General features: G+C 37.7%; 6 protein-coding genes and 3 long non-coding RNA genes across 17 annotated transcripts in view; 5 read left to right on the forward strand and 4 right to left on the reverse strand.

Annotated features, from left to right (window-relative positions):
• Positions 1–1,399: 1,399 nt before the first annotated feature.
• Positions 1,400–4,990, reverse strand: LOC112191541 (histone deacetylase HDT1). 3 transcript variants are annotated; one of them, XM_024330903.2, is made up of 9 exons: positions 4,864–4,990; positions 3,766–3,833; positions 3,439–3,647; positions 3,296–3,309; positions 3,020–3,132; positions 2,327–2,443; positions 2,078–2,162; positions 1,780–1,921; positions 1,400–1,691 (listed from the first exon to the last, which is right to left on the reverse strand). In XM_024330903.2, exons 1-9 carry the CDS (start codon positions 4,886–4,888, stop codon positions 1,628–1,630), a joined length of 837 nt encoding a protein of 278 aa, XP_024186671.1. In that variant the 5' UTR covers positions 4,889–4,990; the 3' UTR covers positions 1,400–1,627. The 3 variants fall into 3 exon arrangements, with proteins under 3 accessions (XP_024186671.1, XP_024186670.1, XP_024186673.1); XM_024330902.2 differs by having other exon boundaries at positions 2,078–2,192; XM_024330905.2 differs by lacking the exon at positions 2,078–2,162 and having other exon boundaries at positions 1,402–1,691.
• Positions 4,991–6,430: 1,440 nt separating this feature from the next.
• LOC112193725 (protein CDI) lies at positions 6,431–8,356 on the reverse strand. Its single transcript, XM_024333955.2, has 2 exons — positions 8,170–8,356; positions 6,431–7,468 (listed from the first exon to the last, which is right to left on the reverse strand). The coding sequence occupies exon 2, from the start codon at positions 7,438–7,440 to the stop codon at positions 6,673–6,675; it is 768 nt and encodes a 255-aa protein (XP_024189723.1). The 5' UTR covers positions 7,441–7,468; positions 8,170–8,356; the 3' UTR covers positions 6,431–6,672.
• A 4,970-nt stretch (positions 8,357–13,326) lies between these two features.
• On the reverse strand, positions 13,327–16,227 carry LOC112192792 (tocopherol O-methyltransferase, chloroplastic). 2 transcript variants are annotated; one of them, XM_024332666.2, is made up of 7 exons: positions 15,724–16,227; positions 15,454–15,617; positions 14,741–14,845; positions 14,424–14,627; positions 14,193–14,295; positions 13,839–13,972; positions 13,327–13,723 (listed from the first exon to the last, which is right to left on the reverse strand). In XM_024332666.2, the coding sequence occupies exons 1-6, from the start codon at positions 16,082–16,084 to the stop codon at positions 13,869–13,871; spliced, it is 1,041 nt and encodes a 346-aa protein (XP_024188434.1). In that variant the 5' UTR covers positions 16,085–16,227; the 3' UTR covers positions 13,327–13,723; positions 13,839–13,868. The 2 variants fall into 2 exon arrangements, with proteins under 2 accessions (XP_024188434.1, XP_024188433.1); XM_024332665.2 differs by having other exon boundaries at positions 13,327–13,720; positions 15,724–16,224.
• Positions 15,947–16,604, forward strand: LOC112192794. The gene is made up of 2 exons (XR_002933602.2): positions 15,947–16,087; positions 16,206–16,604. It is a non-coding gene; the product is annotated as an uncharacterized LOC112192794 (long non-coding RNA).
• A 1,650-nt stretch (positions 16,605–18,254) lies between these two features.
• Positions 18,255–20,972, forward strand: LOC112194978. The gene is made up of 2 exons (XR_002934237.2): positions 18,255–19,983; positions 20,215–20,972. It is a non-coding gene; the product is annotated as an uncharacterized LOC112194978 (long non-coding RNA).
• Positions 20,973–25,222: 4,250 nt separating this feature from the next.
• LOC112195389 (delta(14)-sterol reductase) lies at positions 25,223–30,724 on the forward strand. The gene is made up of 13 exons (XM_024335810.2): positions 25,223–25,414; positions 25,491–25,608; positions 25,694–25,764; positions 26,354–26,410; positions 26,896–26,987; positions 27,615–27,662; positions 28,010–28,130; positions 28,369–28,415; positions 28,802–28,883; positions 29,104–29,180; positions 29,270–29,389; positions 30,182–30,256; positions 30,333–30,724. Exons 1-13 carry the CDS (start codon positions 25,367–25,369, stop codon positions 30,484–30,486), a joined length of 1,110 nt encoding a protein of 369 aa, XP_024191578.1. The 5' UTR covers positions 25,223–25,366; the 3' UTR covers positions 30,487–30,724.
• A 19,554-nt stretch (positions 30,725–50,278) lies between these two features.
• On the forward strand, positions 50,279–60,370 carry LOC112193443 (DNA glycosylase/AP lyase ROS1). Its single transcript, XM_024333589.2, has 22 exons — positions 50,279–50,420; positions 50,851–50,916; positions 51,017–51,081; positions 51,207–51,612; positions 51,839–53,404; positions 53,482–53,886; positions 54,530–54,620; positions 54,712–55,993; positions 56,076–56,155; positions 56,336–56,420; positions 56,498–56,589; positions 56,673–56,741; positions 56,879–56,915; positions 57,006–57,088; positions 57,489–57,968; positions 58,203–58,239; positions 58,448–58,511; positions 58,814–58,953; positions 59,120–59,185; positions 59,285–59,399; positions 59,487–59,525; positions 60,042–60,370. Exons 4-22 carry the CDS (start codon positions 51,306–51,308, stop codon positions 60,155–60,157), a joined length of 5,154 nt encoding a protein of 1,717 aa, XP_024189357.1. The 5' UTR covers positions 50,279–50,420; positions 50,851–50,916; positions 51,017–51,081; positions 51,207–51,305; the 3' UTR covers positions 60,158–60,370.
• LOC112193444 lies at positions 57,045–61,165 on the reverse strand. The gene is made up of 3 exons (XR_002933897.2): positions 60,940–61,165; positions 60,748–60,800; positions 57,045–57,158 (listed from the first exon to the last, which is right to left on the reverse strand). It is a non-coding gene; the product is annotated as an uncharacterized LOC112193444 (long non-coding RNA).
• A 4,382-nt stretch (positions 61,166–65,547) lies between these two features.
• Positions 65,548–70,690, forward strand: part of LOC112191898 (serine/threonine-protein kinase CTR1) — an 8,278-nt gene continuing 3,135 nt past the window's right edge. For 3 of the 6 annotated variants that reach the window (XR_002933212.2, XR_002933211.2, XM_024331380.2), the window contains exons 1-8: positions 65,549–66,370; positions 67,758–68,059; positions 68,148–68,292; positions 68,816–68,919; positions 69,265–69,473; positions 69,961–70,344; positions 70,477–70,517; positions 70,603–70,671. Coding sequence is in view for 1 of the 6 variants with exons in the window: in XM_024331380.2 (XP_024187148.1) it covers positions 65,765–66,370; positions 67,758–68,059; positions 68,148–68,292; positions 68,816–68,919; positions 69,265–69,473; positions 69,961–70,344; positions 70,477–70,517; positions 70,603–70,671 (1,860 nt within the window). In the remaining 5 variants the exon portion in view is untranslated. Of the gene's footprint in view, positions 66,371–67,574; positions 67,646–67,757; positions 68,060–68,147; positions 68,293–68,815; positions 68,920–69,264; positions 69,474–69,960; positions 70,345–70,476; positions 70,518–70,602; positions 70,672–70,690 lie in introns of all 6 variants that reach the window. The other 3 variants (XR_005808104.1, XR_002933214.2, XR_005808105.1) reach the window with 3 other exon arrangements.

A 70,690-nucleotide genomic window follows, 5' to 3' on the forward strand; every position in this document is an offset into this window, starting at 1 on the left:
TGAGACCTGCACAAATCCCGGCGATCCCCCATTCACCGCCTACCCAAGTCAAATCAGAACCGCCCAATTTTTATCTCAACCTCCGCGCACAGTCCAGATCTCTCTCCCCCAATGGTTGCGTAACAATCAACCTAAGAACCTGACATCCGTGTTGCTAGATTCAGAGCCAAAGACTCGAATCGACAACCCAAATCCCTACCGAAGAACGAAAGCCAAAGATCCGAAGTCGCTGTCACCATCGAACGATTGAGCAAAATTTTCCTTAGCAACCCCCACCTTTGACCAAGCATTGATACTGATGAAAAAATGGCATGTCCGGCTGCACCCGGCACACACCAGCGAGGCAGGAAGCCATCGCTAATGCGGGGGAGTTGCCGGACAAGCAACAACGCCACTCTACTTTTTCCCAACCCTAAGTCACGCTCCACAACTTTTGGCGTATTCCGCTACGGTGAACTTTTTAGAGCATATATAATCTTAGGTTGGCCAGGTTTAAATGTTCAAAATATTTATATTTTTTGGTCATATACAAAAAAACAAAAACAAAAAATTCTTACATGTAAATACTCATTATATGCTAAACTTTTTTATTATGTTTTCAACTAATTATACTACTAACTATATTTTTTTAATTGCACTTATTATATTATATAATAAAATTTCACCTCGGCACTCTCTTAAAATTAGGCGCTAGGCCCCTCCCCATCTCTTGCCTACGCCTAGCGATTTTTAGAACATTGATTTACACTTTGCAAAGATTCGAGAGCTGGGACAATTATGTCCAGCCACAAAGTGGAGCGGGTAAAACAGAGACGAGAGCGCATTCATTACTTTACTTTCAAACGTTAGCTACTTCAAAGATCATGGCGGAAGCGATAGTTAACGTTCTCCTAGAGGGTTTTACAACCATCACCAACAAAGTCCTCGAAAAGCAAAATCTGGACATTGGGGTTACCGAAGAAGTCAAAAATCTCACCCACACTCTCAAAGCTATTCAAGCTGTGCTCGAGGATGCAGAGCAGAGTCGAAGTGATGGAGGTCAGCGTGAGACGTTGGCGGAGTGAACTGAATGAAGTTTCCTTGGACATGGATGATGTGTTGGACGAGTGAAGCACTGAAGTCCAACAAATGGCCTGATCAGACTTGTTTTAGATCTTTGATTATGATTTTGCTAGTACCGCTAACAAAATGAATTATTGAAGAGATAGGAAAAAAAAAGGTCTCTAATCCTTGATACTTTTTCCGAGTAATGACAGTCTGGAAAAGAGAAGCAAAATCTGGACATTGGCACTTCAGCTATGTCAATGTGCAACACTGAGAACCTTACTCCTTAGGCAACCGATACATTGACCCTTGCCTAGGATCCTAACCAACCCACATATCAAACAGAACAGAAAAATGCACAGGGAACTCAGAACATATCATAGATCGATAGCATAGCATCAATGAAACAATAAAATGTCTATAACGGATACTTCAATAGATTGCAATCCAAAGTTGATAGGAACAAAATGAGTTAGTTAACAACATAATACGCTAATCTCTCCTCACTCATATTTACTTGATCGAACTTGTTCCTTCGCAATTAAATCCCAAAACACCATCATGATAGACGCTGCCATGCATTTCACTTTGCAGCTCCATGCTTTGCCTTTGTATGACTCTGCAGTGCACCATCTGAGTTAAACGACCTGCGAGAAAAATAGTACAGGATATTACAATTCATCATTCACCAGAAATAGCAATTACCAAGAACGGCAATGAAAAATTAAAAGATACCTATTGCAGGGATCACAACGGAATGTACCACCACCACTTGATTTTGAGCTCTGCAGCTTTGTCTGGTCAGTATTAGCTGGTCTTTTGAGAGCCTGTTTTGAAGGGTAAGGAGTTGCTGTGTGGACAGCTCCTTTCTTGCCACCTGCATCAACAAATAACCAGTCACAACAGCTTCATTTAGACTAAAATGCTAGTTTGCATTGTCAACTAAAATGCTATAGGCAGCTTATTTCACCACAGATCCATACATTCGACACTAAAACATCAAGATGTTAATAAAGGAAGACAACAAACTCACTAGTTTTTTCAGGAGTAACAAACTTTGCCTTCTTTTGAACAGGTGTTTTACTACTCTCAGCAGCACGTTTGTTGCTCCCATCAACCTTGAACAATTTCATTGTCAAGGAATCAGACTGGAAACAATAATAAGAGAATGCTCTTACTTGGGCAATAATAATTGGCTTATGATAAACGACATGGACAGGATGGAAGCAATTTGACATCTCCAACCAAAAAGGCAAAGGTGTTGATGATAGGAGTAATTTACCTTATTTGGAGTCTCTTCATTCTCTTCCTCGCTGTCATCATCTTCATCTTCACTATCATCATCATCATCATCACTACTTTCTTCATCATCTTCACTGCCATCTTCCACACTCTTGACCTTGGAATGTACAATAAACCAGTAAGTAAGTTTAATTGATACTTGCTAGTCTCTTCACATAATCTCATGCAGAACCGCATCATCAAAGTTTACTAAAAAGATTCATAATAACAAAGCAAATAAATACAGGCATCAGTTCAAAATGCAAGGAGTTGAGCATTCCAATGTAAGATACTTAATGGACGGATCCATATCCAAATTTTTAAAAGGTCAAGGACATCGCTATATGTATTTCTGTATCAGATACTTCTGTTAACAAATACACATGCTCCAGAGGACCAGAACCTATATGTCAAGAGAGTAACACCCAGATGGAGCCTTTTGTGCATAGACTTGAGACAAAATATACCCCTTTTTTGTCTGATAGACAAAATATACCTAAATGATAGGAGACCCAAAAATTTCCATACTAGCACAATTCATATACAGATTTGGGGAATACACATGTCGGAACAGTCAACACAGGAAGACAAACAGTCAACCATTGAAGATACAGTACCCCTAGATAGTTACCTAGTGCAAAATACACAAGGACCTAGAAAAAAAAATTCAGACAGTTGTGAAAGTTAAGGATACCTGATCAAATTCTTCATCTTCAGATTCATCATCATCATCGTCGTCACTACTAGAATCCTTCTGATCAGATTTAATTTCTTTCTTAGCTTCCTCAAGACTCACCTTTGGTTCGGCTGATCCGGCATAATCATTTTACAAATCATAGACAAAAAAGTTAAATAAGCTTGGATAATAATCAATACCAAAAAACTATATGTTCACCAAGCAAGAAAAATTCAAGCACTTAATTATGATATTAGAAGTAAAGTAAAACCAAGCACTGGAACAGTGACTCACCAGTACCAAAAGTCGTGAAGAAAAAACAGTATGTAGTCAAGGAGACCAAAAATAAATACCAACACGATAATCAAAGCAAGTATCATGGGGATACGAATATGTAAGATTGCTTTAAACATGAAAAGCATTAACAAAAAGGATATCCCGTATTAGCAATATATCCATGGAAGTGGACGCTCCCACTTTTCCCATTATGAGATAGCACAAATTTTTTATTAAACACAATATCAAAATATATCTGAGGTAGTTTATCAGCATAAAGATGTCCAATAACAAGCTTCTGATCACCGGTTTTCACAAAGAGTGAAATAGAATCACTTCCCTTTCCTTTCTTGACCTCATCCAGACAGGCCTGCATTACAAAAGCAACTCTTACAACCATGGTGCAACTACAACAAAGGCAACACGAAACCAAAAACAAAATCAACAAATAAAAATAAAAAATGAAATTATAGAACTTACTGATTTACCTGTGAAAGATGGACAAGGGTAATACCAGGTTCAACAACAACAGACTGTCCACTCTTTACCTCAACACCTGATCATTACATAAGACAATAGTTGAGAAAACTGAAAACCCAATAATTGCAAATCTAACGATAACAGACCAGGTTGAACATAGTTTACGTTTACAGAATATGTTGAACAAAATACAGTGTCGCAAATGCTTGAATGGAAACAATGTATCAAAGGTTGAAGAAAAAAAATCACAATTGGAGCCAAACACGCATAAGACACAAAAAAAAGCCGATGTTCTGCAAAAAGAAAAGATTGTTCTTATGCATTTTTTTAACGAAATACTCAACCCATGACCAGGAAAAGCGCATTCAGTGATGTTTAACAGTTAGTAAAGCAATTCTTTGATACAAAGAGGATTAAAAAACCAAAATGGGTTGTTGAATCACAATGACCTGAAATATGCAAAAAGAATCATAAAACATGTATCACATGCTATTGGATAATTTCTTAATTCAAAATAGATAACAAAAGCCTTCATCATGAGCACAAATACACTCGCACTGAACTTAACATATGTGTAACTTTATTTGCATTACAGACATGTACAAAATCCATTAGCATAAACATGCATCACAAGTTGCAAGGAAAATTGAACAAATAAAGCATTATTGCGACTCCGAAGCTCAGTTTTAAAACCAATTCAACACAAAATTAAGCAGAAACGCAATTCCTGACATACAAAGCACAAGCAAGTTCATTTCAGTAACTAAAAAACAAGCGAGGAATACTTTCGCAGCCTATAAAACCAATATTTCTCATACTCGGCAGTAGAAATGAACCAAAACCCCTAAACTTAATCGCTCGCTTCTTCTACTTAGACAGTTTGGAGAAGAAGAAGAAAATCTTATCTGGACTAAGCTGAATCACTCAGTTTTATGAGGATTTCAAAATGCATTGATTCACACTAGTCCTAACATTTTCCTTGATTTCTCGGAATTCAAAAGCGCTTGAAATATTAACCAAATTGCAAGAAACAGAGCTCGAAAATGAGAAACCGAAGCCCTAACCATGATAAGATCGAAGAGAGAGGGAGAGAGAGAAGCGATTACCCCAAAACTTCATCTTGTTCGCCATGGCTGAGCGGAGCGCTAGGGTTTTTCCAAAAGGCGCTGCAGAATTTTTTTGGGTTTGCGGTTTCGTTTTTTGGTGACGAGATTGATCTGAAGCGACTGTGGTTGGGGACTGTGGGGGCTTTTATAGTGCAAACGGGAACCGAGCCAGCGCTTTTAGGTGACACGTGGCCGGTATGGGACCAAATAAGCATTAAATTTAAAATATTATTAATTCTAAGTTTTGTTCCGTTGCTCGGAGAATTGTGTTACAAACTTTTTACAATGATGACTGATCATTCCGGCGAGAACTCGTCGGCTCCGGTCCCTCTTATTGTTAGAGAACGTGAAACTGGTATTGCAAATTTGATTAATATAATCAAGTCAGAAGATTACCGAATTTTTCTATTTATGTACGGTAGAGTATCTCCAAACATAGACGTAGCTGGTTAGGGTCTAGGATGGTCAAATGACCCTCTGACCTTAACTTTTCTCTTATAGATATTTCATATTTTTTGCTTAATAAACTCCCTTGTTGACCCCTCAACCTCTTCTTATTTCTTTCACTTTTCATGAAATTTTTATCTAGTTTTTGAGTAAAACCTCCATGTGCTAAATTTAAGTCATGCTTTGGTTTTTCTTCTTTATTGAGTATAAATTTTTCACTCAAATATAAATGTTTTACTTAAAAGTTGAAACTTTATTTTTGACCTCTATTATTATCAATTCTAGCTACGCCACTGTCTCCAAAGATACTATTTATTTTGTCTGTTAAGTCGTTTGTAAAAAAAATAGCTAAAAGCAAAATTATGAGCCAATTTTTCATAAAAATGTTACTCCAATTGTGTCCTTGGTACTTAGACTTTACTTGTATATTCTCCATATTCTCCAATCCGACCATTCAATAGCATTGTCGTTTCAAGTTTCAAATGACCTAAAAAACAATTATACAATGAGACAGTTCCAATTCTTCTTAGTTGCTTAGGCTCATACAATAATTTAAGAGTTGTAAATCCATCTATAAAGGCAACTCCAACAACAGGGGCTCACACCAAGGGCAACCCTACTCTTCAGCATGTAGATGTATTCTCTTGCTAATTGGAGTGTTTGTTTGGATTAGTTGTAGCCTGTAGGCGAATGTGGCTTATAGGTCGAATATCTGATTATCCGTGAAGAGCTTAAACTTTTTACAAAACCAAAGGAATAAATATTGGATTTAAAATATAATATTCGCATAGAGTCTTTGAACGCAAGTTGCGCCCAAAGCCATTAGGCCGAGGGCGTCGGCTGTCGGTGAACTGCTCGAGCTGCTTCAGTCTTTTATAAATTTCAACTACTATAAAAGTATAAATACTACTACTATCAATATATGCTTGACAAAAGAATATAGAAAAGCAAAACGGTTCACATGACCAGGAGAGGCGAAGCATATGCCAGATCTTTGAATGGAGGGCAAACCCACCTTTACAACCAGCAATTGTTAACAGCTATTTGCCACATAGAAATGACAGACCAGGATCATATAATTCAAGAATGGCATTTAATTTTGCAAGCATTAAAAAGATCATACTCATCGAACATCAGTGATACGATGAAAATTGCACACTATACAAATATCAGTTCAGAAGTATAGTACTCCATAAGGTCGACGTAGAAGGAACTTTAGTTTAATTTAATTCTAATAGTAAAATCATCCTAACCCTCTAGGATCCATTTAACAAATTTGACAGAAAGAATAGAACGGGATAAATTGAAATTGAATACAATAATGAATTGCAAACTTAAATGCAGTAGAGCAAAGTACTAATTTTACTTTTCAACTTTCTTCTGTGCTTCCTGCTTGTACTCCTCCATCTCCTTTAACCATAGGTCTGCAAACTCACAATGCTTCCAGGCCTCAAACCATGGTCCTCCCCGAGTATAGTGAATCGACTTGGGAAAAGTTGTGGGATCATTTTCAACAACCTGGTTATGTCCCTCAAGAAAGTTCCAAACAAACGGGATGGACCCAATTTCACCATCCTCAAGCCACTGAAACCTATGAAGGAAAGCACCCGTTTCCTTATTCACAACCTCAGGTGTCAGGACCTTGTTCTTGGGATGGCCAGAGTTATACAAGACCATGGAAGACCAGTTCTTCCTCGGGTACACAGTTTGCACCGCTCCATCCATCTTTGTTGTCTCCTTTGGTGTATAATCATGTTGAACACACATTATAGCGTACTTATCATCAATCAAATCCGTGAGTTCCTTAATGTCAGCAAGGTAAAGAAAATCACAGTCCACAAACATTGCCCAACCATCGTAGTTGGCCAAATGTGGAGTCAAGAACCGAGTGAAAGAAAACTCGGTGCTCTCAAACTGCCCTCTTTCACGCCAGTAGAGGCCGTTCTTTCTCAGCTCCGATTGTTTGATTGGTACAATCTCAACAGGGATTGAGGATCGCTTCAATATTGACTGGCGACAGACCTCATATGCGAGATCTTCACGTGGATCATAACCCACAAAGATCTTAAAGGGCTTCTTAGTTAAATCTCCATTGGAAGTCACTGGATGAACCTTCCCTTCGCTACTCATCTTAGCAGATGATGATTTACAACTCACTCTGTTCAAAAATGCAAAGATGATTTAGACAATCGAGTATAGAACAACAAGCAATGAAAAACTTCTTGTGCGTATGGAATAAGACAAACTGTTACATCATTCCCAAATCATGGATAAAATCTAAGAGAAGCCTTACTGAATCCAAGAAACCTCTTACACGCCTTTACCCCCCAATCCAACCAATGGATCGATTCAATTATAAACTAGGGGCTTAATTAGTGAAGATTTTAATCTAATTTTCATACCAATTCACAGATCTGAATCAAAATTCAATGGATTTTTAATCACTTTGCTTTTCAGTGAAGAAAACTAGATTCTAACATAGCATAAAGGAGAAGCTAAGATGACACCTTTACAAAGCATAACCAAAGACCTCCTCGTCTAAGAAGCCAACTAAAACACCACTGTGCATGTCTAGCCCCTAAGATTTATGGATCTTACGCAATAACTGTTGGGATTTTGGGTCTCAATCAACATGTCTTATCATTTTCTATTAAAAATCACTAACCCAAATAAAGTAAAATGCGGATTCAATACAAAATATGCAAGATATCAAGGTAATCAATCAGCATCGACATGTATCCAATTAATTGTGAGACAAGAAAAAGCCCAATTTTGGTAACAAAGAAAATGCAGAAACCCAGGAACAGAAACCAAATCTGCGTCAGAAACATAGAAACAGCATTCTTGCAGAAGAAGTACCTAATAATGTGTGGATCTTGCAGAAGAAGTCAGGCGGTGAGCATTCTTGGGTTGAATGTTGTAGGAAGGAGAATGAGGAGTTATACGAGGAGACGAGACGAAGACGAGAGAATTGAGCGAAGAAGCGAGAATTGAGCGGGCAAGGCAACGCAGTGTGTGTGTGGACTGAGATTTATAGATGAGATCCAGCCATTTCTAATCATTAATTTCCAATCCCGAGTCGTTATTTCGGTTTGACTACATCAGTCGGTGGGCTGGATTACCGCGTAATCGAGTAAACAGTGATCCCCTCATTTTTTATCTTTTTATTTTCTTCAGAAATTATAATATCTTTTTTTTTTTTTTAAAGGGAACAGAATAATTTTGATCTTGAAAGTTTGGATTATGTTCCGCTTTGGCTCCGTAATTTCAATATGTAAATTTGTGGAAGTTACTTTAGCGATCAAGATTTTTTATGTAATTTTATCTGTAAAGTCCACATATGATATATTTTGTTATAAAGTAGCAGATCTAGGAGTGCTCATGAAAATCAGCACTGCAATGTATTTAATTTGGACAAGTGTTTGTGAAAACATATGAAGAAGTTTACCTAAAAACAAGGTTCGTGAGCTGTGATCTATTGGTAATTTATAATTTCAACATTGTAAATGTCATGGGTTCGATTCTCACTAGCATATGTAAGGAATTGGGTGGGCTAAGGGTTTAAAGAAAAGAAAAGAAGAAGGAAAAAAAAAAGGGCGTATAAAAATGTCAGCTTAAAATTCGATAAATTTTTAAGGCAAGATTTATCGGTGAACCAAAATCAGTTATATGCTTCTTCATCTTAACAACGTCATCCCAATAAAAAAAATTCACTGATCAATGTTTGTGTAGATCATTGAAGTAATTGATTGGTTCTTTTTCTGATATCTTTTCAAGACAATTCACCAAATAAAGAATAATTCAAAATCCTTCACCAAATCATTATTCTTTCTGTTCTTAACCAAGTCATGTAAATACTTAGACAAAACAATTTGCCAGAAGCCCATGGTTTGACCAAAAAAAAACTCATGGTTTTGTTTCTTTATATGGGAAAGAAGCTCATGGTGTTAGTGCCCACAGGGTGATAGTTGTTACTTGTTACCATTTGAATATTTTCCTCTCTTTTTATAAAGGAAGAAGACTTCAAATGAAATCTTGTATTCTGACTACTGTTTAGTATTGTTATGTTCAGAAATCGAGATAGATATAATCCCTTTTCATATAGAGTAATTAGATATTTTAAAATGAAACTCACTCGTCTAAGCTAGTGTCGGGTGTCGGCCAAGAGGAAAAGGTAGAGGGAAAAAGTGTCTCCAAATGCTCTAGAAAATGCAAGACTAATCAATCTGCTCGAATTGCTTCATTTCACAAAACATTAATTCGTCGGTGGCCATTAAATGATAATTGATTAGTTGAATTAGGGATTTTGCCCTAGTTCCAGCCCCAATCCAAGGCTTAATGCCTCTTTCTACTTTCATCCCTTTTTTTTTGTTTTGTTAAGTATTGTGTTTGTATTTGTATTTGTATTGTATTCATTTCCATCAAATAGCCGAGTGCTCTTCTCCTAAATTTCGTCATCTCCCTAATTTGGATTCAATTTGAGCACCGAAGTGTTCAACGCCTTACATCATTCGTCCAAACCAACTGTCATCGATATTGCTCATTGGAGCATTGATTTAAGCAGAGCAGTTACCCGCTAGTGCACACAACATTGGGGACAACATTGTACCCACTAGCAGTGGCGGACTTAGAAAATTAATTATGCGGGGGCGAATTTAAACCATAATAGCTAACAAAAATTGAAATTCTTGTCCACCTATTTCCAAAAAATAATTTACGCATAAAACATATGAAAATAAGGAGAAATTTTTATGATATTAGAATAAACATGCATGAAATCATCAAAATCATGACACTTGTGGGGGCAAAAACTGCATAATACACTTTCAAATGCATAAAATTGTCCAGAGCTTATATATATATATATATATATATATATATATATATCAGTGTGTATATGATGATGCAGTGTTGGCAGCAGCCTCCACTAGCCCTATGCTAGGTCCGCTAGTGTCCACTAGCACAATGGGTTTGCATGTGTTTATCTCTACATACTCTCGAGATGCTCTGATTGAAGCTAAAAGAAAAGGTATTTGTAAAATTTTGGTAGAGGATGACTCTCAACTGATTATTAAGTGCGTTATTCAGGAATAAAATATAACTTGGAGATTGATAATTATTCAAGATATCATAGACATTACTTTATCTTCCATAAGTTGTAACCACATCTTTACAGAAGCGAAACTTATTGCAAATGCTCTTATGAATTTGAAACATTCAACTAAAGAAGTACGTGCGTTTATGGGAAGGAATACTTTCTATTAAGGCTTTCGATGCTTTCAATTTTGACCATTTTGGGTCAGGATGTCTAAGAGGCTAATCTATCTAATTCTGCTCTAGTATTTTCTTATGAGAGGTTCTAGTTGGATCTCCAAATTTGATATTTGGACGTCTCATACTTATTAAACCTCCAATTCACTTTTGAATACTTAAAAAACTAAATGCACCTCCTTAATTTTATCAAAACACCCTTAAACAATTAAGTCTGTATCTTCAACAATTTGTTTTTTTTTTAATTCTTATATCTATCAATTCAATCATGAAGAATTTTGTGAGTAACCTGCCTACATTTTTTGTATACTTTCAGTGACAGAACCAGAAAGTGATTTTTGGAGGATCCAAACAAGTAGACAATTACAAAGATTTTTATATTAATCCATATCATAGTTTTATTTTGTTTATTTTGCAATATGGATGGTTCTAGAAAAGACTTTGGTTCTCAAATAAATAATATATTTATACATCGATTAAATCTAATTAAAAGCTTGGATCTTAATTAGTAACAACTACACCAAAATATTAAATAAATTTAGTTTAAGGAAATTTCAAATTCAGATTGCTTTGAATTTACTTTTGTATTAAATGATGAGGCCATGTATAGAAATTAATTATCTTTACTTAATTGTTTTAGGTAAATTATAAAGTTATATAGGTAATATAATAAAAAAAAATATTTAAAAATTGAATGCTATATTAATAGGAGAGGTAAGAAGAGTTTTCTTTTTCTTTTTCTCTTTTCTCTCTTTGTCTTTATTTGTCTTTTCATACGAGTTGACAAAATCTATTGATAATGAAAGAAAAGATGGAGGTCCAAATATCAAATTTACAGTTCCAACTAGAATACCTCTCTTATATATATAAGAAATAGAATTATAGAAATATATATATAAAGTTCCCTTCAAATTGACAAATGCAATGAGACTAGCCTAAATCGGAAATTAAGTTGTGGGAGAATTTATGGCACGTTTACTTACTTGGAATAGAAAATAATCATGAATCGGAGACAACTGGAATGGGAGAAGAAAGGAATCGGTATTGATTCCGGAAGAGTTGATTCCTAAACCCATCTCCCCCCTTCGTAATCAAATTCCTGAGTATTCAGGAATCAATTCCTTATAAGGAGGTGGGACCTACACCCATTCCGATTCATTCATGTGTTAGTAAACGCATGAATACTTTTACTCGGAATCATTCCGATTCCTTTATGCGTTAGTAAACGCAGGAATAAATTTACCCCGTAATCATTCCCTCTATTTTCATTCCTATTCCAAGTAAGTAAATGTGCCATTAGAGACTCCAAGGTCATGTTTGTTTCCCAGAATCTGAGCATTCGGAAAGGAAAATGTTTCCTTTCCTGCGTTTGGGACAGCCAAGGAAGGGAAATTGGTTCCCCCCCCCCCCCCCCCTCAGGAATCACTTTCCCAATTGAAAGGCTCATTTTCCTTTCCACCAACCAAACAGGGCCCAAGTGCAGCGGTGGAGTGCTGCACAGAGCAAAAACAAAACAAAAATATTTGGCGCTGCCTGATTGGTCATTGGCTCAATACCACCTGGAGGCCTAGTGATTACTGGAAAACCAGAAAGATCAATTAGAAGAATTTACATTAGTAAGTTTTGTGTTGTAAATTTGTAATTCTAATGTTTGTTTACATTGGCTCCTTTTCAAACGATCAATCCAAGCTAATCAAAATTATATTAAAAATTGCAAAACCAAATCTTTGCACATATAAACCAATTTCCAATCAATTTCTTACAGGTATAGGCATATAGCGTACACACTAGCACCATTGCTCTTTCTGGCAACGGTTGCCCAAAGTTTTGGTCATTAATTTTGTTTTATGCGTTTGTTCTAAGAATCAAATTCAAACCAATTGAAATTTTACAAAACATGTTTTGCTCAAAACCATTGTTAGTCTCTCTTTAGTTTCTTATTTTTCTCCTTCATGCATGAAGCATATGGCGATTTAGTAATGGAGCACAACTGTTTTAATCAGAAGATATTTCTAGTCAAGGGGGGTTATGAGATCAACCTGGCTAAATTACTGACAAAATTTATCGTGCCTACTGATTATCATGAAGGATGTAGACTTGAATGGGAAGACGAAGGACTCCTGAAGTTGTATATGGGGTAGCAGTGCACAATGTTGGAAATAGGTTTCACTAACTGGAAAATATGTACAAGTTCAGCAAACTAAGAGGTCCGTCGACGGTGCATTAATAACAAGGGAGCTATAATTTGGTACGAAGACCGCCTTGTAAAGTACGACCATCAAAATTTCTTAGGTATAAGAGACATAATGAATGAGACGTGTGACTGAGTATCATGAACTTTTAAGGTCCTGCTGTTTTTTTATGAGAAAGTTCATGAGTTGTTAACCCAATTATGTACTAAAGCTTTAGCTACTCTAGCATTGGATGCTCATGGTCAGCTACTACTTGGGACAACGCCAGGCACCTATTTCATTTATGGTGCGGCCGAATGCATCAGTGCTTCGATCAACCCTTGCCAAGAATAGTGAACTTCAGAAATATAACAATGGAACAAGTGACCCAAGATTTTCTTCTTTCTTTATACAAGGCTAGAATTTACATATCCGAGTTACGATTACGGAGGATAGGTCTTTTCAACCTCTGCCATACTGTTCAAGGTTTTCAATGACTGCCAGCATAAGCAATGTAAAGAAACTTTACATAGCTGAAGGATTTAACTTGGGCCACCATAAACATACCCAAGAGTTTAATATTGTGGTTTCCAAATCATTCATTTTCTTTCTGAATTTGAAACAATAACGTATTATAGCTACATATCAGGTTTAAATATTGTAAAGTCTGAAGTGAAGTCTCAAGAGCTATAGAGAGAAATTGTGTCAAGACTGATGACTACAATAAGTTGCCTCACGAAGGAAAAGGCGCATCCAGCACAAATTATTGGGATAAATAGGATGCATCTACTGTTTTTATTTCTAGCCATACCCAGGACTTGAAAACTAACAAATTAAAACTGCACTAACATTGAGTAGAAACCCCATCATACTAAGGCTTTCGATAAGTAATTTCCGAATACTTGGACCTTTCATGTGTCCTTAGATCACAAGCGGCACTTTCATGCTTTCACTTATTGATTTTGATCCTGCTAAATGCAAATCAAGGCACACAATTGTATATAGGGAGTAAGTGAAAGCTGAGATCTGTAGCCACAGAAATAAACACACAGAGTGTATATTCAGGTACACAATAAGAGCACTTACATTGGGTAGAAAACCCCATCATACTGTGGTCTATTCAGGTTTTCGGCATGTAATAATGGAATACTTAATTAGATCCTTCTTGAATCCTTGGATCATCAATGGCATTGCCAATGCTCCTCTTATTGTTTTCATTCCTGGTCAGTTTAAATCAGGGAAGACAATTATAAAAGTGGATTGAGTGAAAGCGGAATGTAACATGTGCATCTTTCCCACAAAAGAGAAATGTGGTATTGACAGTTTTAGTTGCCAAATCGAAGACAGATATTGAACAAATAAAAACCATGTGACAGAAATGGAACCTCAGGGGTCATAAACAAACATGCTAAACTCGCTAGAAAAAAGTGCTAAGTTTACCTGTGCGCAACAGAGAAAAGAAACCCTTAAATGTCAATGCTGAGCGAATCACTGCCGGCCAAAATGGGGCAACATACGGAGACCAGTCCTCAGCCTTGATATCCTGCAATAAAGAAGGTTCAATTTAATGCAGGTCGAAGTAGAAACACGAAGTTGTTCACCCCTCAAAAATATGGGGTTCATCCCCAAGTGACTTGCTTTAATGGTATTTAAGTGCTGCCAAGTGATTACCTTGAGTGAGTAGGACTCGAGTAGCTTGAGGTAGTCAGCAGTAGAACACCAAGCAGGAAGATAGAAAGCATTGCATATCTTGTCCAGGAGCTTTTTCTCATCTGGCTGCAATGATTGTTCAGAAGCGCCAAGATCCCTGTGGCACCATGTAACTAGTATTATCGTTGCTCCTGGTGCCGCAACTCGAACCAACTCATCAACAAACTGCAGGTTTGAGAAGAGAGAAAGAAAATGAACAAGTTGCAACTTGGAAAAGTACATATACACAAGTAACACCACAGTTATCACAGCCCAACTCAATTTGTCGAAGAAAAAACCTTTGCTTTATCAGGCATGTGTTCCCCACTCTCCATGGACCAAACCAGATCAAATTGGCCATCAGGAAATGGTTGTGCTAGAGCATCAGCAACTTGAAAGGATGCCTGCTAAACCTTTCAGATTGTTACATAACATATGAAGGGGTAAAAACTATTTGTCCCAAGTACACTAACAATAGAGATCAGATTCACACAGTAAAACATACATTTTCTTTCTTTTTCGCAACTACACTCACATGGAGATATTTTTTCTCTATTAGATATGTCATCAGTAGATGCGGTAGACCAAATTTGATATGTATGACATCATTCCATATACACACCATAAACTATTAGTTTGAAATACAAGCCATAATATAGTCATTCACAACAAAAATGAAGTTGACTCTTCACAAACACATAATGAATCTTGAGGCCTCTAGAATGTGATTAATCTACTACTCATGTAAAAGAAGAAACTCATCGAAAAATTTACAGTATTCCGAAATAATGAAATTTTAAAATCGTGAGCTGTTAGATTAGCCACTATTTACAGTGTATCACATATACAGTGAATTAATTTAACTCAGCAGTTAGCACTATAGAACACACAAAAAGTGTACACTTTGGAAAATGGAGTGGAGTAATGATCCGTGTAAAACACTTATGGACTAGACTGATCACACATACTCATCTTATATAGACTAGGTCCCATGCAAAACACATATCCATACCTTATTGGCTAGGCCTTGAGCAGCAGCAAGAGCATTGGCCCTCAGAGCCTGTACGGGGCTCAGAGTAATCCCTTTGCAATTGGCCCCGTATTTGCTAGCCAGATATCTGGAGCTCCCTCCAATCCCACACCCAACATCCACTACATTCCCAATTGGACACTTGTCTGCACAGCAACCACAAAACCATTAGCCCATTTCAAAACCCCAAAAAAAAACCATCACTAAATTAATTAATCAAAATTAAGCACAAAAAGTCAAGAAGAGACGGACCAGAAATCCCTGCGAACCGTAGCACCTCGTCGATCATCCGGGTCTGGGCCGCCCGGTGGTCCGACACCGAAACGTCGGCGGCCTTGGGGTCGTAGAAGCCGTGGTGCATGTGGTCGCCCCAGAGGTCCTCCCATAACCCAGACGACTCGTCGTAGAACTCGGCTATGTCCTTCTTCAGCTCCACTGCCTCCATCGCCGTCGCCGCCACTGCTCTCAACTCAAACCCGCTCTTCTTCTTCTTCTTCGAGCTCACCGCTGCTCCGTTCACACCAGCCACACCCAGACACGTGCGAGGAGGAAGCGTAGTTGCTGCTGGCGAGGACCACCGGCACGTCGGGTAGTTCAGCCTCGTAGATGCCATGAGGTACAGAAAATGTATACGTATATATATATAGACTTTTACAGATCTGAAGAGATAATTTATAAAACCTAATCCGCTGGAATTATTGGGTCTGCAAATTTTTTTCTTTTCTTTTGGTCAGAAACACAATCAGTGAGGATTGATGGCTGGTAACAGTTGAAGTGTTTGATGGCGACTCGGAAGTAGTGGTGACGTATAGTGTCGTTAATGGTTAGCCACCTCAGGGATGAGGCGCGGTTTTGTTTGGCTTTACTATACATAGTCATGGTGTGATGCAACTGCCCTATGGCAATGACGATACCTACTTTAACTCTTTTTTTATAGTCATGGTGTGATGCAACTGCCCTATGGCAATGACGATACCTACTTTAACTCTTTTTTTATAGTCATGGTGTGATGCAACTGCCCTGTGGCCATGACGATACCTATTTTAACTCTTTTTTTGTTCATGATATTGTATGGAAATTATTTGAGATCGTCTCTACAAAAACAAATAGTTAAAAGGGGAAATTTTCTTGTACGTTTCGTATTAATTGATGTTAGAGCTAAGGTTTTTTGAGGATCGGCCCCAAAGTTTTTGATGAAATTGATGTCGCCGTGGATCTAACAGTTTGATCTCGATATGGTTTTGTTGTCGACTAGTTTGTTGTGGGTTCAACTTCGCTAGCTCTTTCTAACATTGTGCTTAACAAAATGGCAATGATGATCGGCATCAACTCTAGGAGAGTTTATGATTAGATGGATTTAATATTCATCTTATGTCGTAGGTAATAAGGGTGCTAGTTGAGCATAATGTTCCTGGTTTGGAACTCTAGTTTGATTCATCTTTCGGTCTATCTGGAGGTGGGAGTTAGATTTATACATGTTAGACCTTAATTTACATAGATATGCATTCCTTTAAATATTGAATTTAACTTGTTTTTAAGTCTATTTTAGCATGTATAAATATTGAATTTATACATGTTAGACCTTAATCATCATCACTTTAATATCTATCATGTTTTAGGCTTAATCACTATCCCTCACTCATTATTTCCTACTCTAACCTACACCATCACTCCTATACTCTTTTCCCTTGATTTTGGGATCTATTACCACTCTCATACTCCACATATATGGTTCTTACAAGGCTATGGCTGTTTTCTTTACCTTCTAATCACCATTTCACACCTCTCTCCATCTATTTAAGCACCTCTTCTCACAAGGAAGAAAAAATCACCCATACCACACCCATTACATCTTTTCTTTCTCCATTTTCACCACAAAACCTCCATTTTCACCTCACAAAATCTAAACCCATAATATCCATACTCCTCAACCTCCATCACCACCATCACAACTACCATGTTCCACCACCACTACTCCATCACTACCACTCAAAGTTAGTCAAAGGAACATCATATCTTCATCACCATTCCATTCACTATCAACAAGAAGTTCATCATCTATCCATCTATTCCACCATCAAGGAGGACTCAAGGAGCATTGAAGGAGAAAAACAAGGAGAAGCTACCCATTGGTTTGTCAAGCTTCAACTAGTTCATTATTTCCTTAGCTCTTTGATTTACCTTGATATACTTTATAAATTTGATGCTAATTTGTATGATTATGAGTGAGTAGTTACTTTGTTGGGGCTAGGGTTGAAAGCTCTAGCCAAACTTGTATGAATTGATGTTTTAGTTTACATTTGAAGTTATTTGTGATTTTCATCTTCATATGCTAATTTAAGAAGTGAATGCATTCATTCAAACTTAACTAATTTGAATGTGTTGTGTTTGTCATCTCATGAAAAAAATGTTTAGGGAGTAGTTAGCATTGACCATTGATAGCATCCTCTATGTACATGTGAAGGTTGTGAGTTAAAATCACCTAGATCTAGGATTGGTTTGCTTGCATGATTATCTAAACTCAAAGCTTTATGCATCTAGGAACAATGAATTGAGACTTAACCGGTAATAAGATTTATTTTTAGGTAGTTAATTCTAGACTTATCCGGTTGGAATTAATAACATTAAAGGAGTTTAAGTCTTTGTAGTCTTATGCGGATGCAAAGAGGGTAATTGAGAATTTAGAATAGCGTCACTTGTATTTGAACTTCAATACTTGCAAGGAGGTCAGTGGTAGACAATCCAATCCCTAACTTCATCCATTATTTTACTAGTTTAGTTTAGAGTAGTTTAGTTTACATTTAAGCATTTATTTTAATTTGGTTCACCACTTTATCCAACAAACAATTTCAGTACCACCACAATGCACGTACTCACTATGAGCCTAGATTTCCTTGTGAATTTTGGTTTGTGATTGTACATTTGCATATTCTAGCTCTCCTTAAGTTCACACCCTAGCTAGTGAAATGAATCAAATCCTCGTGGGTTCGACAACCTTTCTTAAATCCTTATACTATCATTTATACCCATTATACTTGAGGGTGACTATTTGGCTAACAATACATACGAAGATGGCAGTAGTTTATAAAATGTGTAGCTTGCTTGAACATTCTCTGAAGGGTTGTTCGAGGATGTCGCAGCTTTCAGGCAGGTCATCTTCTTCACTCGAGCCCGATTAAGGGGTCAAGTCAGAAATCGAGTTGTATGGATTCAAATAAGACTCTGACTAATGCACTAGATTGATCATTACACTCCTCTTTTTATAAATCACACTGTCTTTGTTATTTATTCTAAAAATACCCCTACTTCTTCATCTCCTTTTTTTATTTTTCTTTTTTCATTTATGTTTTTTAGTTCTCACATTGTCAGTTCTATGGGAAAACTTCTTCTTCTCATCATTTTCAATCATGAAGGCTCTGTTGCCATTGCTTAACAATTGATCTTGAGTTTTTAATTTATGGTTAGAACACTAAGGGCAACTCCAACCATTAGGTGCCATACTAGAATTGGGTGCAATATAAGACTTTTCATCTCCAACAGGGCTTTTAGGGGGTGCTAAACCTGGTATTATAGGACTTGGTGCTATCCCAAGTCTCATTTATGGAACTTTTTCAAAACCAGCACCTTTGAACAGTGGCACAGGATCACTCCATCTTCTAACCCAACCCAAGCCCCGGTTCCGCGCGCTTTAGAGAGAAAAGGAGGAGCACGCTATGGAGGGAATGCATCTCTAGCAAGGACGCGTGCGTGGCGCACTGGGAGAAAGAAGAAAGGCGGAAAGTTGCTACAGTTGTGGGGCCCAGAGGATCTGTCATGTCCCCTTAAGACCATTGTAACCCCCCCCCCCCCAACGTCATATATCTCGATGGTTCAAATTCGTCCATTTAAAATATGGACGGCTCTAATGTTGTCTTTTTTTTATTTTTATAATGCAACAGATATATTTGCAATCTAAAAGATCAGATTTTGTCAAAAAATTTGATCAACGACTCCTATTAAATAGAGGGTTATTAATTTCAGTTTTATTCAAAAAAATAAAATTAACAGAAAATTGTGGAAAAAAATCTACCTTTTAGAACAGTAAATTATAGAAAATTCTATAAATACCAATCCATTCTTCCTAATTCCTATCACCAAATATCCTCAATCTCCTTTAAAAAGTTTCATTTATTCACTCATCTTCTTGTTCTTACATTTTTTTTCTTCTTTCTCTTGGAAAAAATGGGGCTAAGAAATGATTCTTGGAGGCACAATGAAGAAGTTATTCTTTGCCAAGCTTGGATCACTGTTGGTGGTGATGGTGCTGTCGGAACTGAGTAAACGTCGGATTTATTGTGGAATCGTATTGCGGAGGAGTACAATGCGCACAAACCGACGGATTGCGTAACTAGAACACCTTCTAGTTGTAAGGCTCGTTGGAAAAAAATAAGTCCAACATGTATGAAATGGCGGCAAGCTATTAACAAGGTCAAGCCTTTTCAACGACAAAGCGGCGAAAATATGGAGGATAAGGTAATTATATTTAAATATGTTAATTAGTAGTAATTTTTTTATTTACTAGTTGTGAAAAGTAAAATGTTGTTATATAGTTTATTAATCGATTTATACTAAGCCATCTTTTTTTTTTAATATTTTATTTACTTAATATTGTATGTAGCTCATGAATGTTAAGTCGACGTACTATGACTCAGTTGGTAAAGATTTATGCTTTGACCATTGTTGGGTTTACTTGAAAAATTCAAGTATTGTAGGAGTCTACCGCCTCCAAGATGATTGTTGGTTTCCCCTTGTAGCAAGTATACTGCCCCGCCCATCTAGTGAAACAATTTTTCCATTGCTAGTGCATACAATCAAGGCTCCCGACCATCCCTGGGAATTCCCATTCTGCAGCTTTGTCGAGTAGCAGTCGCAAATCTGCCGGTGTTGGTTAGCAAAGGTAAGTCTCGTGGTACACATTCTAGATTGCTTTCGTGAAGTGTTCTAAAATCTCAATGACAGTGGACTTCGCAATATTTAGGTAATCATCGCATAAGTCAGTTATGATGCCATACGCAAGTATCCTCATTGCAACATCTTACTTAGTAGTTATCACATGCATATAATATGTGTATTCAATAAATCATTCATTCGTTTATTCACTTTTCTACTGTGCAATAATTCTTAGTAAATCTGATGGATTTTTAGTATTGCAATGAACTTGTTCTCCTTAAGCCATAAATTACAGATGTTGTGGATAAAGATATGAAAGCGGTACAAAACTTTGAATTTGATGCAGAGAAGATGACTGCCTATGAAACATGTAATAGCATTTGGAAGATGATAACTTCATTAGATATTTCACATTTCCCCCTGAGATAGCTTTGTATAGTGTCATGCAATATTTTTTTTTTTTTATTCGTCTGTGTTTCTGGAGAAGTTATCTGTTGACAGTTTGTAATTTAGAATTGTAACATACACGTTTAAAGCTGATTATTGAGAATCTTGTTGGTGCCATTTTAAAGCGGATTATTGGGAATCTTGTTGGTGCCATTTTGGAGTTGTTTTGGAACTGTTGTTACTTATGTTTAAGTTATACAATTTTGATATATTGGAGGACACAAGAAATTGTGTTAGTTAGCCGACTGAGTTTAACTTCTAACTTTGATTTGCCTGGATATAGTCTCCAACCTACTCATCAAACTAATCAGGGCCAGATAATGGATGCTCTAGCCCTTGGTTTGAGGATAGTGGCTGTGTCTGTTTGTGTAAAGGTACTACTAAAACACTACTCAAGACAGGACTTGGCCTGACCAATGACTTCACTAGCCAGAATTGGCCATAGATTGACAGTGACATAGTTAGTGACTTGACTAGGGATTGACAATGACATGACTGTGACATGGCTAATAACTTGGTCGGTGACATGCAACTTGACTAATGACATGGTCAGTGACTTTGTTGGTGACTTGAGGTTAACAGTAACTTGACCAATGACATAGCCAGTGACTTGAGGTTAACAGTGACATGGTCAATGAGTTTGCCGGTGACTTGAGGTTAACAATAACTTGGCCAGGGATTGACGGTGACATGGTCAGTAATTTAAGGTTAACAGTGACTTAGTCAGGGATTGATAGTGATATAGTCAGTGACATGTTCATGACAGTAACATGGCCAATGACATAGTTAGTGACTTGAGGTTAACAGTTACTTGGTTAGTGACCTCACCTAACTAGGGACTTGACCTGACCGTTGACTTCACTAGCCAGTGACTTGGCCGGAGATTGACATGTCATCGACAAAGTCAATAACATGGATATAATAATGACTCGACAAGTGACATGTTATTGACAGTGACATGACCAATGACCTGGCCAATGACAATGTGGCATGGCTAGTGACTTGAAGTTAACAATTACCTGGCCAGTGACCTAAATATAACTATGACTTGAAAATTCCAAAATATATCAATGACTTGTATAACAATGACATGGTTAAGGACTTGCAATGTAACATGGTCAATGATATGAATATAACAATGATTATCCAATGACTTGACTTGTTCTTGTTTCATTTTTAAAATAAGAAGGTTAGCATTGAGTTTGCAAGTTACATGACCAGTAACTTGGCCAGCTACTGATTTGGCCAGTGAAGTCACAGGCCATGTCAATGACAATGTCAGTGACATGATCAATTACATGGTCAGTTACATGATCAGTTACATAATTTGTGACATGAGGTTAACATACGTTGCCAAGAAGTTGGCCTTTCCATTGACTTCTCTGGCCAATTACTTGTCTAGTGACCTGGCCAGTGACCTCACTGGCCAGTTTCATTATATCATCCTATAAAGTATGCATTTGAACTAGCAGCACTTCCATTTTAGTAAAGCATATAACCTAAACAGCATCACACACAAGACATAATCAAATGTGACTTTACCTTGAAGTAACATGTCATTGACCATGTTACTTCAAGGCAAAGTCACTGGCCATTTAATAAGGCATCACCCTATTAAATGGGGACTTGGCCCGACCAATGACTTCACTGGCCAGTGACCTCATTAACTATGGACTTGAGGTTAATAGTGACTCGGCCAATGACCTCATTAACTAGAGACTTGCCCTAGCCAGTGACTTGGCCCTGATTGACAGTAACTTGAGGTTAACAGTGACTTGGCCAAGGATTGACAGTAACATGTTTATGATTGTGACATGGTCAGTGACTTGAGGTTAACAGTGACTTGACCAAGGATTGACAGCGACATGCTCATGACCAGTGACTTGAGGTTAACAATGACTTGGCCAGTGACCTCATTAACTAGGGAGGGGCCAGTGACATGACCAGTGACTTTGTTGGTGACTTACTTAAAGTTAACAATGACTTGGCCAGTGACCTCACTAACTAGGGATTTGGCCTGAGCAATGACTTCACAGGCCAGAGATTAACAATGACATGTTCATGACTGTGACATGGCCAGTGACTTAAGGTAAACAGTGACTTGACTAGTGACCTCACTAGAGATTTGGCCTGGCCAGTGATTGACAGTGACATGTTAAAACAATATATAACAACACCAGGGAGATGACGAAAGAACCGCTTGTGACATAACATAGATTCTATCATCTCGAAATCACAGTTCAACTTCTTTGTTAGAATATGCAGCTCCAACCAAAAAAATACTATATACAGCAGTTGCATAAATGTAAATGGAATTATGTATACATGTTACAACAATATAGAAAATCATTATGAGCATTTTCATAAATGTAAATGGAATTCCGTATCCAATTGATGCCGGGCTTGAAATTACTACACCAAGCTTAAGAGACCTGAAATAACCATGATCAAAATTAAATAAGATATAGAAAATCAAAGATACAATCAAAATGAGAGTATCACATCCTCAAAGTAGCATTACTACAAATTAGGAATAATGCATTGCACCTCCAAAATTGAAAAACAATATGTAAATACAGGTGAAAGGAGGAAACTAAAAGACCAAATGCAAACAAAAAATGTTCACCACAGCTTTCACGTGCACACAAATATTATAGAGTATGAAGTTCCAAAAACTATTGGCTACAAATAAACACTTACTCAAGAGCTTTCCTTGTCCGCGTATCATTGTGGAAACTACTCCATTGTCAACTTCTAGGACAATTGGTGTTAAGTCAATATTCGCATAGCAAGAAGATCCATGGCACATTTATTAAACATTGAATAAGTAGCTCCAGGATAGCGTATGCTTTGAGTATGGAGCATGGAAAAGACCTGCATATCACCACATTACTCAAATAATGCACTTCCTATCTAATCATTGATAAACTAAGTAGTTCCACATGCACAAATGATGCTAAAGATTCTTATAATCACCACAATGACTAACAAATTACCGGAACCTCGAAACTATCCAAGTATCCATATGACGAAAATTAGTGATCAGAAATTTACAAAATCGAAAATCGATTTATAAATCGCAACTGAAATGCAAAACAAGCCTGATAAACCAACACCAAAGTAAAAAAAAAAAAGCAAAAGGCCACTTCATCCTTTCAAAACGAAAAAGCTAATTCTTTCGAAACTCAAAATGATCCATATGGATTGTCTCTATTAGCATGAAAATTAGTTGTGTAATTTTGCTACTGAAAATGGCAAAGTGCAACTTCAAAACGAAATAATCGAACCGATTGTCGGAATGCGCAAAAACTAACACGTTCTAACCAGTTTCCGACCACAATTACAGTTCAATTTTTACTTTAACAATAAAACCTGGACTTACCTTGATGGTGAGGTCGAGAGGGAGAGCCCAGGCGATGGGGTTGTGCTTGGAGGCTCGTCGTCTCGCCGAGCTCTTACCGGAGCCTCGAGGAGCACCGATCCCAACTGCCGGGTGTGATAAATGAGCTTGATCTGATAGGCGTCGGAGTCGCGGGAGTCGAGAATCCGCTCGAAGGAGAGATCGACAGCAAGGGCGGCGAGTCGGAGAAGCCGAGGAAGGTCTCAATGAGGTGGTCGCGGTCAAGGAGGTTGAGATGGTAAGGGTTTGTGTAGAGAGAGAGAGAGAGAGAGAGAGAGAGAGAGAGAGAGAGAGAGAGAGAGAGAGAGAGAGAGAGAGAGAGAGAGATTTTGGTAAAGGGTTGAATGGATAACATATTAACGGAAGGGAGGGAGGGAGAGCCAGCAGTGACAGTTTTTGTAATTAAGTTTAACTCCAGTGATAGGTTGTTAATAGGTGCCTTTAATTATCATGGGGACATTTGTGGTGTTTGGATTATCATAAAGTACTTTAAAATGACCTCTTCTATCATTGTCCCTTAATTAAATTAACATATTTTTAATATAATATTCATAAACATTATACTCATATACTATTTTAATCAAGAATAGTGAAAATAACACCTCCATATAGCACATCATTGTTAGAGATGAGAATGAGTCATATATGAATAATGCAACAAAATGGTGCTAAAATGAGAATAACACCCTTAAATAGAACCAATGGTTGGAGCTGCCCTAAAAAAACCTAAATTTAAGCTGAATTTCAATCAACCCCAGCTTCATTCGAAAAATAATTACCTACTAAACATCTAAATCAAATACTAATTGGCAAGAATATGATTTGTGTTTGATATCGCAATTCATCTCCGACCCGCCCCATTGCCATTTTTTTTATCTTTTTCAAAATTGGGGAATTTGTTCTTTTTCTTAGCCGGGTACATGGGTCAGTCTGATGAGTCGGGTTTGTTTTAAACGTCCCCTCCACAAGGCCCATCTAACGCGGCTGCAATAATTCTTAAGAAAGCCTCAGCAGGCGCATTTTGATTCGCACCGCATTTTAAAATGCGAAAATCTCAGGCGGGCTCTTCCCATAGGCCATAAAACCTTCGCTGCTGCCAAGTCTCTACACTCATCGACCATGGATCTGGGTTCTCTTCTCCACCTCCTAATTCCCTCTTGGAACTCCGTGAGTACCGTACCCATCTCCAAAATCCCTCACAACCTTCTTCTCGCCCATATTTAATTCATTCGTTTCTCTTCAGGTCGCTATTCTAGCATTCTTCTTTGCTTACCTGGCCATTGCCGGATCTATACTTCCCGGAAAACTTGTCCCCGGAGCCGTCTTACAAGATGGGTCTCGTCTTCATTATCGCTGCAATGGTCCGTGTTTACTATCTATCTATGCACACCAAGTGTTTGATGAAATGTCTGAGTAGCTGCTGAACCTTTTTCCTGATTTGTATAGGTCTGATATCGCTTCTGCTGCTGGCTGGGATTCTAGGGGCTGCTTCCAAGTTGGAGATCATATCACTTACCGTACGTGTTCGCTACTTCAATGTGTTTCTTGCATTTACTATATTTTGTCATTGGAACTCTCTACTTGGCTGCTTGTCTCTGTTTCCGATTTTTTTTTGTTTAGATGCAAGCATAGAATATGTAGCTATACCCGGATACTACATGGGATTTAATGAGTTGGGAAAATTGAAGATGATATAACTACATTGGCCAGGATTTGAATAGTATCAAATGCCATAAGGACAGAGAACTGTACTAGCTAATATGGGACTGATGATTTTTTTCTGAAAAGACGAAAGTGGAAAGTTTCAAGCTGAACCTAAAATGCATACCGGACAGTTTGAGCTGTTGTTTGTGCATTGGGTGCGTACCTCCAAACGTATCAAAACCGCAGACACCAATCATGTCTCATTTTAATTTGTCCCCGAGATTGGTTGCTTGACCTTCCTAGATGTGGGTCAATTTCCATGCGACTGAACAAAATTGATATATCTAAAGCTGTAAATTAATGGAGGTTATGGTGATAATAATTTATTATCCTTTTCATCAGCTTATTGTGATGTGCATCACAAATTGAACGTGTATATTTAAATCATTAGATTGTTTGCAGGTAATAGCAGACAGAGGACTTGAGCTGTTATCAACCACTTTCCTGTTTAGTTTTCTGGTAAGTTGGGAATCTATCGACATTTTAATTTTTTTGACTTTCCAGTTGTGGCATTTGAAATAGATAGTGGCATTGTAGTTTGTGAAGTGCATGAACAAATCTTATATTGGCATGCTTGTTTAAGATGAGACTCCCTTTATTACAACTCAGTGTGACAACTGCCAGAAGAAAATGTTGAGCTTTGCTTCTCTTATAGAAAAGCCTCGATATGGACACCAGCACAACCTCAATAGCAATTCCTGTTGAAATACCACAGTAATCAGTGAATTGATTTGACTAGATAAAATCATTCAATCAAGCTTGCAAATATTTTGCCTATAAACAGTGCTTCATTTACTTCTCAACCCCATATTGTAAAAATCTCATGAGTCTGCAATCACTTTTGTTCAATTCGTGAGACCACATCTTTCATTTCCAGTAGATGAGTAGTGAACCATTCTGATTATGTTATCTTCTTTGGTCTGTTTGATTTCTTATAATGTTAGGTCACACTAGTACTTTACGCTGTTGGCTGCAAGACGAGCAACCGCAGTTCTTCCTTAAAGCCTCATCTGTCTGGGAACCTTCTAGATGACTGGTAATTTAACAATTTCTGTAAGTTAGTTCGAAGTAATCTCTGTTTGGAGAAATGGTTTTATGTTCATGATGTATACTGGTTAAAAAAAAAAAAAAAAAAATCTATACTGTAATGGACACAGACACACACAACTAATTTCCCTACCCACTACTTTTCTTATCTTTTTGAAAAAATTTAATGAGGGAAACATGCTATGACAAGATATTATACATGGAGTTTAGTATTGATACTGTTAAACAATCCTATCCTTGACATTGCGTTTTGCATGATTGCACAATTTAGAGACTCCCTGGTTCTGACATTTTGTGCTAAATTTTGCATTACCATTATGATTAAGAGAAAGTTTGTTAAATCTTCCTTCAACTAGTGAAAATCATAATCAATCACAATATATATATTGATAAAATAATGTTTACATACACAACTGGAGATAGATTCATTCTTAAACCAATCTTGTGTTGTTAGACAAAGAACTGATCCTTGATTCCTGTCCTCACCACTGCTATATTCAATGATAAAAAAGTTAATAGTTGAAATTGAAGGCTTCAGTTTCTCTACTTGCTTCAATCCCTTAGTGAATTGATCTTACAGTAATATTAAGATGGACACTCTGACTTTGTTTGATAGGTGGTTTGGAATACAGCTGAACCCTCAGTTTATGGGCATCGACCTCAAGTAAGTAATCTATTCTTCAATCTTTGTGGCAGTATTCAATTTACACCCACAAAATCAGTACTATACTACTATAACCGTAACCGCCTATTTTTCCAATGTCTCATTATCTTTCTTATGTGAATCTTGTTCCCCTCTACCTCAGTATATAACAGTTATCTATATCTCAATGCAGTCTGGCTGTGAATCCTTTTGTCTTTTTCACTTTCCATGTAACTTTCACTAATGTTGCGTCCATAACATTACTATTGCTATGAAGTTTAGGCCTGCTGAAGTAAATGAGATGAATATTTGGTCTGATATTATGATGTATATGAAGCCTGTAAAGATGATAATATTCTTTTCTGTAGGTTTTTCTTTGTTAGAGCTGGAATGATGGGCTGGCTATTTATCAACCTTTCAATTTTCGCAAGAAGTATCCAAGAGGGCACGTTGAGTCGATCAATGGTCCTCTTCCAGTTATTCTGTGCGGTAATCTTGGAACCCATTTTAGATGTGTATTTATGTATGCGTGTTGTATTTGTATTTCTATAAATGGTTCATGTGGTGCTGTACGTCTACAAAAATGTTATGGTGCTTGTGCATCATCACCGATAGTGGGCAACCCTATAGTACACTCGTTGTAAATGCTCATCTTCGCCCACTACGTCATTCTGCTTAGTTTACTTGTTGTAATTACTGAGAATTCTGTCCTTGTTTTTTCTTCCAGTTATACATTCTGGACTACTTTATTCATGAGGAGTACATGACCTCCACGTAAGTGCATTACCATGGTGTCTGGTTGCATCATTCAATTATAGTTTTCTCCTGTTACAATCTGCTTTCTATTTTATGAAGAAGCATTTTTTGCTTCAAAATTATTCTGGAATGCTCTTACCCTCCCAGACAGAACTACCACATGCAATTCCTATTGTATCCTTCATTGGTTTCTGGTCACTGTAGCCATTTGTTTTCGTTAATATGTACGTAGGGGTGTATACCCGTTTTCATGTAAAAAGAATTTAGTTAGCCTGGTCAGTAATATTTCTTCCTGTATTATGTTTCATTGTTGTTGTGATAATCAAGAGGGCATGTGCATTTTGGTCTTTTATAATTGTTTTCTTTGTATATCCACTCTATCTTTACATGGTTTCCTTTTACAGATGGGACATAATTGCAGAGAGATTGGGCTTCATGCTGGTATTTGGAGATCTAGTGTGGATTCCTTTCACTTTTAGTATCCAGGCATGTAACACTGGACTTGAACTGCGATATTTAACTGGTTTTGTATGTTCCCATACATTTTTGTCAGAACTCAGATTGACGATTGCCAAAGAACTGTTATAGTAAAAGCATATTTGTTCTAGGTTTTGGGAAACTGAGGAATGATTTTGGAGCAACATTTAAACCCTCAGTTGAATTCTTCATGGTTATAGTTATCTGAATTTTGATATACTTGTTATAGGGCTGGTGGCTTCTGAGTAACAAGGTAGAGTTAAGGACAGCCACTGTCATTGCAAATTGCTTCACTTTTGTGATCGGGTAAGTTTCTATTAACATATAGTTGGCATCCGAAGATCTATTACATAATTTATTTTAGAGGAGCCAACAAGCAAAAGCATGCTGGACAGGTACCTAGTATTTAGAGGAGCCAACAAGCAAAAGCATGTTTTTAAGAAAGATCCCAAAGCGCCTATATGGGGTAAACCTCCAAGGGTCATTGGGGGAAAGTTGCTTGCTTCTGGTTATTGGTGAGCTTTCCTCATTCCTTATCATCTTTTGTTTCTTCTTCTCATCATTTTCGTCATCAACTTTATGATTTAAAGGTAAAAATCAATGAAGTTAAACTGTTAAACAAAATGCCTAGGTAATGGTAGTACATCATCATTTAAAGATGATATTTGGACAGTTTTGAAGCATCTTTGTCTTTATCTTACTGAATACAGTTGTAGAATTTGATTTCATTCCAGAATTCTTTTAGGAAAAAGAAATGTAGGAATACAGTTTCAGAATCATCAACTGATCAACAAATGACTTGGATCTATCAATAAGAACTATGGTAATTGAATCATTCACCTAGCAAATTTCAAACTCCGATTTGAATGAAATAACACACTTGATTGGACCCTGAATACATTATGGTAGGAGGAACAACTGCCTGGACTGCTTGATAATGAAATCTAAACTCATAAAAGTCAAAGTAATTTGAAAAGTGAATCTGATGTTGTATTCAACATCTAATGCATGCTCATCTCATGTCTGTTTAACAAGTATCAGAAACAATGAACAATTGCAACTTACCATATTTTGTATTGTTGGAATTAGGGGTTGACTGGCTCTTACCCATAGTTATTGGTTTAGGCACATGATGATTTTGTTGAACGTTGTCTCTGGATGTATGAATCTGTATATCTCAGTCATAATGTTATGATCCCGACTGTCCAATGCTGGTGCCAACGATCTGCCTTACCAGTGAAAAGCATGTGAAAAGTTCATGATGTTTCATCACTAACATACTCTCACATTCTGTTTATTTTGTGCAGGGGAATTGCAAGACACTGTAATTACCTTGGGGACTTGTTACTTGCACTGTCTTTTAGTTTACCTTGTGGGATGAGGTAGTCTCGTACAAATGTTCATATTAATTTCTTCTTAGACAAAAAATTATCCATTTAACACTCACTCACTTTGCAGTTCTCCAGTCCCATATTTCTATCCAATTTATCTTCTAATTCTGCTTACATGGAGAGAAAGAAGAGATGAAGCTCGCTGTGCCGAGAAGTATAGGGAGATCTGGGCAGAATACCGCCGACTTGTTCCATGGAGAATTTTACCCTATGTTTATTAACAGGCATTCTCTGCACTCGTTTAACATGTGATCAAGGTGTAGTTGCGGTCATGACCAAAACGAAATACAAATGTAGCTGCAGTAGACCTTATGCATTCTTGTTTCTATCAAATGGCTACAATGTTGAAGACAGTAATCATCTATTGCTTGTGTTCCTCGTTAATGACATGAAAAATAAATCTAGAAAGGAACATAATTCATCCACTGTATTCCATTTTTCCTGTTTTGCTGCATCCAACTGAGAATGTGCCATTCTTTCTTTCTTTTGTAAAATAGACAGCGTTATTTTTATCACAATAAAAACAATTTTATTCCAGTAGAAGGAAAAGTATGAATAGGGTTACAATGTAGTAAAAAAAAAAAAAAAAAAAAGAAACCTCTCTAGTACGCCATGGGACTACAAAATAGGGATAGCCAAAAATTGGCAACGGATCATAAAGGATCATAAAATGGTTCAGACCAATGACGACATACCGAGTCATGGCTCAAACACATGAAAGAAGAATGTGGTCCAGCCATCTCCACCTCGTACCATATGTTAGTGTTTCGTTATACAAGTGAAAGCTCTTTACTGCACTCAAAGTTGTGACGTCGCATTATGCACGCTCCTATAATTTTGGAGAAAATGATCGTTTGCGGTGGGTAGCAAATCTCAATTTCTTCTTCTAAAAAACCAAGCCATCCTACTCTGGGCGAACAATACATTAATTCTTATTCTTTTTTTTTTTTTGGCTACCACTACAGCATTTATATATTTACCGACTGGGAACGTTATGGGTGGTCCAAGAAACGGCAGATGAGCAAGCGGTGTCTAAAAAGTTAATGCATGATGAGAAAGATGCACGTTTTGGGGCACAATGATGTGGGGAATGAAATTGCACTAAAATTGTTGATTCACCAATATAGCCAATTAAGAAAGCATCATCGAAGAAGAAGAAGCCACCTAAAAGTCTGAATGATTCTGATGCCAAATTGATAATTGTAGCTGTTTGGTTGCTTTGTAGTTGAGGAAGAAAGCACCCTCCTTTTTTCAATTGCTTAGTTTTGCGGCAAGTCTCAGTCAAATGCACAGAGCCACAGGCAGAGTGAGTGAGTGAGTGAGTGAGAGGTGGTGGGTGGGTATGGCCCCTCTCTCCTGTCTTTTTTTTTCATCTCTATTATCAATGTCCTTATGGGGTCTCATATTCTCTCTCTCGTCCCCATCACTCAAAATATAAAGAATAGCAATCGAAGAGGTCCCCTGTAATAAAAGAAGATGGTTGTGGACTAACCTCCATGGCTGTACTATCTCCTGCTTGGAGATTTATGGAAACTTGGAAACCATAAACAAAAACTAGTGTGATGGTACCCATCTTTACTCACCTTTTTTGTTTTGATTAAAAGTTGGAATTTTGTCATTTATAAGGTGATGAAGAAATAATGCATTTTGGACCTGATTCCGTTCCGTAAGTGGTAGATCTTAAGTTCAAATTTTGCCGTCGTTTGTAACACAAAAGGCAAAAAGTTTTGTGAGACTTGGAAAAGAATGCGAGTCTGCGAACATATTTCGCAAATTTACAGATGAAAAAGAATGAAATGCACACTTTTTAGTGTTTTCAAACTCTAAAGATGAGCTTTTATACTTTTCAAATAACTTTCGCTAATATTTCTCTGCACAATGTTGAATGAGATTTTTTATGATAGAGGTAGGATGCTTCTCTTCGGAGATCAAAATAAGAAAGAGAACTTCTGGTGACTAGAAATCTAAGAAAATTCGATGCTTTGAATGCTGAGCTTGGACATTGAATCTAGACTTTGATAGCCATGTTTTTCTTCTCTTCTTGGTATCTTTTCTCCCTGTTTGAGTCTCAATTTCTTGCATGAATGATGTCCTTTAATACCCTCGAGAGATGCATAAAAGGGGTTTTGGGTCTTTTCCCTGGTCTGCTAATTGTGGGTTAGGTAATAGGTAAATGGACTGTCATATTGACCAAATTGAGATGTTACTTTCATGGGCCATATTATTTGTACCTTTCATTATCAATTGTGCAAGTAAATTTGACATTTTCATGTGAAAGTAATTTCTTTGAGTTTTTTACACCACAATTTACTACAATATTTTGCAAGTCCAAAAATTAAAACACACATTTTCCACATCTCAATGTTGCTTCTTAAAAGCGGCCTAAGTCTAAAAGAAACACGTTTAAAAGAACTAGAGCAAATTACTTTGACGTACAAGGAGTCAACCGCCTTAGCCCCACAATTGTTAAGAGTTCACGATTTCGTTTATACAACAATTAGTTGTCTTTGAGTCAAATTTTGATGACATTTGTTTTTGCTATTAAATTCAAGCCTACAATTGTGTTATTATTTATTCTCCTTTTCCACTTTCACTTTGTTGCGATTTTAACGGTTCGTTTTAGGAAGGATTTTAACCATTCACTTCGGGCTCAAAAGTCTCATTTTTGGGCCTAAAATTTTGGGCCTAAAGAGTGCATATGCAAATTGCACCTCTACTTACTAAGCTCCAGAGTTATTAACCATGTTAGGCCTAAGAATGGAATGCATCATCTACAATTCAATGAAGGCTTCTGCTCTTCCGTGCAGCAGTGAAAACAGTCAAATACATGTGAAAACAATGGGCGAGGGACACAGAACCAACATAGTACACTCACTTTAAGAAAGACGGACGTTAAAAGCATCTTGTACAATGCATCAATCAATTTGTATATTGAATTGGAGCATCCTTCACAATCAATAGAGAGGATGATGGTTTTTACCCCCCCCCCCTCCAGTCTCCTTTAGCAGATAATATATACTTCTTTACTGACATATAGACTGTGGAGCTTGCTTGGTGGATATGCATCAAACTCTTGGAAGTAATGGTGCGGGAGACAAATGAGAGAGGTAAAGACGCAACTAATTAGCTAAAAATACACGTATATAGCAATTTGAGTGATCAAGCAAGCATCTTGTGGGTGGGTGGGTGTAGTTGCCTAAGGGTTTGGCTATGCTCTCTTCTTCCCATATGCAAGTATTACAATACATAGTTTTCTCATCTCATTACACCAAGCATACTTTTCTTACTCTTCATCTTGTTAGATATACGAAACAGGGGTTGTTAGGTCTAGGGTGGAAGGTGGCATTTGCGTGATCGGAAAAGTAATTGGTTTCCGATATAAAATAAATAAACGTCGACGTTTCTTTTGTTTAAATTCTTACCACTACTTTCATTTAGGAGAGGCTTCAACATCAACACAATGTGTTGATGATATTGATGTTTATTGTGTTGATGTTGACATCTAAATTCATAACCAAAAGACATGTAGAAGCATTAACATCAATTTCTGTGCTAACACCTATTTAGACCATTGGAAGTCAAATTCAATGCTAAAATAAGCCAATTTGGGATTGAAAACGAGTGAAATCCATGCAAAACATAAATTTTTCCGAACAATAAAATGGGACTGCATTTTTCAACCTACTCTACTTTTGTCTTGCTTTTAGCACACCTAAATAATTAAATTAATGGATTATCAATGCATTGAATGTCAGAGAGTATGCTTTTAAATGCTAATTAGAAACATCATGTATGCAGAAAGAATATGAATTTATATGGTCTCGTTCACCTCGTCATCAAATGACTAAAGAATTGTCGAGTGTTTGTTCCACATTGGAAAAGTGAGAAATATCAAATGTGTTTATAAGGATTTAGGCATTTGTAAATAATGTTAATTAGTTTTGATTGTGATCTTCAAATTATTATATGTGAATGCCTCACAGTCACACGTGCTCTATGTCACTTAGTCCACATGTGGTCACCATACATGAGGAGCCTATTTTTAGGTTAGGGTTATGTGGGCTTGGTGTAGTCTAATTTCATTTGTATGGGCTTGAGTTTGGATTTTCAAGGAGGTTGTCTTGTCACTCACTAGCTAGTTATTGAGATGACTTGGTACAAGTTTGGGCCGTCTTGGGAAATTGGCTCAATAACTGGTCCTTAAGTTCTAGTTTATGGAGCTGGGGCATGTGTCACCCGACATGATGTATTGGAAAAGCTTCTCCTTGAAGCTCATAATTGGTTGCGACTTGCACCGCCACCATCTCAGAATCATTATTGTCAGTCAATTGAGACACAAGACGAGCTCGCTTGGATTTATCAGTAATTCGGGATGAAACAAGTGGGCTACTACCCAAGGGGCACCGAAGACCTAACTCAGATTCGAGCTCGCCACCGCTATGGCATAGAATCAAATCGGCACATTAGGTCAATTTCAAAGAGAAAGAGAAGAAAAATCTGTCAGAGAGTTCTTTGTCGAGTTGGTGTTCGAGCTTGGTTTATACAGTTGTGTAGTTGTTAGAAGCAAAAATACGTCCAATTTTATGCCCAGTGCAGTCATAGGTTATTGATATTGGGGTTTTTCACCACGACTCAACTCAGGTGTGGAAGAATAAATAATTTTATTTTCTTCCATTTTAAGGAGTGGAGGAATAGTTTGCCTACAAAAAAGTCATTGGCAATTGCTCGAAGTTTGGGTCGGTGGAACATCCATCTAACCATTGCTGGCTGGCCTGAGGGGTGCAACCTAAGGTGACCGCCTCATGTCTTTGACAGACGTTTTTTTTTTTAGCAAATTACCAATATATACAATTTCAGGTCATTTATTACCAATAGCAAGACTGTTGTTTTTTAATTCCCTTGCGGTAATGTAGCTTAACCTTGCACAAGGTCCAGACCCGTACGGCCATTTTCCTTCCTTTTTTGAATTGATTCTGTTAACTAATAAATTACCAAAATAACCTCTGCATAATTAATGTATTGGGGTTCAGTATCATTTTGAGGGATTGCAGATTTAATATAGTGAGCTTCATTATCATTTTGACATACACGACTTGCAGTTCTTTCCAGTTTCTAGAGGCAATTCTGAATGATTAACCAATTGAATTGTTTGTATACACATAAAAGAGCCAAAGTTATTTGACCTTGCACCATTTTTTTTTTTTAAACTTAATAATTAAATTAATCCATTAACAATATTAACCAATAAAGAAGACTTCAAAAAGCATCTATGTCAATTTACTTTGTCAAAATCCTATCAACTCCTAAACACAAAGCCACATCTGCAAAATATCAACATTTCACTATTAATCTCATTCAACAAAACAAAACCATTCAGATTGATCAAATGCAAATCCTAATCCTAATCCAATCCAACCTAATTAATATGGTCTTTGCTTGCCTTCAATTACACCTACTTTTGAATACCAGCTCTCGTCATGGTGAAGAAATCTCTCCACCGTGGTTCTTCTCATGTTCTTCAATCGGTACATCCTCTTTGTCTATTGCAGCAGCCTTCCTCTTTGTCATTTACGATTAATCTGTGTATATGATAAATGCAAATATATCAGTATTGAGCCTCAGTAGTTTACTGACTCTCAATAGTGTATTGACCCTCAATTTGATTAAGAAACCATTGTAGTGTATATGACAAATGCAAATACATGAGTACTGAGCCTCAATAGTTTACTGACTCTCAATAGTGTACTGACCCTGATTTGATTAAGAAATCATTGTAGCTTATAAAATTGCAAAGAACCTAATCAAAAGATCCTCACAGTTGCAGTAGATCAATGACTAGAATTTCAAATATAAAAAAAAATAAAAATAAAAACTAACAACAGTAATAAGATCAAATATCCACAGAGCCTATAGGTAGAAATAATTTCAGTGACCCTTCCATGAAGTAATTAAAGCTAAGAAATCTGTCTAAAAATGCAAGCTCAACCAAACCAATAATAGATTTGAGTTGAATACCTCATGCAATCAAGCGAATGCAATCATGAAGCTGAAGCTATTGATCCTCATAAATAAACATAAAAATGAGGTTGCAATACAAGTAAAATAAGCTAAAGCTACTGACCCTCATAAATAAGCATAAAAATGAGCTTGCAATAAATATAGGGTTAGTGAAATCATGAAGCTAAGGCTACTGTCCCTCAGAAACTAAAGCTCGTACAATTCATTTTTTACTATTGTTAGTCACAGAACTCATCATTTTTCATCGGGACAAAGAAATCTCAGAAACTAAAGCTACTGACCCTTAGAAACTAAAGCTAATGATCTTTAGAGGGTCATATAATCATAGATTGCACATATTGCAGAATTTTAATGCTACTGACTCTCAATAATCATAAATCGCACATATTGCAACATTTTAATGCTATTGACTGTCAATAAGCTCAGACAATTCATTTTGTACTATTATTAGCCACATAAGTTCAATTTTCACCGCCTAGCTATACATAAAAATGAGGTTGCAATGCAAATAATTTTACTGACCCTCAATAGCCTAAATGTTAATTTCTTTGTTAAAGCTATTGACCCTCAGAATTTCGCAACCATTGAGAATAATCAAAATTTCTCAACCAAAATCATTTATCTGAGGGAGAGTGTGATGCCCCAGAAATTCGTATTTACTTTCCGAGGATTTTCCGGAATTTAAATTGTGGGTATCGGACGTTTTCGTGGCTCGTGGACGGAGCGGAAGTGTTTTGGACGAATTTTTATTCGTAAAGTGTGGAATTAGGGGGGTTTCAAGGTTGACTTTTGATACGTTGAGATTCTCCAAAAACTTCCTTCACGAAAGTCGTAGAGCGCGTCGATACGAGTTCGTGGACATGCGGAACGCATAAATCGGAGTTCGTATGAGGAAGTTATGGCTATTGGAAAAAGTTTCCATTTTAGTATATATAGGAAAAATCAGAAAAATATATTCATTTTTCCACTTTCCTTTTCCGGAAACCACACTCTCTCTCTCTTCTCTCTCGTCCGCGTCTTCAGAGTCGAAGTTTTTCGACTGACCCGACCCGGACCCGGTCGATCCGACCCGACGTTTCCGGCGAGCTCCGGCCATCTCCGGCGACGAAATTTTCCAGACAGGATCGTCTCCGCCGTCTGGTGGTCCCTGTGGTGTTCTCTATCGCCGATTCTCGGTGGTAGCGGCGGTAGAAGGCGGTGCAGGTTGGTGTTTTCGGACCCGGCCGGAAAACACAACTCCGGCGACTTCATGGCTTCAACGATTCCTTGGTTGAGCTCAGAGCGGCCTCGTTGATCGATCCTTGGTGGTTGTTTGGATCGATTCACGTGAAACTTCGATCAACTCGGATTGGATCACTGTTCACGGCTTGTGAGGTAGTTTTCGATCCCTTAGGCTTGTTTTCTGACTTCGATCCAGTTATGAGAATTCACAAGCATGCTTAGATGAAGCTTTTTGATGTTGGGAGTTTTGTGAAATAATGTGTTTTTGGCCGGCGGCGGTGCACCACCGTCTGTGGTGGCGTTCCGGCGGTGTTCCGGCCACTTAAGGAATTGGTTTTGGTATTATATATGTTCTACTCGTTGATACGAGCGTTTCGATATATAATATGCAAATTTTGGAGTTCGTATGGAATTGTTATGATTTTTGCAGTTTCATACCGATCGATTTATTCGATCCTTGAGGATTTGAGCGTCCGATCGAATTGTGGTTTGGTCACATCGATCGTGGACGTATTCCAAGGACTTTGGGAGGTCTCGGATGTGGTTTCGCCTCATTTGGCGTCACCTTGGGAATTTTGGTTCGATTTAGGGTTTCGAACGTTATCCCTTGTGATTCGTTGACTGAATGAGAGCTGTAATTCCTTAGGTACGTGACGTAGTACTCCTCGGACGGCTATTTTGTGGATTGACTGTCTTGTTCTGTATTGAAGACGCAGCGGGAGTTTCGAGGTGAGTAATCTCACAAGGTTCATTATGAACAGAATTACCATTATTGTTTTGGCGTTAATTATTTAACTGCAAACTATAGTTGGTATTAGTAGGCATTCCTGAGCGAATGACTACATATATATATATTTAGATGAAATATATATATATCCTTGTGGATGATTGTGATGAATAATAATATGCATGATGGTGTTCATATTATTGTTAAGTATGACTTTTCAGGAAACAATATTATAGAAAAAGATGTTTTCTATTGTTTGAAAAGTATTGAGTTTGATGTTACATTTTTGAGTCAAGCGTGACTCTTTTTAAATGTATTGGTCCTTGTACCAAGGGTCACAGATGGTGAGCAGGGATGGGAAAGCCGGAACTAGATGGTCGTAACGTTTTTAGGTCAGGTGTGACTTACTTAACGTTGACTTGAGACCAGATGGGGTCTGAAAAACATGGGTCGCAGATGGTGACCAACGGTTGGTTCTAAGACCAGACGGGATATGAAAACCAAGAGTCACAGACGGTGATAGGTTGCAGATGGTAACCAATGATTTATCTGTGTTCTGAGTCTAGTTACCATAGATGTATTGTGGCAATTCTGAGTGAATGAGTATGTGTGTACATATATATATTATGGGGTATATATATATACATATGTATTCATGTATTGGTTTCATTTCTGAGTGAATGAGTATGTGTGTACATATATATATTATGGGGTATATATATATACATATGTATTCATGTATTGGTTGCATTTATGAGTGAATGACTATGTGTGTACATATATATATACATACGTATTCATGTACTAGTGGCTTCGTGGTGAATCTGTGTTGATGTGTTGTGTGTCTAGGTTGGACTGATTTGTTGTTGGTACATCATGGGGTTAGTGGGGAGCTATCTGATGCTCATGAGTACGTGTTTCTTTAAAAGAGAGTTTCGGGGATTCTTTCTTTTAAATGTCCTGGGAGGACTTGTGAATCATATTATATATGTCACAGATGGTGACTAATGGTTGATCTGAGACCAGATGGGGTCTGAAGATCATATGTCACAGATGGTGATAGGTCGCAGATGGTGACCAATGGTTGATTTCGAGATTGGATGGGGTCTGAAGATCATATGTCACAGATGGTGACAGGTCGCTGATAATGACCAAGGTAAGAAATAAGGAATCACGCAGTTAGCCGGGCGAGTGGTTACGATAAGCTAGAGCGCTAGTATGTCTGCCATGGTACCTCATGGATCTAAGTAGGTTACTTATGACTCCTGGGTACGTATTTTGTCCAGGTTGGACTAAGAATCATATGCTATTTGTTAGGTTAACGATAGGTATGATTGATGTGCGTGTGTGTTTTATCCAGGTTGGATCAATTAATCAGATTTGAATTGTGATGTTAACGATTTATATGATTTCGTCACGGTGTGGCTTTTGTGTTTTCCTTTTTGGGGAAGAGTATTGTTTTGGGAAGCATGGTATGTTTTCCTTATCCTCGAGTCGAAAGGTTTTCCTCGTGTTGGCGTGAGTTGTGCGGGCTTTTATCCCGTAAATTCGTGTAATTGGTTTTGAGTTACTCATACGAGCTTCATAAGCTTACCGGGTTTTGTTGTGTGGAAACCCGGTGCACTATTCAATGGAATGGTGTAGGGTTTAATCCTGCAGGTCAGGGAAATCGTGGCTGAAGCTGAGGTGGCGCTTAGCAGCTTTACGGTAGGAAGCCATCTTTGTGACTTTACCGTTGATAAGGACTTCCGTTGTATAGTTACTCTGAGGAGCATTTACGTTTTATTTTGTTGTTGACAATTTAATTCGTAAACTCATGTGTTGTGTGACTCTATGGGGCGAGTCAATGTAGAATTTGTGGGTTCAGGGCATCAATATGTACTTGCGTTAAAAGGGAATAAGTTTCTAAGTATTTTGTATTGATGGCTGAGCATTTCACGCATATATAATTATGGGGTTATATATCGATTTATTGTGTATAAAATCAGGGGCGTGACAGAGAGACTATGACAACACGAGACTGAATGTACTGACCCTCAAAATTTCTCAGCTAAAGCTACTAAGCATAATCAAATTTCGACAGTGTTGAATTCATAGCACAAAAATCAGACTATAGCTATTGACATTCAGTAACTACAAATTTCTGACCTTCAAGACTATAGTTATTGACTTGCCTTTGGCCGCTGGGGTCATGCGCTTTCTTCACCTCGGGGATCATGGGTTTGGTTCACCGTCGGGGTCGCGCCCTTGCTTTTCCGCCGAGTCGATCGCTTGCTTCACCGTCAGGGTTGCGCGCTTCCTTCGCCGCCGGGTCATGCCCTTGCTTTATTGCCAGGATCATGTCCTTAGTTCACCGGAGCCCTAGATGTCAATTTGGAGAGGATTTTGATTTTCAGATGGTTTTGATTTTGAGATCGCTTTGATTTTGGGAGAACTAGATCTGACGGATTTGGTTTGAGAAAAAGTTGAAATAACAGCTGTGGCAATTATCATAATTAACCAAAACTTGTTGTGCCCTTTTGTTTTTGTGCAAACGTGTCGTTACTGTTACTCATCCTAAAGATGACCGCATGGGCAGCGAAATATAAATCCTGCGCATGGGAAGAATCAATGGCACATTGTAGTTAATGGTTATTATCTCTCTCTTTTTTTTCATATAAATGTACTTCATCAATTTGATTCTAGATATTCTTTGCCATCAATATAGCTAGAGTCTATTCTATTTCAGGAGTATGTGATTTTGTGTGGCCTTTAATCACCCAAGTTCGAGCCCATGTGGCTTCATTTTAAAAAGGCAATATTTCCTGGTTTCTTTTGGTACTAAACACTTTTCTTTTCTTTTTCATTGATACTAATGTTCTTTCTAATTTAAGAGTACAGTATAGTTTCTTTTAGTATTGAACACCATTTGGTCTCTGTTTGTTTGTTTTTTTTTTGTTTTTTTTTTTTTTTTCAATTACTACTATTATATTTGGCTTCAATTTATTTTAGGAAAAAGAAATTCATAAGAATGATAGTTGTTTTTTAATATTAGGCCACATTTTAGGTTTTTTTTTTTAATTTTTTTTTGTATTTTTTATCAAAAGAAGTCTGCCCATTATATAGATTCAGCAAGCAGTACAAAAACAAAACACTCCTATAGGATCGACAGAAAGAATCGTTCCTTAGAGCACCCTAAGGGGGGTGTATTCAATTAAGAGTCTACAAGATTTGTTTGTATTTTAGAAGTTTATGGGTATTCAATTGAGATTTTAAACAGTCATTTAAAATCTTGATGTATTCAATTAAGATTTAAAATTATCCATTTAAATCTGTTGATATTCAAAAGTATACGGATTTTTAAGGATTTCATTAAATGCTGGATTTTGGAGGATTTTATAGTGCTTTTTATACATATCAAAACTCAAAAACAATCCAACCACTTCCCAAAAGATTTTGATGGATTCTTTATGGCTCAAAAAATAAAGAACCTCTTCACCCAAAAAAAATAAAAAAAATAAAAAACAAGTCTCAATAGGTGACACTCATCCATTTTGTCTTAGATCTATTTTCCCACTATCTTCCTCTACCTCTGCTCTCATCTAATAATTATTTATTTATTTTTATCACTATAGCTCTAGAAACCTTAATCCTTCTAGCTAATGAAGCTCACTTTCAATGGTATTATTATTAGATATGAAATAAATTATGTCATTAGTTTACTACTTTATTTTTGTGTAACATTTTGACTCATTAATTTTCTCTTATTGTTCATATATCATTATACACAACATAAAGAATGGTAGATTGCCATACTTTCTTGTCATTGATATAGCATTATAGTTGAATCCATACATGCATCCATTGCTTAATTAAAGAAGAAGAAGAAAACAAAAATTAACCTACCAAAAACATCATAAGGATTTGTAAAATCTAAACAAATACTAGTAAATCAATCCATTAAAATCAATCAGAGTCCATATAGAATTTAAACAATCCGTGGATTAAGTAAATCCATGGATTATAAAAACTCAAACAAAGTCTTTTAAAATCTGAATTGAATACACCCCCTAAGACTCCTATTCTAAACAAGAATAAGAACCCAACATACCCCCAGTACACTCACCTTTTAGAAAATTCACGCACCATTATTCCAAACAAAAGCCTAAAAACTTCGAAGCAGGAATAAAAAACCCTCAGAGCTACTGGTCTTTGCGACCAAAGATCAGAATTAAATAACATAAGGAGTAGAGAATGATAAGACACCCTCCACTCTATCTTCATTCATCAAAACCGCTGGAAATAATAAGCTCCAGTCAAACACAGCCCAATTACTAGTCCACAGGCAACCCAGCATCCAAAGTTCAGCCCAAAAGCCCCAAACAAGGGCAAAAATCCAATCCAGAGAAACCCTAGCAGCCCTTAAGGCCCAAACACTGAGCCCAGAAGAAAGCATGAAGCCCAAGTTGTTGAAAACGCTATGGACACCCCACAACCTCCTCGAAGAACTTTCAGGCCACCAGCCTCCGCCACAACAAGCCCGCACTGCCACATGGCCTTCCCTACCATGCACCCGAGCCGCTGACCAATATTACCACTACAAGCTACCCTGCGTTCATCGGCGAACCAGCCACCATCGAACTCGCATCCACCTATAGCCCTGCAATCGTTCGCGCTGTCGAAATTGACAACTCGAGTTCCAACAATCAAGCACTCGTCGATTGCGCCTTTCACCATCCTCCCAACAGGAGCCAACATCGGATCAAAAACCAGATCTATCAAAACTCCTCCATCACCGCTACCAGCAAACAAAATGAGAATGAAAAAATGGAAAAGACAACCGCCAGCAAGCCCCCGGTCGATGCAAAATCCATCGAAGAAGAACACCACTGAGAGGCCATTTGTGGCATCAGCCATAGGTTTGGGAATTTTGTCGAAGATGAAAGATCAACGAGGAAACCCTAGCAGAGCGGCTAGGTCTTTTTTAGAAAAGAGTTTTTTCTGTCTAATTATCTATCTTTTTTAGTTTTTGGCCTCACAACTTCAAAATGTCAAAACCGACCCTGACATTTAATTGACTGTTGGATTGTTTACCTTCGACACCTCTTTTGCGTTTGGTTTTTTCAATTTCGGCAACTATGGTTTTTAATATGTGGAACCAATGTTTTAAAAGTCGCTAGGTGCTAAGCAGGCGGTGGGGAGAGACCAAGCATCTAATTTCTTAAGCGGAGATGAGGCAGGTGCCTCAACGGATATTTTTTTATATTTAATTTTATTATGTAACATATAAGTAAGTTTCTAATAAAACAAATAACAGTAGTCAACAATAATTGATTAAAAATATGTGATAAATGTTAAGTATATAATGAGTACTTACAAATCAAAAATTAGTTTTTAAATATTTGATCCAAAAAGAAATAATATTTTGAACATTTTCTTAAACCCGACATGCCTAACGCCGCTTAGGTTAGTCGAGGAAGTTGACCACCTTCTAGCACTTACGTGATCGCTCAGAGAGATTTTTAAAATATTGTGTGTAACCCTACATCTCTCTTAGGATTTTAGCTGCGCCTTTGGAGTACATCTACTCCAAACTTTGCTTTGGTGATTGTAGTAGGGGAAAAATTCTTCATTGGTCGGATTTTGTCTTCTCAACTACTTACTAGTTCAATTCTCTTTGTTGGTTAATTTGCCAACTAGAGTGACCGGTCACAATTTTTTTTTTCAAATCTAGGAAACGAAAATCATAGAGACTATGCTGCAACTAGTGGGTCACCATAAGCATCCGCCAAGAACTCTAATTTCTCCAATCTAAAGCAGTTCAGTGTGAGTGAAAACTAAAAACTTCGGCAAGTTTACAGGTTTGGAAGTAAACTCAATGCCGATTGTCACTCTTAAACAATTGTTGTGATCATCTTCAAGGTAGTAAGAGAAAACCTAAGTCAATGCCTCTTTCACAACATGTACTACATTGAGTGATCAGTAGAAGAAGTCAGAAGAGTTGGATGTTAAAGATTAATTGTTTAATATGGTTGTCAAACTATTAGTCTTGTTTCTACGACACATAATTGAAGAACTGCTTAGTTAATTACCCTTTTGGTCATGCTCCAAATAGTGAGTCATTATATGTAATCATACATTTCTCTATCCATTATAACATAATGTGCTTCTTTTGTTCAAATAGTTACCAAGTCTAATTGAGGCATATTTTGTCTATCTGATTGAGCATTCTATTGTACACTCCCTAACTTCGACATGAAAAGAAAAATGAAATCAATGGAGTCTTAAAGACAAACCAATAGATGTCACATACCCTATGGAATAATGTCGAAAAAAACCATGTCCAAAATAACATATCAAGGCCAAGCACTTATAGTGAGAATATATTCGTCTCCTCTTTGTAACCTATAATCATGGGTCAATCCAAATTCCTATCAACATCACATAATCTTTTTAAACTCCAACATAATAGACAATTCTTTAACGCAAAATTTCCGAAGCATTGAAATGTGTATCCTTCACATTAGCAACGAAAACAACACACACCTATAATTGCGGACATCCACTCATAATTCATCCCAACATGATAAACATCTTTTCTTCACTCGTCCTTCTAATTCATATCATTTTTATTGTTTCTGTGATTTTTTTTTCTTTAATCTAAATCCATCTTTATTATAACCGTAGACATTTTATATCGTCAAAAAATAAATGAGCAGAAATACTAATTCAAAATATGAGAAAAGGAAAATTCTACAATGTGTTAACTTATGACATGCATACAATTGCCTTAAAAGTGGTAAAATGAGTCATCAAAATAGTAATATTAGTCCTTAAAGTGGTAACATGAGTCCTTAAATTATCATTATGAGTCCTCAAAATAGTAATTTTAGTCCTCGAAGTGATAACATGAGTCTCAAAGTGATAAAAATAGTTGATGTATGAGAAATGTTAACACATCATAACTTTACCCATGAGAAAATACCAACAGAAAGACAGAGTGTATGTTATTTCAATATGATGGTATGTTTGAAACTAAGTTTGCCACTTATATATTCTACAAAATTGAGTACTCACATTTATACTAAATTCAGTCGACATTAAGATAAATAAATGTGGTATAAATAATTTTATTATATTCGACACGTATAGTCGTGTGCGATGTAATAGAATGTTCTAACAATCATTGTCAGGACGCTCGAGGTCGAAACCTCGTACGCGCACCTGACGCGCCACCTAAAAGTAGAAATCCCCACATCCCATCACGTAGAAAAATATTTATTTTCTCTTTTTCTATCATCTCTATGTCTAACCCCAAGCTCCCTAGTGGAGGGTGGGGAATCTCAAAAACCCAAGTGGGTAGATCTGTTCGCTTCTGTACTCGGCAGGATCAAATATCTATTGGGGATCTCTCTGTGGAGAAAGCAACAAATGCATGACAACTACTTTCTTGCCCTGGCCAGCATGCATAGCTGACACTTCACAGCAAGCAATATAAAAAGTAACCTAGAATTATTTTACCTGACTACCCAGAATTTACATTACCAACAGGGGAAAGGAAATTATTTACAGCCAATGAGATAACAGCAGTGATCTGGAAGAACTGCCACACGTGTCTGGAAAGCTTTAGAGTCTTTCAGGGGAAAAGAAGGGGATAGATTCGCTATGGGTTTAGATAGAAACGGTGACCGACAGAGTGAAGAAGAGAAGGAACGATTAGACCAGTTTTGGTGTGAGAGAATGGCTCTGATTTTGGTTCTATGCGGACCGGACTGACTGACTTTGGTTGCAAACCACCAAATTAGACCAGCTCATCATCGTGATTTCCGGTTCTGCTCAATAGGGAGTTTTGGATCTTAGCTACCTAACTATATCCCTTTGTCCAATAACCTTAGAGAACAAAATAATTAATTAAGTTGTAACCAAAAAATAATAATAATAATTAATTAAGTAAAAAGCACTCTAATTAATCAACTTCTGATTAATTGAAAGCCTCTCATAAAGCCAAGATTTTTATTATTTTTCTGGCAAAGAAAAAGATTAAAAGTTAAATTGATATATAAAGCTTAACCTAGTCCTTCCACCAATGAAAAACAGCTCTAAATCTTTTAAAGTGGATAGTGCGTGTGATGTGACTTTGAACAAATGGGGCGCTACATTCGATGAAGATTTAATATGTTGGAGTAGAATATGTTAAGAGGGAGATGGTGCTGACAACTTTAAATTTGTCAAAAGACGAATATGTTTTATTCTAGCGCCGTCTTAATTTTTATTTTAGCGCTATTTTAATTTTTGAACGAAAGACTCATGATAACGATATTATTTTATTATATTATATAAAAAATAATAAAACTGTTGTCAATTCGTAATAAAAGTTATCTGACATTAAAACAGAGACATTGACTTTCATATTGTACGGCATATGAGATCTATCGTTTTAGTAGGATATAGAGATATTTAGAAGAGATGAACCTACGTTCACTCTATTGTACTCTATTATGTCGGTGTATCAAGTAAATACGATTTGAGACACTTGCATACTTGATTCATGCACTGGGGTGATCTAGCCAAGCATGATTGACTAATCTACAATTACAAAGAGATAGTCTATTATAATATGAAGTTGGTCTATCATTAATGTACCAGTTGATGTATCGTCGACTTTTTCTTGGACCAATAACCATAAGTAACATAGAGGTCATTTCTTCAAATTTATAAACGATTAAGATCACACTAAAAAGAGGGGTGTGTGTGTATTATAGTCATTTGCATTATAATATGAAATTGCTTAAATGAGAACGCCATCTAAACTTAAGAAATTGTAAATATTTGTTAACCAACCCAAATCTAAGTGAAGATAAATTACCTATAAAAACAAAGGAGAATATCACAAATTGTCACTTAACTTTTACCTGTTCGATACTTTAATCACTCACTTTTTAAATATCATTTTAGTCACTTAACTTTAACTATAACTATATTAATCACTTTAGTCACTTCATTAATTTTTTTCATTGAAAAAAATTAATTTGCCACAATATGAAGGATATTTTCGACCAACCAATTGTGAAAAATTAAGAAATCTAAATTTGAATGAATGAGAGAAGTGATTAAAGTGAGACAAAATGTCCATTTGGTGACTAAAGTGATTGACAGAGTAATAATTGAGTGACCAAAATGTCTAATGAGTTATAGTTGAGTGATCATTTGTAAAATTCTCTCTAAAAACAAACTCATCTTCTCATAAGTGTGGAGACTAGTATATGATCATGATACATATGTGAATATCTATAGAGGTGAATATGTGTTAGATGGTATTAGAACTCATCTTCTCATAAGCGTGGAGACTAGTATATGATCATGATACATATGTGAATATCTATAAAGGCGAATATGTGTTAGATGGTATTAGAACTTATAAGGCACTATGTTTAGTAAAGATCCCAACATATTGGAGTATAATTAAAAGATAGAGATAAAGTACATGGCAACCTAATTTTGAAAATCACTAAACAAGCACGTTAACGCTGTATCAAATTTTAAATAGAAGACTAACGATACTAATTTTTGATAAAAGGAAAGAACATTCTCAAACCATTGTGAGAGTCAGAAAAGCAAGATTGATTATCATAATGCATCCGTCGCTTTGATGAGACCTATATAAAAATTTATTTATGTGAATTGATATATGATTGTGATGAGAATATTCATAATGAATCATTGGACACTTATCATGGGACCCTTATGAAGTTTATGTACCAATAAGAGATCGTGTTCTTAAAAATAACATCTACACAACGATTTGCATAAGAAAAAAATATATATCGGCATTGTTTTAACTTTTAGACAAAAGATTCATAACATCGTTATTATTTTTATGAAAAGTGACAAAATTATTAAAACACAAGAGTCAAATAGAATGAAAACAAACATATATGATTAGTTTTGTTATAGACACAAATAGTTGTATATTTATCTTTTTTTTGAGATATATATAAAATTTATCTATAAATATATATTATAAGACGTGATTGTCGTCAAATGTATATATTATTTGAATAATAAAAATTCACATCATTGATCCTTCGTGTATGACCCACCAAAATTCATGTGTTTACAAAATTAAACGGTTAAATAACCGTTGAAAGATACGTACACGTGCTGAAAACGAAATATTAATCAGCACATGTACGCAGCAACTTTGCACAATTTCAAAAATTGACTTTAGAAAACTTGGATGCTATTGGCATCAGATCATCATCCAAAGTAAGATTACTCGCCCCAACCAACAAGTCAAGTAAAAGGGAATGCCAAAATGTAAAAAGAAGGGGGGCTCCGTTTACACGGCCAATGAGAGAATAGTAGTGACCCAGAAGGGAGACCCCTAAAAAGCACAAATATGGAACACGTTAAGCCATTAATTGGTGTATTATTAAGCTTAACAGAAGAGTCAGAGAGAGAACGCGAAAAGAGGGGATAAGAGATTCCTTCCATCTTGGCTAGAGTGAGAGCCACAAGCGGTGACCGATTCAATCAAAGAAAAAGCAACGGTTTTGCAAAACCCCACACATTTTTTCTGCATGAGATTTGCTCTGGTGTGGACCAACTTAGTTGCAAACTACCAAATTAGATCCTCTCATCTCAATTGGGAATTTTGGATCTTAGCTACCGAACTCTATCCCATCCTTCTCACCAAAACAACTCTATCCCTATGTGTATGCCAACCCATAAGAAACGCCTTCTCCAAAATATTAAAAAAGCTAAATAAATAAATAAGCTAAAAGAAATGTTTTCTGATGATTAAATAAAATCCTAATTAAAATTCTAATCAGTTAATTAAAAAACCCATCCAACTAAATTTGATTCTGGGTCTTATGATTGCTGAGTATGTGTGTGTTTATCTGGGAAAAACACGATCCACTATACTGATAGGAATATATGTGTGTCTGTGTGGTTGTGTGTGGTGATGTGAGATTCTATCTTATAAAGGACTCTGTGTTTGATAAATACGATGATAGTTAATTTAGTTGAAGCAAAAAGACAATGACAAAAATTATTGACGCTATTAAAGTCGGCGTCGAGAAAAGACGAGCCGTTACAGTATATTTTTAAACGAAAGACACATAATGACGATATTATAATTGTAATCGAAAAGTGGACAATCCCAAATCATCTTGGGAGTCAGTGAAATAATAAGAGCCAATAAAATTTATAACATGGGTTGATTGACTTTTGTTTCTCATAGCACAACAGTACGTACTGCTATCATTCGTTGATATTTATTACGTGGGACCTATATAAAGTTCATCTATTTTATAATCGCGAGCCGTTAACTCGTCCATTAAAAGTTACGTGCGCATGCATGCATGCATGTGTAGAATAAAATTTCAGCGCAAAGCATAAAAATGCAGAGATTGGTATCTACCAAACAAAAAGTAGGGAGCTATATTGATAATCTAAATGAGGATTAATTTAAATTATAAGCAAAAAATTTAGCACTAACCATAACATAGGACTGTGATGAATACCCGCCACATGCGCGCCAAATCCAATCAGCAGCCCAACCTCCTCATAGAAAATCGTGCACCTTTGTTGTGGCCATGGGGGACCACTCTAACGCCGTAACCGATGGCTCCGTTACGATCTGGAAATGCAGATAAATAAAAATAAATAAAAATAATAATATTCCGACCTCGGACTCGCCGCCCCTCCCTGACGGGGACGCCCTTAGAGCCTAGAGACCTATAATGGACCTTTACAAGGCCTGAATGAGCCACGTGTCGAACGCGCAGACCCCTTTGATTTTCAGTTCGATCACGTGTTGGAGGCCACCCTCGACGCTTCACAACCGGTGGGTTGTTGAGGAAAACTAGAGTTACCTAATTGCCCCTGGAGGTGGGACTTAATTACACTAACCCCCCCCCACTGCTTATACGCTACCTTACGGTTCGTTTCAAACAAACAAACAAAGGTTTCACAGTAGAAACGGAAAAAATGAAAACTTGGTATTACATATTAAGACTGGGTCATTTACCGGGAAAAATGTTATCAGTTATTAAATAGAGCTCTGGGACTTTGCGTTTGGTTTTCTTCAATTTCATTTTCTCTCACACTTTCCTGAGGGAGAGAAAGAAGAAGAAGAAGACCTTTTCTCATTTTTGCTCTGTTTTCCACCTTACTGGTCTTCTTGTCACTGAAAATGAGATCTAGGTAAACTCTCCATCCAGCCTATGATTTTTCTCACATATTTTTGGTTCAATCTTTGTGTTGAATTGTACCAACATTAGAGAATAAAGTGGCATTCTCTGTGGGAGATCCTTAAGAGCATCTATAGGATTTCGGTTTCGCCCAGCTTGTTCCTGGAACCGAAAATCTCACTAATTCTGGGATTACTAGGTTTGAGCTGATCAGCTCTACCTCAAATTTGTGATGTTTGCTTTTCTTTTCAGCTCAATTTTGGATTTTTACAAAGGTTGTGGGTTTTGTTTGAAAGATCTGTTTTACTGAGGTGGTTTTGGTATGATGTGAGAGTTGAACAGGGTAGGACTGGTTCTGCTCTGTGTTAGCTCAAAAGTGTGGCTTCTACCTGCTATTCTCTACTGACATTTCTCTAATTTGCCTGAATTTTTCTATATGGCAGGTGATTCCATGAAATGGGGACGAGAGTGATGAAGATTTACAGAGCTTGATGATTTTGGTGAACTAGGTAGGAATTGAGATTTAGCTTAGAACTGGGTCTATACATGTGTTTTCTCAATCTCTCTCCTGAAGTTTTCTCAAAATTGCCTTTGTTTTTTCTATGGCAGATAATTCCAAAAATGGGGTTACGAGTGATGAAGAACCCCACAGCTTGATGTTTTTGATGAGCTGGGTAGGTGTTTGTTGTGATTTATCTCTACTTTTTGGTCTCTACCTGTGTTCTCTCTCCTGAAATTTCTCAAATTTTGCTTTTTTTATTTATTATTTTTTTTTTTTTTTAAATTTCCTATATGGCAGGTAATTCTAAAGCTTGATTTCACTGAAATCAGTGAGCTGAGGAAGACCTAGAAGCCGAAGGCAGAGGAAATCTAAAATTTTAAGATCCCTCAGTCAGGGATGGATATGAATGAACAGAGAAAAGATGCCTTCCAAGACTGGGCTTCTTGCATTGCTCCAACAACTCCTTACAGGCCTATTCTCCCAAAACCACCTCAAGAACATAAACACCATGAATTTTTTATGCCCCCAAATAAATTCCCGTTTGCTTTACCAGCCAATGAAGGGAATAATGGAGCTGGACCTGTTGGTGCCGGCAACACACTCGAGATGTCGAGAGAGGTTCCTTGTATAGATCTCCTGGCCCTTGCCCATGCCGCCTCTAGCGCAGCTGATAATAATGCTGTCATGCATGGAGAACCTCAGTGTAAGTTGCAAGACAATTTTAAGTTGCTCATCATTTTCATGTAGCGGTTTTACTATCTTCTACTTGAGCAAAGCATTTTAAACACACTCACTTACCAAATTAAAGAAGAGGGGAATGTAAATACTAAATACTGATACTGGAACATGAAATACACTATAAATCAATAAATTTGAAGCATGTTGTTTTTGTTACCTCTCTGGTCTGAAATGAGAATGTTGCTATGCAGATGATGTTCCCTTTCCTCACCACCTTCCTTATGATCTAAATTCACTACCCGAGACCACCTATGGCCAATTTGCACCCATAACACCAGAGAAGGCAAGCTCAAATGCGGATCATAGAAAAGACCAGCAAATTGAAGAGCAGATGAATGCTGGTGCTACCACATTTGAAATCTTTGAGCTGGGAAATAATAAAGATGTTGCAAACCCTGCTACAGATTCTTCACATGCTACTTTTTCCACACAAGTCCAGGAGAATCAGACACAGCTCCAGGATAATCACATCATCAAGGAAGGGAATGATAGCATTGACTTGAATAAGACACCGCAGCTGAAACAAAGGAGGAGAAAGCACAGGCCCAAGGTTATTAGAGAAGGCAAGCCAAAACCACTGCCGAAACCTCCTACTACTAAGGAAACTCCAGCCAGAAGAAAGTATGTAAGGAAGAATGCACTAGACAAAAATGCAACTCCTCCCCCACCAAAGGAACTTGGGGAGTGTACCGATTCAAATAATCTGAAGTCCACGAAGAGATCATGCAGAAGGGTGTTAAATTATGACATGGAAGAACCAGGAGATGATATATCCTCCTGCAGATCTTTCAATTCAGGTTCGGACTCTCAGATGCGTAATTTTTGCACCAATGGAGTTGCATCAAAATCAACTGTGCAGCTCAGAAATGGAATTAATTCAATGGTAGATAACACTCGGATGGAGTTAGCCCATGAACTTGTTCTTTCTACAAATCAATGGCTGAAAGAACACTTGTCACTGCCTGAACAACAATCTCCAGCCACACCGTGTCCTGCCAGAAATAGTTCCGTGCAGCCTAGAGAGTATGTTGATTGCCAACAAGACACTGCAGAAGGAAAAGCAAGAGTGAGTGCTCAAATCTGTCACAAAAATGCTGTACAAACCATGTTGGATGGTGACACTAGATCCTCTTCACCAAGGCCAAATGACTCCAACTGCAGCTCATCCATGATTCTGACACAAGAAAATGAACTGAAGGGATCCAAGCGAAAATATTATAATGCTGTTCAGCAGACAGATCCTAGTACCCGAAATTTACTTGGGGTTCACTACAATAATATGCCAGCATATGACAACATGATGTCTTATATGCATTTTCCATACATATACAAGAAGAAGAGGACTGATAAGGCATATACTTCTATCATATCAAGCACATCATGTCGTGTGACTATGGCAGAAAATGTTTGGAGACAATCAAAACTGCAAGCTGTTGAGTCTATCCTGCCTTCGTACCAGACGCAGAGTTCAAAAAAGAGAAGATCAAAAGCTCCTACACGGGTTCGTGACTTGGCTTCTCTAATTAGAACACCAGAGCACATTCTGCACCAGAGTACCTGTCTCACCAAACCACCAGCTGATGGTAATGGGCAAAGACCTATGAACTGTAACTCAACTCAGACATGCATGGATGCCCTAGTCACTGACGTGGGTGCCACACTCGCAAAGAAAAAGAGAACAAAGAGAAGTTCTGTTACCAGTTCACACCGAAGTATTGTGCTATACAAGAACCAACCATTTGTTCCCGGATCATCAGGTATGCCGACGAAATTATGTTTCAATGCAAGTTGTTACCCATTCTGGCAATTGAAATTTACTTGTCATTAATTGCAGGTGTTCCACCAGAAGTAGCATGCACACAAATTCTTTCCGTTGATGCTATTACTGATCAATTAAAATGTTTGAACTTAAATAGAGAGAACAGCAAATTTGCATATCAGGGGTATAATGTTGTCTATAATACACAAAAGCAAGAGAACAATGCTTTGGTTCTTTATAGAAGAGATGGCACTGTTGTACCATTTGAGGGGGCTTTTGATCCTATCAAGAAACGTCGGCCACGACCTAAAGTTGACCTTGATGAAGAGACGGATAAAGTATGGAAGCTGCTGATGGATAACATAAACAGTGAAGGCGTTGATGGAACGGATGAACAGAAAGCAAAATGGTGGGAAGAAGAGCGTAGAGTGTTCCAAGGTCGCGCAGACTCTTTTATCGCACGAATGCATCTTGTGCAAGGTACATAGCTTTTAATTCTAATCTCTAAATTATCTGCAAGGAAATTTATATTGAACAAGTTATTAGAGTTTAGTTGATAATGACATTATGATCAGCTAGCTCGACGATGCACTATTAGTGACATGCATTAACAATTTTGAGCAATCATACAAAACACACCACATGTAGTTGCCGGAGGGAGCTATGATGTATTTCAAAATATCTTTCATTAAGTCTCACAGAGGCTAACCACACTCACCTTCATCTTATGCTAGTTGGGCACCACCCAAATGGTGCCATTCTTAAATGAGTTGGGCACTATTTAATTTCTACTAAAACATAAAAGCTAATGATGAAAGCAATGCAAAAGACACTGCAAATTGAAATGACTACTTGGTAAGGAAGAGAAACACATACTTCATCAGACAATAATAAAGAGCAAGAATTACACTGTTTTCAACCTCAACCTTATCTAATGCAATGCATTCCAATGTAGTGCAGGCTACTGGATAAAATAAAAATCAAAATAAAAACAATTATTTGTTCTATTATGCGAATCTGAAGTACCCTGGGAAGTCCTCAACATGTATGCACAAATTGAATACTTTAGTTTCATATATAGATAGTTACAATTTTATATAATAGTATTATTTTATTTCCACAGGAGATAGACGCTTCTCTCCATGGAAAGGATCAGTTGTGGACTCAGTGGTTGGAGTTTTCCTGACTCAAAATGTGTCAGATCATCTGTCTAGGTGAATACTTTTTCTACATATAATAGAGATTTGAAATTAGACAAAGCTTAACTGGGAAACTTACCTAATTTCCTCCTTTATGTTTTTGCAGCTCTGCATTCATGTCGCTCGCAGCACGTTTTCCCCTGAAGTCAGTGAGCAACCAAAATGCATCTGATGAAAAAGTTGCAGGCTTAGCAGTAGATGAACCAGAAGTGTGCATTAGTGAGATTTCAAACCAGCCACTCTGTGATTCTAGTTCCGTAACATTCCATGACACTGAGCATAGTGAAGAAAAAGTTGTCAACAGCAATGAGAACACAGAAACCACTAGTGAGGGAGTTATCTCTACAAATGAACCCGACTGCAAGCTTTCACATTCATTGGCCAACAGGTCCACCACCATAAACCCAAGAACAGCATCAGAATGTTGCATAGAGGAAGACTTGAGAACAGGATATGATATAGTTTCATCTCAAAATTCTGTGGATTCTTCAACTTCTCACACTGTGGAAAAAACAGGATCATGTGAGAGCAACTCAGAGACAGAGGAGACGCCTAATACATGTCAAAACGGCAGTTTGGACCATTCCACTTCGTTTTTACAGAAGGCCGAAGTCTACAGTCTCAAAACCAGCCATATGTCTTCTCATGACAATTTGAATTGTGAACTTTATGAACCCATATGCATGCAGCATGATGACCAAAGAAGATATATAGACAGGGGAGGAGCATCCCAGGACCCTTCCAATAATTTTTGTTTGCATATTACCTCCAACCCAGAAGTAGTGCAAGTTGAGTGCTCTGAGTTGTTCGAAGAGGTAATCCAATCTTCTAATATTTCCAAGAACAAATATGAAGACAGTCTGGGGGAACAGAGTGTGCTAACAGCAGAATCTGCGAGTCAAGATACAATAAGTAATAAGCTTACTGTGAATGATCAAGATGCACAGAGATGTTTCAATGAATCATGCAATTGCATTGAGGGAAAAAATAACTTGGTTCAGTCTCAATTCAGGGTGGGTGGGAACCCGAATAAGGTTGATGTACCTGCTGAGGAGCATAAAAATAAGATTCAGCAAAATTGCAACATTTCTCGTGAGACCACAGATATTATGCATAAGGGACCAGAGTCAGATTTAAGCTTCAACGAGGTCAGTAAGGTGGATGCTGCTACCTCAAAGACAAAGAACAGAAGACCTGGAAAAGAGAAAAAGCAGCAGGACTGGGACAAATTAAGAGAACGAGCAGAACCAAATGGAAGAAAAAGGGAGAAAACAGCAAATACAATGGATTCAGTGGACTGGGAAGCTGTAAGAACTGCAAATGTAAATGACATTGCCCAAACTATCAAAGAGAGGGGGATGAATAATATGCTCGCGGAAAGAATCAAGGTAACTACAGTGTAAAAAGATAATTCTCAAATTCATTTACCTATGCACCAGACACAGCAACATGATTGAGACATTTGTGCAGGAATTCCTTAACCGACTGGTTAGAGAACACGGGAGCGTTGATCTTGAATGGTTGAGAGATGTTCCACCTGACCAAGCAAAGTAAGCCCACAGAATTAATACAGGCCAAGTTTCTAATTATGAAAACTAAAGTCTAGAACTTAATTACTCGCTTGCACGTCTTATCAATTGCCATGGCTATGCTCCTAAAGTAGTAAAAACGTGCATCAAGCCTCTGTGGTTTGCATTCCAAATATGTGTGACATATGCCTATGCCTGTAGAGAGTATCTGCTAAGCTTCCGAGGACTGGGTCTAAAAAGCGTGGAGTGTGTGAGGCTTTTGACACTTCATCATCTTGCTTTTCCGGTGAGTATCTATATATATTAAGTATGTCTGAATAATAGATGCAGCACATATCAACATATATCATTTCATCTTTGAAGGTCGATACAAATGTTGGACGTATTGCTGTACGGCTGGGATGGGTACCCCTTCAGCCCTTGCCCGAGTCACTGCAGTTGCATCTTCTAGAACTGTTAGTATTATGAGCCTCCATGTCACTAATGGAAATCATTTCCACATAGACCAATATATTACTAATGCTTCTGTCTTTCATAGGTACCCAGTGCTGGAATCCATACAAAAGTACTTGTGGCCAAGACTTTGCAAGCTTGACCAAAGAACCTTGTAAGTACAATTCACATTCTTTGCACCGATACACTCTAGAGTGTTTATATAAACGATCTTGCAGAGTCCAAAAACAAAGTTTGGTCTTTGATAAATCAAATACCAATAGGCTAAACCCTTTCGATATTTGCTAACAGGTATGAGCTGCACTACCAGATGATAACATTTGGAAAGGCATGTTTTCTTGTCTCACGATATATATGAAGTGATTTCATCTTTCTTACCACAGGCTTAGAATTGATAAAATGGCATTGATTGATGCAGGTCTTCTGCACAAAAAGCAAACCGAATTGCAATGCATGTCCAATGAGAGGAGAATGTAGGCATTTTGCAAGTGCATTTGCAAGGTTTGTATACTAACTCTTCACCTTTGCATTTAAAGTCACAAACTCCCATCATCCCCAATAAGAGAACATCCTGATGAGTAAAAATAGTCATAAAGAAATAAATGGTTAAAATTTCGTTACAACACATGGATGACGTATAACAATTATAACTTTGCTTTATCAACATATGAAATAAAAAAACATAATTAGTTCAAGAAAAAAGAGGACAGGGTTTGTGAATCATATTGTTATGTAATCAAAGGCCCATTATTGGGTATTTACCAACCCACAGTCTAGTGAAAACTATGGACAGGGAACACCGAATATCGTAGGCTGTTAACCTGCCAAGTAATAATCCTCATAAAACCTACTTTACAGCTATTTTATTTGACAGATTTACTAACAACATTTATTGATGCAGTGCAAGACTTGCCTTGCCAGGGCCCGAGGAGAAAAGTTTAGTGAGCGCAACTGAAGACAGAAATACCTATCAAAACCCTGGTGAGATCAACAATGGAATGCCTTTGCCTCTCCCTCTCCCTCATCCTCACCGAACAGAACAGTTGGAAGCAAACCAGCAACTTGCAGCAAGCCAACAATCAGAACCAAAGTCTACCCTAGGTTATTGTGAACCAATTATTGAAGAACCAGCTACGCCAGAGCCAGAGTGCACACAGATAGTAGAGGACATTGAGGACTTCTATGAGGACCCAGATGAAATTCCTACAATTAAACTTAACATGGAACAGTTCACTCAGAACTTGCAAAATTATATGCAACAAAACATGGAACTTCAACAAGGAGAAATGTCAAAGGCTTTAGTTGCTCTAACACCAGATGCTGCATCTCTTCCTACACCAAAGCTTAAGAATGTGAGCCGACTACGAACTGAGCACCAAGTGTAAGTATGCACTGACGTCACTCCAATTATTTCAAGAAAATTAGAACCATGTCTAACGATTGAAGCCTAGAATCACATCGAATGAAAATTTAAAATCTAGTATTTCAAAGTAAACAAGATTTGGTTTAGAAAAAAGGCTCCATAGTTTTGTAGACCATGATATTACTATGATGGTATCACTTAACAATGAGCCTAGCTTTTCTGTGTTACTAATTCTTGTTGTTCATAATGCAGCTATGAACTTCCTGATTCACACCCTCTTCTAGATCGGGTAAGTAATATCTACAGCTAAATCTCATGTTTAAGGGGAGTGACTTTGGCACTCCACTTTGTCACTTGGACTCCAGAGTGCAAGTGGTAAAATATATGGGAAAGTGGAGTGCCAAAATCATGGCTAAGTATCATTTTTCAATTCCTATTTTTATTTTGGCCAAGTACTCCAAAATTTAATCCCAAATCTGTCTTTGTGCCTAATACAGTTGGGGTTGGATAAGCGAGAACCTGATGATCCATGCAATTACCTTTTGGCCATTTGGACACCAGGTAAGCAATTACCTTTTGGCCAAACTATATTGAAATTCTTATTATGGCAATCAATTTTCCTATTTGCCCCCACTGTTTCCAGCCCTCTTTTGAGTAATTTAGCCTAGAGCCATCTTCCGAAGTGGGAACCCGTAAGAACAGTCCCAAGTGTGACAATGGGTACTATTATTGTTTGTACCACTAAGAAACTGGTTTAAGATATGCCCCCTCAGAAGGTGGACCTGCCTGAAGCTAATTATTTTATATTCTTTCCATAAGTTCAACAGTCAAATTCAACTAATTTACCTGTTTGTCCATGCCAGGTGAAACAGCAAACTCCATTCAACCACCAGAGAATAGGTGTAGTTCTCAAGAATTTGGCAAATTGTGTGATGATAAGGAATGTTTCCAATGCAATAGTGCACGGGAAGCATATTCACAAACAGTTCGAGGGACTCTCTTGGTAAGAATATGTCTAATCAAACTAAAACTTACTATCATAGCCATGTATAACTGTTACCGCCACTAATGACTATAAACATAGCAAAAGTAAGATGATGAAACACCAGTAACACCAATATAAGATGACGACAATAACGAATTACTATGCTCGAAATAATCATGGACAGATACCATGCCGAACAGCAATGAGAGGGAGCTTCCCACTTAACGGCACCTACTTTCAAGTTAATGAGGTGAGATACAATCTAACTAGGATCAACTTACTTCTCTTCACATCTTAAGCCATCTGTTTCAAGTTTGGGGATATTGATTACATATGATGTCCGATGCAGGTGTTTGCTGATCATGATTCAAGCCTTGAGCCTCTTGATGTTCCAAGAGGCTGGTTGTGGAATCTGAATAGGAGGACTGTGTACTTTGGAACCTCAATACCAACAATATTCAAAGGTAAAGATTGTAAAACTTTACTCTTGAAATTCTGACTACTGATTCAACCGATACAACTGGAACTTAGAATGTGCTTCTTCTTACCAGGGTTAACAACACCAGAAATTCAACATTGCTTTTGGAGAGGTATGAAATTATGTTGCTTCCCTATTTCCCATGACATCCTGGCAAATTTATTAGTGTTCATTGGTAACTTGTATGCACATTCTCCCCTATGAATATAGGATATAGTTATCTCTTCACATATTCAAAACCTTAAACTTGCAAGGGATGCAAAACCTACTTCCCTTGTAACATATTACCCTAAGAGCTAGGGATATTTGAAATATTTTCCTTCTGAATAATTCCTGAGACGTGGCTCTTGTACTAGCATTCTGTAGGTTCGTAGCAAAAATGTACAGAATGAACATTACAAGGATTTTTTGGTATCTTACATGAATCTATTTACTTCTTCAAATATTACTGCAGTACTTTTCACCTAGTGTAAGAATGAAATTTTGACACTAGCATAGCAAATGTTTTCTATTTCACCTTTTATTGGACTTTGTTTTTGTGTCACAAATTGCCTCTAGCAAGTTCTTCAGCAACCTATGGCCAAAATAAAGTATGTGTTTGCTAAAGAGTTCTTCAATCGATGTGCAGGATTTGTGTGCGTGAGGGGGTTTGATCAGAAATCAAGGGGTCCGCGTCCTTTAATGGCCCGGTTGCACTTCCCAGCCAGCAGGTTGGCCAAACCAAAAGACAAGAAAGAGGAGTAGCCATCCAAAAATTTTCAAAGAAGCGTGTCTAAAGAGCACCACAGAATCAAGATCGAGTGGCAGCTGATTCAGCTATTGTAAATCGGCTCGTTGAGAATAGAAAAAAAAAAAGGGTAGTTTAGTTTAAGTTGTATCCTCACATGACTAAGAGGGATTTAGCCAATTTGTAAAACAGCCAGCATAATCAATAGATGCCATGCAGTTTTAACATAATTGCTATTTGCTTTGGGCAAAATTACTGAAGATTGTAAGCTTAATAGATAGAAGGTAGTGCAGGGAGAGCAAATACAGTGCACAAAAATTTCTTCTGCTATTCTGAAAGTAATAAAAAGCTCATAGCATTTCCCACACACTTTCCTTCCTATTCATGCATACACGCAAACATGTACTATCTGTGAATGAAAATCCCTCAGAACTTCAAATGAGAATTGTGCTATTCGCGACGCACTTTCGCCAGAATTATACAGACAAACTCTTCACACAGACTCAAATTGAGCAAACCAACAAAGATATCAATAGCAACATCACTGGCCTCACCGAAATTTCAAATAAGCAAATTCCGATTATGATAAAATAAGATAGAGGTGTACCTTTGAATTTGTATGGTGCTTCCGATCTGCGAAGCCTGCGAGAGCTGAACCGTCTTCAGGCGCAGATGAGAGAGAGAGATAAAGCAGAAATCGATTTAATCGAAAATGAATAAGGAAATTTCAAGATGCAAAAGCTGAATACTGAATCAAATTCAGCAGCAGAAAGATGAGAAAACCTAAATCGAAGCATACCTCTGGACTTTCGAATTGCTTGTGAGCTCGTTCGCCGAGGGCGAGAGAGACGCTCTCCGGTTTCAGATGCAGAATCGAACATCTCAGATTCACAAGAAGAAAATGGATCCAACCGCAGAGAGAGAGAGAGAGGGGCTTTACCGCCAGTTTCCTTTTTTATTTCCCTCCTAAAATGAATCTGTTTCCTTTTGGTTTCCCTCCTGATTTAATCTTCTTCTTTTTTCGATTTTGGGTCACGTGTCGGGTTGTGGGCCGTGTGTGGTTGGAGCGGTCTTAAATCTCTAAATGAATTCCGGGTGTGTGCGTGTACATGTGCAGGAGAAATTCTATTCTTGAGATCTCAAAATTGTATATATTAACTTTTACATGGCAAACCACGTGGTGTGGTGTGTTGGTCGAACGGTCTAGTCTGAAATCCCTAGGTCTAGCATTCGAATCCCACCTCCATCATGTGGCCAACAGATTTGAGGTTTGGGTTCGTGCGTCTGCGGTGTAGTGGATTAGTCTGGCTTTCGCCGCAATGTCGGTGCAGGTGTCCTGGCGCTGGGATACCACTGCATGGGTGTGTGAGTTACTAACAGCTAACTACCCGATCAATTAACATGGCAAATGCTTGATTTCATATTTTTAACATGTCTTTAAATTAATTAATTTCTTTTAAGAAAAACAATTAACATAGATTATAATTAAAGTCAATACTCATCTACTTCTAGCTGTCTCTTAGTTGTATTCCATCGTCATTTTTTTTTTCTCCCTTAGAAATTCATCTTACCGGCAATAATAATAAAAAAAAAATTCATAGTGTTCTTCGGATGCTTTGCTTTCTTTTGATCAGATTCGACACTTGACCCAAAATCCCTAGCTATCTCATCTCTTTCCATAGCCACCACAATCTCATTCCTTATCTCTAGAGAGCCGACTTTAGGGTTCAAACCAGAGGATATCCCTTGCGCAGCACCACTCTTACTCTCCTCTAAAAAAGGAGGACCGAGGCATTTGAAATCAGGGTGTTCTAGAAGTCCACATACACAACAGAACCTCACAAATTTTTCATACTTGAATCGAAGGGTTGCAGAAACCCCCGAAAAGAATTCAAACTCGAAAAGGGGATAAGCTTGATTTACTTGTTAGGGAATTATAATCGCTCCCGTCAAGCTCATATAGTATACCGATCGAAAAAGTAAACAAACCACAAGACAAGCAACAAGAGAACACCTATATTTAATGAGGTTCAGCACAAATCCATGCCTACGACCTCCCACGAGATTCATGTTGTTCACTATGAGAATAATTACGGTACAAGATATAATTGAGCTAAATCGCCATAACCCAAACTCGAAAGTCTTGTACATCCACACTCATAGAATTTCTCAAGAACTCAATCCCTCACCTAAAAGCTATACTCACTCTTGACATCTCTACTCCCTTACCCAAGAGATATATACTCTCTTGCCGATGATTGTATGTGGGGGTGGTAAACCAATTTAACCCTACAATCAAGACAATTAAGAGGTAATAATTGCAACAATAAACGGTAATCATTGCAGCATTCAATACGGCAATCATTGCCGCCGTAAGTGGCCATTATTGCATGAATAAATACGGTCTTATCTGTGACTTGCCTCCCAAGTCGCTGATGACTTGCCTTGCAAGTTTACTTGCAGCCCAAGCCGTAAGTCACCTATAAATAGGGACAAAACGATCAGGTATGACATTCAATTCTAATTGAGTCTACTACACTCAACTCAGAAATATACTAACTTAGACATAAGAGAGTCTTTTGCACGTACCCCGCCTCCTTGATCCGGCGACGAGGTGAAGTCTCCGCTTCGTCATCATCAAAGTTACAAAGAGAATAGAGGTCATTGCTTCGTCATCATCAGAGGCACGAAGAGAAGAGAGGTCTCCGCTTTGTCATCATCAGAGGTACGAAGCGAAGAGAGGACTCCGTTTCGTCATCATTGGAGTTACGAAGCAAAGAGATGTCTCCGCTCCGTCATCACCCAAGTACGAAGTGAAGGGAATCCTTCGCTCCGTTATCATCAGCAGAGAGAGGTCTCCGCTCCGTTATAATTAGAGTATGAAACAAAGAGAAGCCCTCTCTCTGCTACTATCAATGAAGAGAAGTCTCCGCTTCGTTAACCCTAAAGTTAGCGATGGAGAGTAGCCTCTGCATCGTCGTCATCGAGTCAATGACGAATAGAAGCTTCTCGATTGTTCTTGGTTCAACTCCCGCTCCAGTCCGCATTATTTGGTGAGTCAATATCCTCTACGAAATTTTTCATCACCAACATCATATCGACCATACGTTGGGTTTATTACCCCTACCCTTTATATATAGGCACTACAATTACAATTCAATTGGTCGTATGAAAACCAAGCCTTCTTGTATAGGAGAAAAGATCTTATTAAACTTCGACATGAACCATGTCCAATTAGAAAGTTAAACCAAATCAAACAATGAATTAATTTTCCTTATTAATTCTTATCACATCCTAACATCAATGACTTTGAAACTTATAACGCATATGAAAATTAACCCTATATCCTTGTTGAATATCAGTCTTGTCCAATTGCAACACAATCCCTAATGTAGAATCGACCATAAAGGCTACTTCCCCCATAACAGGGTCAGTGGGAGACTGAAAATCTCCACCCACACCGAAATTGAAGGGATCATAACCAAATTAACCTTTGACAAGCCATTGTACAGAGCCAAAGCCAACATAGACTTGCTGTAAAACCATGGACCACCTTGGACAATGTGATCCCTCTCTTTCAGCACTGAAAATTTGAAAACAAATCAATCTCCCTACTCCCGTATAGAAAGGCAACTCTTGAGACCCCAAAAAATGACAACATCCCCATAAAAACCTTTCTATCAACCTTCTCCTTCGCCGAGAACAATCGACTGACTACCAATTGGTCATAGAATAAGTTAATAGGGTCATCAATTTATTATATATTAGCCCCATAACAAGGCCCGGTTGCATTTATTATATTATAATTATAATTTTGCATCGAGGGGGGGACATAACACTTGAACTCCGAGCTACAAAGAAACAATTACAATAATCCTCATAGAGAACATCCCGAATAATAGCAGGAGTCTCATCTATCCAAACATCATCAAAGTAAAACAAACTAGCAAGGTGAGCCAGCTGATCTGCAACACCATTTGCTTCACGGAAAATATGCCGAATTTTAACTGATTGAAAAGCCAACAAGTAATCTTTACAATCATCTAATACTCAACTTACCTCCGAATAATTCTTCTCCTTACTCTAGAGGGCAGCAATTAACAGGGTTGAGTCACTTTCAATATCAACTTCCGACCAACCTTGGTAAATACCAAGAAGAAGACCCGCTCTACACGCCTCCGCTTCCATATTTAGAGCCGAGTGTGCATGTACAAAGGGTCTAGCAATAGCCGCAATGCCCATATCCAAATCATTTATGACTACCACTCCAATCCCACCATTACCACTATCTGCACGATAGGCCCCATCGATATTGATCTTGAGCCTACCACTTGGTGGATTCTACCACTTTGCCACAGGTCTGCGACGCTTACATTCTGCCTTAGGATGAAGCTTTTGGTACTCTTCAAGATGACAAGCACACCATAACAAGCTAGCTTATCAAAAATCCATGATAAACTTCACTTCAAATCACGACCCTTCTTTAGTTGGCACCATAATAGGTTAGTTGTTGGGGGCTTTGATGCGTATAATCGTGTTCATTTTCGATTTGACATCTACATGATCGTGCGTCGTCGTGTTTGCTTCAAATCACGAACCATCTTTAGTTGGCACCATAACAAGTTAGTTGTTGGGGGCTTTGATACATATAATCGAGTTCATTTTCGATTTGACATTCACATGATTGTGCGTCGTCGTGTTTGCTTTGCGACAAAGTGTCCTATCCGTCCAGGCTAGCTAGGTATACAACACTATTCAACATGCTCTTTTAGAAAAAGATAGATAAACAGAGAAAACATCTGATCAATTATCAGGTAAAGACAAATGAGCGAGTCAACGCTAAATTTAATAAGATGTGGTTAAAGTATCTGATGAGATAAAATTCGTTTAAGATTCACACCGAAACAAAAATTACCAAAATGGAGATCCAGACAAAAGCTTTCGATCTAGAATGATGGTAATGATGCTCAAAAAAATTCATAGTAAAACGTCACTTTCCTTTTCATGATTACCATAATTTGCACAGAATGATGCTTATGGGGAAAGCATGGAGAGAGGGAGAGAGAGAGAGGGAGAGAGAGAGAGAGAGGGAGAGTACATTGAATAATGCAAATAAGCTGTCCCTGGCAGCCGTTCAGCTCATTGGATCCTCACCAAGATACATTGAACCCTTCCATTCCTGTGTGATTAAACCAACAAAAAATCTATGAATGTACCCGAATTAGCTTAATTAATTACCACCTAACACTCCCTAATCTCCCCCAATCCAATTTAATAAGCCAAACAGAAAATGAAAACCCGAAATTCTTGACCAACTCGAGCGTGTGAAGGAAAAAAAAAATTTTAGGAGAGCCCCTGGGCCCCACAGGAAAGAGCAATTAGGAATTAAATAATTGTTAAGTGAGAAATTACAATTACGCCACCGAATGTAACCTGACCACCACCGCTTTAGCTTTTTCCCTCTCTTCTCTCTCTCCGACAGTGTGGAAATTCTAGAGAGAGAAAAATTCAGACCATTTCTGAAGGATTGAGCTCTTTCCTCTTTGTTTTTTCAACGATGGCGGGTTTAAGGGAATCTAGGGTTTTGTGACGGAGCGATTACTCCAATAATAATAATAATTCCGATGGAAATGCCCGGTAGGAGATCGAACTACACGCTTCTCAGCCAAGTCCCCGACGATCACTTCGCTGCGGCGACGGCGACGTCGTTTTACGAGTCGGAGGGGAAGAACAACAATAATAAGGCGAAGGGGGATAGCAGAGGGTTTGATTGGGAAACGGGAGGCGGCGAGTACCGGGCGGCGCCGGCGAATCGGATCGGAAACGTGTACTCGTCGGTCGGATTGCAGCGGCAGTCGAGCGGGAGCAGCTTCGGAGAGAGCTCGCTGTCCGGCGAGTACTACGCGCCGACTCTGTCGACCACGGCGGCGAATGAGATTGACGGATTCGGGTACGTCAACGACGACGGGTTTAAAACCGGCGGAGGAGGCGGTGAGTTCAGAGGGAAAGGAGGAGGGATGGATGGGGGTGTGGGCCCCCCCGGAGGTTCGTCGTCGGGGAAGAGCTGGGCGCAGCAGACTGAGGAGAGTTATCAGCTGCAGTTGGCTTTGGCGCTTCGGCTCTCGTCGGAAGCCACTTGCGCCGATGATCCTAATTTCTTGGATCCAGTGCCGGATGAATCTTCGTCGAGGTTGTCCAGCTCTGCCGATGCAGTTTCGCATCGATTTTGGGTATGTTTTACTGTGCTTTTCATCCTCCTATGGAGTTTCTTTTACTATTGATATTTTTAGCTGTTTTTGAATTGCGTCAATAGACTTGGTTGTGTTGAATTGAGTCAATGGAGTTGCTTGTTTTGAATTGAGTCAATGGACTTGCTCAATTTGAATTGCGGAAATGGACTTGCTCATTTTGCATGAGTTCATTAGATGGTTGCTTTCATTTTCGTGTCATTTGAGCTGAATGCTTAGTGCTTGGTATTCTTAAAAGCTTAAAACTGTTTAAAAGCTCGAAAGTGTATAATGTAGTGACCTGGTAAGAGGGCGCCATATTTGTTTTGGAAATGCATTGCCTCGTGTCAGAAGTTTGCTTTCGTATGGGTATCAAATGTTCTTAGGCATGAAACCTGGAGGGTCTTCCAAACACCATGTTTGAATGCACTCCAGTTTTGGCCCCAAACCGAGATGTCAAGCTGGCCTTGTATGAACTAGGACAGTTGAAGAGCCATAGATACAGTGACTTAAGAATCATGTCATTATCATACTAATAATTTAATCATCGTTAGTGCCCTACCATTGCAATCCTTTTAGAGGCTCCACAGCAAACAAGAAAGCCTTGTTCTCCATGGAACTAGTTTTCTTCCACAACCTAGCCTATTCCTCGAGCTAGCGATAGATTACTGAACAATGTATTACTTCAATCAAACCAAATAGGCATTTCTTACAGTATCTACTGCATTCTACCTTTAAGAAAATATTTATTTTGTTGTGTGATTCTCACGACCTCACGTAGTTACACTTCAGTTCGATGAGTGTTTACTTAACATTCTTAAAGTAAAACTAAAGCAAGAAAGTCAAAAACAGTCGTGAAAGAAAAAATGGTCAGCAATAGATGCAAGTCTAATGCATCTTTGGGTCTTCCTTTTCATTATCTGGGATGTATGTTAATGGAAGAGGCTTTCACTTAATGAAATCATTTGTCATGGTTAAGTTGGCTTTCTATTGTGAATGCAATTGCAATGTGTATATACCGTATATATTTTATGTATATGTGTGTGTACACACACACACACACATGTATAATGCCCCTGCATATACGAGAGCAATTCTCTCTTGTCAGACTGACAGACAATCTGATAGTTATGGTCTTAGACTTGGGATCAAAGTTGTTGGTTAGGACAGAATTAAATTTGTCTCAAGATGCAGTCTTGATTCACAGCCCAACAGCATAACATGTCAAATGTCTGACAAGAGGTACACGTGTGAGCACACTAGGAGGTATACACATCGGTAAGCTAATGAAGTTTAAGAAGTGCTTGAAAAAAATGTTGATCATCCCAATTGTTTATGTTGTGTTGTAACATATGAAATTTTACTATCCTATTGGTATAATGTGCATCAGGTGAATGGCTGTCTGTCATACTTTGACAAAGTGCCTGATGGGTTTTACCTTATTCATGGGATAGATTCGTATGTATGGTCTATGTGCACTGATGTGCAAGAGAGTGGTCGTATACCATCAATTGAATCACTAAAATCTGTTGATCCTGGTACTGGATCTTCCATAGAAGTGGTCTTAATCGATCGACGTAGTGATCCCAGCTTAAAGGAGCTTCAAAATAGGGTCCTCAGCATTTCTTATGCTTGCATAACCACGACAGAGATTGTTGATCAGCTGGCAAAGCTTGTATGCAGCCGTATGGGGTAAGCTGTTTGTACCTTCTGTCTACATCTTTTTCGAACATCTCTGTCTGGCATTCATACCTAATCAAGTTTTTATTGCTGTCACAAGGGGTTCAGCATCTGTAGGAGAGGCTGAATTTTTCTCCATATGGAGGGAGAGCAGTGATGATCTAAAAGATTGCTTAGGATCTGTAGTTGTTCCAATCGGCAGCCTTTCTATTGGCCTCTGTAGACATCGTGCTTTATTATTCAAGGTAAGGTTCCAATTTAATATAGCATGTCATTACCAACTACCAAGTATTTTTAGTGTAATCCGTTTTGTTCTTTAGTTATTGCCTACACTATTTTAGAACACGCTCTTTATCAACTATCATTTAGGAAATCTAAAAAATACCATCACTATAAACAATTTCAACTATATATTTTAAGTCAAGGATAATATTATCTAGTCACCGCCACTTTCATTTGACCTCTATTCTATTAATCATATTTGCAAACACATCTTGTGTGTATTCCATCTAATCATTGTTATTATTATTTTATAAGAAACAGAGATTTTGTAGAAAGATGGAATTATTCTATCTTAGTTTAATCATTAATAAAACTATTTGTTGTTGTTGGTAATTGTTAAATAAGATTCTAATTTTCATATCAAATATGCTCCTTTTTTGTTTTATCAGAATTGATAGAACTTTTAACCCTTAATATATAAATGATAATCTTTGTTGGTGAATTGTTATTATATGATTTATTCAAGCTTCATGTGTAATCTTGAAGGTTCTAGCTGACACAATTGACCTACCGTGCCGAATTGCCAAAGGCTGTAAATATTGTACAAGAGATGATGCTTCCTCTTGTCTTGTTCGTTTTGGTATTGACAGGTATGGTATCTGTCAAAATTTTTTACAGTAATGCAATTTAGTTTTTAGACTCCATGGTGTGTAACTGCAGGAGTCATGCAAGTTACCACATGACAACAACTCTATACTTGATAAGTTGTTTGTGATTCTTGGATGCGTTTAGGTTTCTTTTTTGTGGTGATAGTCTAACCCAAAATGTAAAATTTGTCTGTAACATGTATATATAGGAAACAAATCACGAACAAATTACAGATGAAAATAATTTTTCTATATTTGGGCTTTGGAGAATGGGGTTGGTCTTCATTTTATTGCCTTGTGTTATGGCATTGGTAGAGACGTCTGACATGGTACAGTGTTTCACTCCAGGGAATTGTTAGTTGATTTGATTGGGAATCCAGGTTGCTTATGTGAGCCTGATTCCTTGCTCAATGGTCCATCATCCATCTCAATTTCTTCACCGCTGCGATTTCCAAGACTCAGAACAGTTGAACCTACCATTGATTTCAGGTCACTGGCCAAACAGTACTTCTCGGACTGTCAGTTGCTTAATCTTGTATTCGATGAAGCTCCGGCAGGTGATTGTTTGATCTCAAATCATTAATATAGAGATACATTATAGTGGTTACATAGGTGTTTACTCTAGAGTGAAGATTTAGTTTCCACTGTTACTATCTGCTTAGCATAATCCCAGCGTGGAGGAGGTTCTTGTCTGCAACTTTTTTCTTTTCAATGAAGGAAAAGAATGCATCATCTCAAGGTCTTTCAACTATATCTTTCAAAGAGAAATATATGTCTGCATTCATGCAAATGGTAGTGTTGAACGATTTTGAGTTGGAAATGAGTTTCTGTTGTGCCTCTGCATACAGTTCTGCATGCTTTGCTTGTGTTTACAACTTGGTATTTATCTAATATAAATTACAACAATTCGATAGTTCATTATTGGTTAAGCCTTTGCATATAATTCTAACTATGTTGAGGTTGTGGCGATCTTGTTTTTGTGTAAGTAGTTAGTGATCTCTCGTAACAATTCTGTTTCATATATTGTTACTTTTATCATCACAGGAAGTGCTGGTGATGAGGACAATAAAGGATTCTCTATGTATCCTAAGCAGAAGTTTACAGATGGAAACAACCTCTTTCTGGTTTCAGGTCTTGGTGATGACACTTCTATGCATGTTGACGATCGGAATCCCCAGTTCCTTAAATCATTTAATCCTTCTCAGAACATTGTACACCAACAAACAGTATTAAAAGATCAAATCCCCCTAAAGCGTATACCACCTATAGGACATAGAGATATTTCAAGGTTGGATACAAGTAAGGACTCGAGGTTTGGTGAGGGACTTCAAGTGGTTCCTAGTAAACCAAATAAAGAGCTGACTCTCGATGTGGATGATTTGGACATTCCATGGAGTGACCTTGTACTGAAGGAGAGAATCGGTGCAGGTAATTTACCGTCTTGCCCAGTTATCATGTGGCGTACACAATGAAAGTCATGATATGTTTTTCATGCATTCAATGCGGTCCTTAGAAGTAAGGTCTTATGAGGCTGTAAAATCTGACATTGTGCATTTGCAGGTTCTTTTGGAACTGTTCATCGTGCTGATTGGCATGGCTCTGTAAGCACCTAATTCATTCATACTCTGCCATTGTAAAATCTAATTGTATGATTTATTTATAACACTTAAATATTGCATATTTAAGGATGTTGCTGTGAAGATTCTTATGGAGCAAGAATTTCATGCTGAACGCTTTAATGAGTTCTTGAGGGAGGTATGTAGTGGCAAAATCT

This window comes from Rosa chinensis, chromosome 3 (genome assembly GCF_002994745.2).
Source record: "Rosa chinensis cultivar Old Blush chromosome 3, RchiOBHm-V2, whole genome shotgun sequence".
NCBI classification, from domain to species: Eukaryota; Viridiplantae; Streptophyta; class Magnoliopsida; order Rosales; family Rosaceae; genus Rosa; species Rosa chinensis.

Excerpts from the sequence above, each read along its gene's own strand:
- LOC112191541 (XM_024330902.2), bottom strand. The coding sequence starts at position 4,888 with ATGGCGAACAAGATGAAGTTTTGGG. Across the intron at positions 3,834-4,863 it reads GAACAAGATGAAGTTTTGGG|GTGTTGAGGTAAAGAGTGGA; the intron begins GTAATCGCTTCT and ends TGTAATGATCAG. Across the intron at positions 2,193-2,326 it reads ATGAAGAGACTCCAAATAAG|TCTGATTCCTTGACAATGAA; the intron begins GTAAATTACTCC and ends TATTGTTTCCAG.
- LOC112193725 (XM_024333955.2), bottom strand. The coding sequence starts at position 7,440 with ATGAGTAGCGAAGGGAAGGTTCATCCAGTGACTTCCAATGGAGATTTA.
- LOC112192792 (XM_024332666.2), bottom strand. The coding sequence starts at position 16,084 with ATGGCATCTACGAGGCTGAACTACCCGACGTGCCGGTGGTCCTCGCCA. Across the intron at positions 14,846-15,453 it reads CTCAAGGCCTAGCCAATAAG|GCATCCTTTCAAGTTGCTGA; the intron begins GTATGGATATGT and ends AAGGTTTAGCAG. Across the intron at positions 14,296-14,423 it reads TCGAGTCCTACTCACTCAAG|GATATCAAGGCTGAGGACTG; the intron begins GTAATCACTTGG and ends TCTTTATTGCAG.
- LOC112195389 (XM_024335810.2), top strand. The coding sequence starts at position 25,367 with ATGGATCTGGGTTCTCTTCTCCACCTCCTAATTCCCTCTTGGAACTCC. Across the intron at positions 26,411-26,895 it reads CTTTCCTGTTTAGTTTTCTG|GTCACACTAGTACTTTACGC; the intron begins GTAAGTTGGGAA and ends TTATAATGTTAG. Across the intron at positions 28,884-29,103 it reads CTTTCACTTTTAGTATCCAG|GGCTGGTGGCTTCTGAGTAA; the intron begins GCATGTAACACT and ends TACTTGTTATAG.
- LOC112193443 (XM_024333589.2), top strand. The coding sequence starts at position 51,306 with ATGGATATGAATGAACAGAGAAAAGATGCCTTCCAAGACTGGGCTTCT. Across the intron at positions 51,613-51,838 it reads CATGCATGGAGAACCTCAGT|ATGATGTTCCCTTTCCTCAC; the intron begins GTAAGTTGCAAG and ends GTTGCTATGCAG. Across the intron at positions 59,526-60,041 it reads TCAACATTGCTTTTGGAGAG|GATTTGTGTGCGTGAGGGGG; the intron begins GTATGAAATTAT and ends ATCGATGTGCAG.